Source organism: Anser brachyrhynchus (genome assembly GCF_964034855.1).
Source record: "Anser brachyrhynchus genome assembly, chromosome: 3".
Classification (NCBI taxonomy): domain Eukaryota; kingdom Metazoa; phylum Chordata; class Aves; order Anseriformes; family Anatidae; genus Anser; species Anser brachyrhynchus.
Genome location: NC_137696.1, coordinates 96979501 through 97051589, shown reverse-complemented (window position 1 = coordinate 97051589; position 72089 = coordinate 96979501). Strand labels below are relative to the sequence as shown.

General features: G+C 36.1%; 1 protein-coding gene across 7 annotated transcripts; it reads right to left on the bottom strand.

Moving 5' to 3' along the window:
• Window positions 1–21718: 21718 nt before the first annotated feature.
• Window positions 21719–60044, bottom strand: LOC308191581 (uncharacterized protein). Of its 7 annotated transcripts, XM_080584117.1 has the most exons (8): window positions 59705–60044; window positions 58890–58965; window positions 56389–56475; window positions 52161–52437; window positions 47360–47621; window positions 37693–37838; window positions 30034–30146; window positions 21719–23652 (listed from the first exon to the last, which is right to left on the bottom strand). In XM_080584117.1, the coding sequence occupies exons 2-5, from the start codon at window positions 58915–58917 to the stop codon at window positions 47582–47584; spliced, it is 432 nt and encodes a 143-aa protein (XP_080440243.1). In that variant the 5' UTR covers window positions 58918–58965; window positions 59705–60044; the 3' UTR covers window positions 21719–23652; window positions 30034–30146; window positions 37693–37838; window positions 47360–47581. The 7 variants fall into 7 exon arrangements, 6 of the variants coding, with proteins under 6 accessions (XP_080440243.1, XP_080440246.1, XP_080440242.1 ...); XM_080584120.1 differs by lacking the exons at window positions 21719–23652; window positions 30034–30146 and adding an exon at window positions 58384–58614 and having other exon boundaries at window positions 37084–37838; window positions 56389–56457; window positions 59705–60041; XM_080584116.1 differs by lacking the exons at window positions 21719–23652; window positions 30034–30146 and having other exon boundaries at window positions 37084–37838.
• Window positions 60045–72089: the final 12045 nt, after the last annotated feature.

The following is a 72089-nucleotide window of genomic DNA, read 5'->3' as shown; positions in this document are numbered from 1 at the left end:
GTGCCAGTAAGGGGCTAGGTCTTTTTCCCTCTCCTTGATTAACTGAGTTGTTAGAAAATTCCTGAACAATTTTCAGTCAGCTTAAAGACTATTCTTTTGTTTCCTACTTGATCCATTATCAACAAAAGGAGTGTTAAACACTTTTGCTGAAGCTGTATCACTTTTCTGCTTTTGATAATCTCATCCTTGGTAAATAAAGTAATCCATAGACATTATGACTCTAAATTTGATATACCCTCAAATGCAGATTGTCTACATGAATGATCACTCACTCTTTAATTCAAAGAAAATAACCAGTTGATAGAGCAAGTTCCCAAAACAGGGCAAAACTAAGAGCCATTTATACAGTCTTTTGACTAACCGTTAATATAAAATAATCCCTTAGGCACTTAATGGAACCAAGGTCTCCTCTCTCTCCTGAGCGAATCTTAGTTGCTTTATATCCTCTTCTTTTGTCTAACAGACCTTAGGTTTGTTATTTTTATTTTGCCTAGGGAACAGGATTGAGAATGAGAATTGGAGATATCATTCACAGCCTCAGAACAGCACATAATCTATTACCCTTCTAAGAGATTAAAGATGAAGGTTTGGAATCCAAAAGACTGAGTAACATTTTATTCCTTGATCTTCACATATTGGAGACATCCTTTAATCACTTATGCTTAATCACAACAGGAGCAGAACAGCAATTTCTTAAGCCTGCTATGAATATAGGTTTGAGATACCAGTTATGAGACTTTTCAAGTTATGTCTGATCCTTGCAGTTATGAGACACCTTGAAAAACAAAGGTAGAGCAAAATCTCATTAGAAAAATGATACTGTTTTTGAACTGTCTTTTATGCCAACACAAGCAAACAATAACTAAAACTTGATAATTGTAACATATTTTTGTGTTGTAATATCAACGATAGTATATGGTGTGGTACTTTAAATGCATATCCCAGGTATATTTGAAATTAATAGGTGTCAAGTATAAACATGAAAAACCCTGGATGAGAAAACTGAGGAGGTATTTTTGTAGTTACATGCATAATCTGCATTTACTTTATCACTGCATCCACTTAGGAAAAAGCTAGAAAATCCTGATTGCACTGGTGAAGAAAAAACAAGTCAAAACATCAACTAATGCAGTAAGTTCCAGTTCATTGAAAATCTACTTATTACATGCTTGAGTGACCTTGGAAGTGAAGGAAGGCTGCAAGTATATAGAACAGTAAAAGACAGACAAGTCTGACATTGTACTGACTTCTGCTCTTTTAAATCTGTTTGCCATTTTGGTTATCTCTTCTATTGTTGTGATTGCCAGTTGAGAAGTCAATTTGGTTGTGTATGTGTACACAATGTCTTAACAGACACCTACCAGATATAGTTTTACTTGGCAAAACAGGGACCTTATCTGAGAAGGAACAGGGTTCTTGAGCAGTAGATTCAGAAAGGAAAAGAAAAGAAAAGAAAAGAAAAGAAAAGAAAAGAAAAGAAAAGAAAAGAAAAGAAAAGAAAAGAAAAGAAAAGAAAAGAAAAGAAAAGAAAAGAAAAGAAAAGAAAAGAAAAGAAAAGAAAAGAAAAGAAAAGAAAAGAAAAGAAAAGAAAAGAAAAGAAAAGAAAAGAAAAGAAAAGAAAAGAAAAGAAAAGAAAAGAAAAGAAAAGAAAAGAAAAAGAAATCCACTTATTTACAGAATTATGAATAAATGGATAATTCCACCAATTTATCTACTGACAACGTTTCTAAATTCAGATTTAAACAAATAAATAAATAAAATTAAACCCATATCTCAACAATTTTCAATACATTTCTGTCAAAGAAATGATACAGACCATGAAATCTTTCTCTAGCTTCCCCTTCATCAAGCAATACATGCATTCAATTCAGGCAGGAGTTTCCTGATGCAGAACATGAAGAAATTATATAGAAAACAAATTATACCTGTTAGAAATGCAGAGTAAATTTACAGATGTATTGATTTCTAAAGAAAAGTGGTGAAAGAAAAAGTGTTGATGCCTTTTATTAGATAAATAGACAAGGGCCAGTCTCCCACTTTACACTTACCAATGTTCATGTTCCAATATAACACTACCCTGTAGGAAACCTTTAGGTGTTCTGTGAGACTCTATTGAAAGGTTATCTTTTGCTATTAAATTTTATCAGCAGATTTTACACAGAAAAAGTAGAGTTTATTACATCCAGTATGATGAGTGCTATTGGGAGTTAAATTCTTTTAAAACCCAGTCTAGTTCTCAGCTACTGAGCACACATAAATATTTGGTACATTACATGGACTATTCTATAGACATGGGAAAAAAAGGTTGTAGTATTGTATCAGCTAAATTCAGAATTCATGAAAAAAGAGCAAGGTGCATCTAGTAGCTTTCCAGGCTACAGGGATGTGAAAACTCACTATTAAAACTTCCTATTCTGGGTATGTATCAATATCTATAATACTCTGTGCTCTGCTCATTTTCATTGTAATTAATCTAATTTTCACGTCTTACTTCAAATTTGTCTTAGGCTTTGCTTGTCACTCCATTTCATATTATATAATTTAAAAACACATTCAGCAAAATAATTCTATATTTTTCCATAATTCATAGAATCATAGAATATCCTGAGTTGGAAGGGACCCATAAGGATCATCAAGTCCAACTCCTGGCACTGCACAGGTCTACCCAAAAGTTTAGACCATGTGACTAAGTGCACAGTCCCATCGCTTCTTAAATTCAGACAGGCTTGGTGCAGTGACCACTTCCCTGGGGAGCCTGTTCCAGTGTGCAACCACCCTCTCAGTGAAGAACCTCTTCCTGATGTCCAGCCTAAACTTCCCCTGCCTCAGTTCCTCTATCTTTACCCCAGCTTTTATTGTCAAGCATGATGCCATCTGGTATGGAATATCCTGTTGGTCAGTTTGGGTCAGCTGTCCTGGCTGTGTCCCCTCCCAAATTCTTGTGCATTCCCAGTCTCCTTGCTGACAAGGCAGCACAAGAAGCAGAGAAGTCATTGGCTCTGCGTAAGCACTGCTCTGCAACAACTAAAAACGTTGGTGTGTTATCACCACCATTTTCAACAAAAATCCAAAACACAGCATTGTGTGAGCCTCTATGAAGAAAATTAACTCTGTCCCAGCCAAAACCATGACAAAACCCCATGACAGGGCAGGATACTGCTCCACTGAATTGTTTTTCTTTTCTTCTGTCTGACCCTCTTACTCCTCTTGAGAGCCTGTAAAAAGTTCTGTAGGTAAAGATGGCAGTCAAAGTAGACACAGAAAGAAAAAGAGGTTAGCAGTTTTATGTGAAATTTCTTTCCCTATGTTTTGTTATAATAAGAAAAGTCTCTGGGATTCTGAAGAAAATATAAAATGAAGTTCATTTTTATCACAAATCAATTTTTCCACCTCCACAGTAAGTGATGTCTTTTAAAGGCATGAAAATCTCCAGGTTGCTGTTCAAAAAGAAAGAAAGAAACAAACCAGGAATGCAAAGGTGCAGAAATCTGTTACCCTAAACTATTATTTATAGGAAAAAATAAGCATTCAAAGTAAGTGCTGTTGCTGAATTTACCTTTTTATTTTTTTTCCTTTTTTTTTCTTTTTGTGTGTGTGTAGTGCATTTCTTTGTTTAGAGAAATAATTTTCATATTCCAATAAGAAAATGTTTTCTAATTTCTCACCCATCTTATCTGAAAATGAATACAGCATTTAGATGAATGTGTAATTACAATACAAAAAGAGATTTTTCAGACAAACCCTTGCAAAAATATTAGTAGCACATCACTTTATTCTTTATACTTCCTCAGTTTCTTACACAAAAGAAAAAAAAATGCTCTGAATGAAAAAATATTTAGACACAGAAAAAAAGGGCTGTCAGATAGATGACTGTTTACTCCTGTGATTTCATTCTACTTGATGACAAAAACTCTGATAATCTTAAATTACTTGTATGTGTTTATCACTATATCAGAATTTTTCATAGTCTGATGCATGTGTGTATATATACATACAAAAGTGAAACATAGGAGAAAAATTATTTGAAAAAAAAATATGCTTTAAAATTTCAATATGAACTTTACAAATTAAATGAGAAGACAGTTCTTAATATTTATTGTTCCTTAAATACGATTTTCTTATAATCTATCTTAAAGAAGAATGTACTTTATTTGTTCAAATATTGAAATCTGTGAAACAAGGTGAAATACATCATATTCAGAAGCATTTAACAGGTACACAATAGGCATTATGCTACGTACTCTACATTAAAATAAGTTAGAGAGAAGTATATTCTACCTGTATGCTTTCCCAAAGTGAGCATTGTAGCTGAAAAACCTTGGGTGTACGTTGGCCACAGAAATGGCCTACAGACAAGAACTGAATGACTAAAGATAAAATACTATATCACAGCAAGGTGATGATATATACAGTAAAGAAATAGTAGAGATTGAGGGACTATTATTCACAGAAGTAGCTTGGAGATGCAATAAACATTACAAGGATACTGGAGATGCTAATACATGTTTTTAATTTTTAAGGCCAAAATGTATAACTAAGTCACTTAATCTCACATTCTGCATGATGCAGAGGGAAGTATAGATAAACATCACACTAGTTGCCACACCATGTTTCCATACATTACTTACAAGATGATACCTAGTGTTCATTTAAGATTGCATTCATACCACCAAAAGATACCAGGAAGGGACCAGCACATCATAGTGGACAGCAAGCAGACTGTGACTCAGCAATACGGACTTGTGGCAAAGAAAGGCAAATGCACTGTGGTCTGTATCAGCAAGATAATTGCCAACAAATCAATAAAAGTGATTTTTTTTCCTATTATTCAATTTGGCCATGAGGTTGCAGTAGAATACTGTGTCCTTTTTATTTTTATTTTTTTTTCCTCTGTGCAAGACTTTGACATACTGGAGTGAATACAAGAGAGATCTACCAAAATAATGAGGATGTTGCATCACAAAATTTTTAAGAAAAGGATGACAGACCTTGGTTTCTTCAGTGTTAAAAGACTTAGGAGAGATACTAATGTTGTTTTTTTTTGCAGAAGACAGAGCCTGACTCTTTCTGCAGGTATACAGTGAGGAAGAAGAAGCTCTGGACACAAATTGCAAAGAGAGAAGCTCTGTTTAGATATTAGGAAAAAGTTTTTTCACCAGAAAGGTAATAAAAAACTGGGGCAGATTTCCCAGAGAGTTTGAGGTTAACTTTCCATCCCTGTATGTGTTTAAAACTTTATTGTCCAAGCCAATTAGTAACATCATATAATTTTCTTTTCAGTGGTGCCCAGTGAAAGGACAGCAATGGGCAAAAAGTGAAACACAGGTGGTCCCACCCGAACATCATGAAATGCTTCTTTACAGTGATCATGACTGAGCACTGGAACAGGTTGTCCAGAGAGTGTGTGGATTCTCCCTCCTTGGAGATATTCAAAAGCTTATGAACATAGTCCTGAGCAAGTGGCTCTGTGTGGTTCTGCTTGAGCAGGGGGGTTGCACCAGGTGACCTCTAGATGTCCCTTTCAACCTCAGTCATTCTGAGACCTAGCTGATATTGCTTGGAGTAAAGACTTGGACCAGATGACCCCCAAATATTGTCTCTAAATAATTCTGTGATACATTAATGTAGGTGTCTAAATTACAAAGTAGCTTCCCTTTATAGTTTCTCAGTAAGCCAGACATTTCTGTAGGACTTAAGAGAAATCTAATGTAGATGTCCCAGATAGATTTCTGGAGAATTAGGATAGTAAAGGGATGCTGGGGAAAGCACTGCCCTAATTTAGGGACACAGAATTTCCTGAGATTACTAAGGCGGAAAACATTTTTTTTAGACTAATTTCAACTGTCTGTATTTCTGGGCTGTTCATACTTTAAGAGCTTCAGTTTTCATGAATATAGCCAGTGAATAAGTGTGAGAGAGACAAGGAATGGTATATGAAAAGAATACAGGCTATAGAGTATATTGCATAGAGTATGGGAAAGGGTAAAGGTGAATGAGTGAATTTTAGAATCTCCTTTTGTCTGGACGCATAAGGTTTTGTACGAAAGTCATCACATTCACCAAAAAATAAAAATATAAATCGTATATATTTTTTCTCTTATTCAGTGGGTAAATCACCAGAGGAAATAACATTATATTTTTCATTTTTCCATTTCGCAGCTATTTTTCTACATACTAAAATAACAGTCCTAGCCATGCTTTGCAAAAACATTTCAAACCAATATAAGAAATTTTATGTAAATATTGTAGAATAACAGATTAAAATTCCTGACACAAAATCATAGTAACCTTAAAAAATTATGCAGACACTTTAGAAATGAGAAACCATAAAAAAAAGAAGGATACCATATAAAACCTCCAAAAAAACCTGAAGCACATCCTCTTGCTTTTGGTTTCCTCACTTCTCTATCCCTCCCCATAAATAAACATATATATTACGGTTAGGGACACAGTAACTATTCTCATCCATGGAACATATGACTGAACTAATGTTTGGTATAGTGCCACAGAGTGAGAGAGAAAAATGCTGATCCCGCATACACCACCAGTTGAACATTAATTACCTGGACTCAAAGAATAATTTCAGTTTTAGTCCCCAGCCTTTCAAATAAAAGGAACCAGATTCCTTGTCATTGGACTTTCCCAATTTCCTGGGATCAACCGTGATAATTTATTTGAATGGAACTGAAGAAAGCACTGAGATTTCAAATGTTTAATATGTTTTGAGCTGTACAACATATCTTATGCAACACAGTCCCAGTATGGGTCTGATTTCAAGAAACCTAAGTCATATCACAGTAGGCAGTCACATTTGCAAGCTAACAAAAGCAAAATGAGATGAACAAAGTAAACTAAAATTAGTAACAGCAAGTTTCTTGCCTGTGGTAACATATAGAATAAGTAATGGATGATGACAGATGTCTCCTAATTTTCATCTTACTTCTACTAATAAAGCAAATGAACAGATTTTATTAGTAACACTGAAACACTCCTAGTCTGTGTGGGCCAGAAAATAGAGAGTTTTAACCCACATCTTTTTTATCCTTTTCTCCAAGAACAAAAAGTCATTAGTGACATACTTTTCCCTTGCAGAGCTGCTCTGAAAGTACAGCAACAAGTGCAGAGTGCGGCTGGGAGCTGCAAAGAGATGGCTGGCTCAGTGGAGATGGGGAGATACCACATGAAGTTCTCACAGGAAAGGCTCTTCCATGGTCACCAGATACTCTACTTGCACAGGAAGAAGTCAACTCTGGAGCCCAACACATTTCTTGACTTTTCACCCCATTATTATGAAAAATCTCTTGAGATCATCAGTTTCATGAAGAACAAGATACTGACAAAACATTTTTTCATACACTGAAGGTTTAATTGGACTCATCTGAACTGAATGGACAAGACTATTTGCATTTTCTCTTAGTGGAAAATAGAAAGTAAATCAGCAATTGTTCCATGGAGAGGAGAGGAGAGGAGAGGAGAGGAGAGGAGAGGAGAGGAGAGGAGAGGAGAGGAGAGGAGAGGAGAGGAGAGGAGAGGAGAGGAGAGGAGAGGAGAGGAGAGGAGAGGAGAGGAGAGGAGAGGAGAGGAGAGGAGAGGAGAGGAGAGGAGAGGAGAGGAGAGGAGAGGAGAGGAGAGGAGAGGAGAGGAGAGATTTAGTTTCCTCAGAATAAAGCTGGTTTTCTAATTGCTCACTTAGCACAGGTGTTACAAAGTCATATTACTGTTACTGATTATGATGGATATATCTATAGCAGTAAAATGAAAATGTCCAGAATTAAATTATTCTTTTTATTTTTAATATAAATTAAATTTATTTTAAGATTTTTTATTATTTTTTATTTAAAAAGGTCCAAATAAATTTAATTCATACTCTTTCATAGAAATGTAAGCTATTGAAGTAATATATTATTGTCAATAATATGTAATATATATTGTTATTGCATTGTTATAATATATATGTATTTTATATTATGTTTATATTAATTATATATTAAATATTATACACATATAATCACGTCTTATAATTATATATAATATATTGTATATATTATATAATTGTGATTATATAATATTATTTTTTCAACTGTTTCTATTCCACTCAATTATCACTTTCTTCTATTTTCTGATGCTGATTCTTAAATCCTGTAAGTGAGTACAGATTACTGTTCTTATACTGTCCAGGATTAAAGCAGTATTAGTTCTGACACTCTAAAGCTCCCCTTCAGGCTAAGGAAGGAATGAAATCCAAGACTTTTGCTGACTGCTTTAGCCACTAATCTGCATTATTTAAAGTAGTACACAATAACAGGCACAGCTTTTCTTCTGTCCTTGCTGTTCTCTAAAAAGTGGTTTCTACAGCAAGAAACCATATACTGTTATTTTCATTAGGCATGCTTTGAACACGCACAGTAAATAGGGCACCCCAAAGCCCTTTGTACTTCAGCCTGTCACAAGAAATTTCAAGGTAGGCACTGGAGCATTCACAGTTCAGATGGCCTTAAACTGAGAAAAAAACACAATAGGAATAGGAAGCACATAAGGGAGAATCCTCTTAATCTAACCTCCGTAACTAAAAGTTAAGCATGCAGTCTAAGAAATTCATCTAGTCTTCCTTCAGAGATTTATATGCCTGTCTTAGAAGTTGACTTGGCAAATAGTTGAGAAAAAAAAGAAAGTAACTATTGGAAAGTTAAAATGAAGTTATATCAATCCTATTCTTCGAAAACAAATTCAAGAGACTATCTGATAGCTTCAGATGTGCCAGGTTGTTCTTGGATTATGGTTTTAAACTCAGTCTTTTGGTTCTATTCAAGGCTTGCTTTATTTGTCTAGTACCCCTTTCAGTCAGATGCAAACACATAGAAATGCATAGTGTTACATATTTGGAGTGTCCGCACCCTTTTGGACAAAAGCTAGTTTTTAGGGTCCTACATCAAATAGGAAATGAAAGTTTGACCTCCAAGTATTAAAACCTATATCTTTCATGATGAAAGAGGTGCTCAAGCTGCTTTGTGGGATCCATTATTCTGTATGGAAGGAAATGAGATTCACAGTAAGATGAAAACCAAGAGAGAAATGAATTTTGCTGATGGCTAGGGCACCCATACCCGAGTATGGAACTCAGGTCTAATTATTTCTATTTTATTCTTTTGTGACTGTTTAATGCAAGTATATAATTAATCCAGACAACAGAAAAAGGGACCTCTTATTTTGCTTGAGGGTCCTAAACATAGATTTGTCTGCAGCCTGCAGGCCTGCAGCCTCTAGAATCTTATCTAAAAGTTTGCTCCAGATACCCATTGTTTTAAACGAAAATGATTGTGCAGGTTGTATTAAATATTCTTTCATATTTGGTATACTAAGGTATACTAAGAACACAATGAAAGCACCAAAAGTTAGGAAAAGTGCACTGTTGCCTACATTATGAAACTAGACTACACTTAGCTCTGGAATGTTCTCTGAGATGCTTTGGCCTATTCAAAGGCTGCACCTTGGGCATAACCTACAGCAAAACATCACAGAATCACAGGCAAGCTTATAAGCAAAAGTTGTGTTCCTACAGATCATAAGGAAATACTTAAGAGGTTAATCTGGGTTCCGTGATTACACACTTGACTTTAAGTGTTTTTAGTTTGAGTAAAATCTACTGCAGGTATTTAAGTTTATCACATAATATACCTCCTGGACCTTCATATTAAGTTGAACTACCTTTTAAATTTGCATACAGATCTGATTCTGGACATTAGGTCTCCTGTGTAGACTCTCCATATATTTCAAAACATCTAAGAGGGAAATTAACAATATAATTAAAATGCACTTAATTGACTCTTTAAAATGTCATTTATGATTCTATTTTGTAATGTTCAAGTAAAATAAAGATATATTAGGTGCTTATACAGTAACTGGTGAATTAATTTACATATGCTCCTGATGATAACCTTTATAAGAGAATATTTGACATCTGAAATTCTTTGCTCTCACAGGTAATCTAAATGTAGCAAATGTGTGTAGATGTGCCTGCTAGCATAATTGTACTATGTATATATACATTAATGGAGAATTTGGAAACTGGATAGATGATGAATTGGAAATTGTGGATGTTGTTTAAGGAAGTTACTTAGACCAACCAAACTGAATATTCTCGATTGAAGAAATGAAGAAAAGCCTACACTCCTTAATATCTAATTCCATTATTGCTTTGAAGAAATTAAATTATTTTAGGCAGAAACAAAAATAAACAAAAGTAAATATTATATATATTTATATATCCATATATAGTTATTCAAATTAAATATATGGAATCAGTGTATCTGTAAAACTGGACAATCTAACTAAATTTTTTGTTCTATACATTTCAGGCCTCAAGTGGAGTTTTCATTGAAGTGTGTTTTTGACATCATGAAATTTCTTTGCTTTAGATGTTTTCAATTTTAATCAACTCGACAAAATCTGTAAAAAAGTCAAGTAATAAAAGTATTGAGACTTCAAATATATAGTCTCAGTACTTTTAAATAGTCACAGTCAGGTTTTATGCAGCTTTATAAATATATTTGCAGTTTATCACCCTGTTCTTTAATCACTTTCATTGATATATATATATATTTAAGTAACTGTTCATTTCTCAGTTCATCTACATACACATGGATAAAAAAAATGTCTATACGAGTTTCCTTTTGTTTTTGGAGATCAGGTGCTGTCTTGCGTTTGTATACACACTTTTATTATTTTGTCGAATTTTATTATTTTTTTTAATTATAAGATTCAGTAAGTGTATTCATTTTAGACAGCAATGTAAATTATATATATAACAGCAGTGCCTCTCAGAACTTGGGAAAAAAAAAAATGTCATTTTTCCTCTCATGATAGCTTGTATAGAAAATGCCTTTACTGCACAACTGTACAACTGCTATTTCAGAGAAATATATTTGACATCATACTGAAGAAAACTATTTATTTTGTCTTTTTTTTTTTTTTTGATGATTATGGCTGTGTAGACAGAGTTTGAAATCAATCACCACTGAACTTTCATCCAAGTGTTTGATCAATGCTTCATCTACTGTTCTCAGGGGATTTCTCTCTGTTTGTGTATGTGTCTGCATCTGTGTCTTTGTATGTGTGTATACCTGTAATATTACCAAAAGTTAACCCACTAATTTATCTATATAATATTTCTAATATAACACTGCACTTTAAAGGGCAAGTATGAGATTTTTCCAGTAACCAATGTATTATTACTGGCAGACTAGCAAACAACTGTTTCTTAGCTTTTAAAATTACTTAAATAGTCTCAATGTATCTCCAAAACTGGGGAATCGAACTGATTTTTGTTGTTACTATTGTTCTGCAAACCTCAGGACTCAGGTCAGATTTCCCAGTGAAGTGCATTTTGACATCAAAATTTCTCTACTCTGTAATATTTCGGCTTTAATACTCTCTGTACAACCTCTAAATTCTGAAACAATCCTATTGATTTATCTTCATAGCAGGGAAGAATAGCAGGAAGAATCATGATTTTTCAAATTGGATTTGTTATTACTGTCAACAAGAATGGCCTAAAAAGCAAATATAAATAATATTTTGTGAAGCTTACATCTTTCAGCCTACTTTGAGCCTGAAAATAATGGAAGTCTTGGTCCTCAACATGCTTGAAAAAACAAGGTGACAATGGGTATGTATAGTGATTGACTTACATTGTATATTGTTTCCAAATTCCCTGAGACTGGCACTTCAAAACAGGGCTGATCAGAGAAAACATTACAGAGGAAGTTAAACAAACAAACCTGTTTCATAAAATAATTTATACTCTGGAAAATAATTTTGTGGCATTTCTATACTTGCTTTCTGAAAGCAAATGGAAAGAGAGAGGAAAAGTAGACAAACTTCCCTTAGAAACCTCTGGAGTGATTTGTTGTCCATCTCTATAGCTGTTCTACTTGCTTTTTCCTTTAGTCTTTTTCTGTGAAGAGCTGTGCTTTTAAATCACCTCTGAATCTTTGCCAAGGAACAACTTTCAAAGGTATTGTGCTCTTTAATGATTTTGGAAACTCTTCTCAGTCTGGAACTGTAGTTTTCTTCTGAACTCCTAGGCTATGGTTTAATCAATACAGGTAATGTAAGTCTCTCTTTTTATCCTTTTATTTCTTTGAGAACTACATCTCAACCATCTCACCTTTGCAACATCCAGCTCAGAAAGTATCAGTGATGGATGACATTACGTAATGTCCATCTCTTTTGTTCAAATAGTTGTAACTGAGAGCTATACAGTCATGTCTAATTGACATTTAAGGGCAAGTTTTTAAAAAAATCCCACTGAAGTCAGATAAGCATGTAGCCCCATTTCCTATTTCCTTCATACAACCTCGCTTCTTCAAATGTTCATGACTGTTCTATTCCAATTGAGGTGTGCAATAAATTATAGACTGAGTTACACTGAAGTAAGTACAGAATTATTTACAAGAATGAAATCTATATAATTATTTTAGACTTTCCATTTAGCTGAAGTCTCACATAAGGTAACAAAAAGGAGTAAAAATTGTTTGAAGGACCATTCAATAATTTAGAAACGCATACAAAGTAAAAGCTTTAAATACACCTAAGTAACATGGGACAAAAAAGTCACAACAAGGAAATTGCTGTATATAGCTTTCAAATCTTTCTTTCTTTCTTTCTTTCTTTCTTTCTTTCTTTCTTTCTTTCTTTCTTTCTTTCTTTCTTTCTTTCTTTCTTTCTTTCTTTCTTTCTTTCTTTCTTTCTTTCTTTCTTTCTTTCTTTCTTTCTTTCTTTCTTTCTTTCTTTCTTTCTTTCTTTCTTTCTTTCTTTCTCTTTCTTTCTTTCTTTCTTTCTTTCTTTTTCTTCTTTTCTTTCTTCTTTTCTTTCTTTCTTTCTTTCTTTCTTTCTTTCTTTCTTTCTTTCTTTCTTTCTTTTTCTTCTTTTCTTTCTTTCTTTCTTTCTTTCTTTCTTTCTTTCTTTCTTTCTTTTTCTTTCTTTTTCTTCTTTTCTTTCTTTCTTTCTTTCTTTCTTTCTTTCTTTCTTTCTTTCTTTCTTTCTTTCTTTCTTTCTTTCTTTCTTTTTCTTCTTTTCTTTCTTTCTTTCTTTCTTTCTTTCTTTCTTTCTTTCTTTCTTTCTTTCTTTCTTTCTTTCTTTCTTTCTTTCTTTTTCTTTCTTCTTTTCTTTCTTTCTTTCTTTCTTTCTTTCTTTCTTTCTTTCTTTCTTTCATTCATTTTTTTTTCTTTCTCTTTCTCTCTCTCTCTTTCTTTCTCTTTCTCTCTTTCTCTTTCTTTCTCTCCTTCTCTCCTTCTCTCTTTCTCTCTTTCTCTCTCTCTCTCTTTCTCTTTCTCTCTTTCTCTCTCTCTCTCTTTCTCTTTCTCTCTTTCTCTCTTTCTCTCTTTCTTTCTAAACCCTAGTCAAAGTCTTCACAATTTCTAAAACTTTAAGCATAAAGACATAACTCATAGGGAACAGCCTCTTTTTTTTCTGTTGTATGAAAGCATATTTATATCAGCAATCAAAAACTAGTTTTCAGATTTAAATTTGTTTCAGTATCTCATCTGCCTTTTTCACCTTTATGATGTCTGATACTGTACATAGTAATATACAATTTCATTTTAGATGACAAATCCAAGAAATTTGCCTCCACTTCTAAACAAGTTAACACCCTAAAATAATTGTTGTTTTTTGAAAACTGTATATGAATGGACAAGACAGTTCATGTAATATTTTAATCATTTTTTGAAGCTTGGTATTTCTGGAGGTGGAAGGTGCTGATAAAACATGATTTCAGAAATAGGAGCTAAGGCTTGAGCACCATTTAGGAAAACAAACAAGGATTTTAATTTTCAGCATATACTTTTGTTTAGTTTTAGTTTGTCTTACGTGTAAGCTTGAACACAGTGAAGAATTTGACACTGCATTACAGCTTTGATTTGAAACACATGTAACAATCTAGTAGAATAATAGGAATTTCGTGCCCTTGCACCCCAGTCCTGGGGTGCATCTGGAAGAGTGTTGTCAGCAGGTCAATGGAGGTGATCCTTGGATCCTCCCCCTCTACTCAGCCCTAGTGAAGCCACACTTGGAGTATTGTGTCCAGTCCTGGGCTCCCCAGTACAAGAAGATAGAATTACTGGGGCGAGTTCAAAGGAGGGCTACGAAGATAATTAGAGGACTGGAACATCTGTCATATGAGGACAGGCTGAGAGAACTGGGCCTGTTTAGCCTGGAAAAAAAAGAAGACTGAGGGGAGACCTCATCAATGTGTATAAATATATGAGGGGAGGGTGTAAAGAGGATGGAGACAGTCTCTTTTCAGTTGTGCCCAGCAACAGAACAAGAGGCAATGGGCACAAACTGATGCACAGGAAGTTTTGGCTCAATATGAGTGGGCATTTCTTTACTGTGACGATGACAGAGCACTGGAACAGGTTGCCCAGAGAGGTTTTCCAGTCTCCTTCTCTGGAGATACTCAAAACCCACCTGGATGACATCCTGTGCAACGTGCTCTGTGTGATCCTGCTCGGCAGGGGCTTTGGACTAGATGATGTTCAGAGGTCCCTTTCAACCTTGGCCATTCTGTGATTCTGCAGTTCTGTGAAAGAATATTTATATTTATTTATTCTTTATATATATATATATATATATTCTAGCTGTAGCAGTACCTGTTAAATGGAGAAAATTATTATTATTATTATTATTATTATTAATAATAATAATAATAATAATAATAATAATAATAATCTAAGAGCTCTCAATAAAGAGAAGCAAAATTGCCATTGGTCTTACTAGGCTTAGTAAGCCAATAAGGAGGTCTGCTGGATCTCTCATTAGCAAACAGGAGCTTATTGGGAATGTGAAGGTCAAAGATAGCCTTGGCTGCAGTGATCATGAGATAGTGGAGTTCAGGATCCTGAAGGGAGGGAAGGTGATAAAAAGCAAACTCATAACCCTGGAATTCAAGAAAGCAGACTTTGCCCTCTTCAAAGATCTGTTTGAAAGAGTCTTATAGGATAAGGCCATGGAGGGAAGAGGGGCCCAATAAAGCTGGTTAACAGTCAAGGGTCACCTCACCTCAGGAGGCCTACATGGATGAGCAAGGAGCACCTGGCTAAATTAAAACACAAAAATGAGACAGGTGGAAGCAAGGGTGGGTGAGTAACCTGGGAAGACTGCAGACATTGTCCAAGCATCCAGAGAAAATATTAGGAAAGCAGAAGTTCAAATGGAACTGAATCTGGCTGGGAATATCAAAGACAACAAGGGCGTCTATAGGTATATGAGTGCCAAAAAGGAGACTAGGGAACATACGGGCTCACTGCTGAATGAAACACAAGACCTGGTTATTCAGGACAGGAAAAAGGCCAAGGAACAGAATGCATTTTTTGTGTCTTTACCAGCAAGATCCTCAGGGATCACAGGTCCCAGAAACCAAGGGGAAAGACTTGAGCAGAGAAGATATACCCTTCATGGAAAAGGATCAGGTCAGGGAGTACTTAAGCAAACTGGACATAGAGAAGTCCATGGGCCCTGGTGGGATGCACTCCCAAGTGTTGAGTGAGCTGGCAGATGTGATTGTGAGACCACTTTCTATAATCTTTGCCTTATTGTAGCAACTGGGAGAAGTGCCCAAAGACTGGACAAAAGAAAATGTCACTCCTATCTTCAAAAAGAGCAAAAAAAGAGAACCAAAAGAAATAAAGGCCAGTCAACCTCACCTTGATCCCTGGGAAAGTGATGGAACAGCTAATCCTGGAAACCATTTCCAGGCATATGAAAAAGAAGAAAATCATCAGGAGCAGTCAGCATGGATTCATGAAGGAAAAGTCATACCTGACCAACCTGATAAGCTTCTGTGAAGAAATGACCAGCATGATGGATTAACATTGGATATTGTCACTTGGACTTCAGTAAGGCTTTTGACATTGTTGTAAGATAAGCTTCATAGATAAGCCGTTGATGTATGGGTTGGATAAGCAGAAAGTGAAGCGGGCAAAGAAATGGATGAATGGCAGGCCTAGAGGGTAGAGATCAGTGGCAATAACTCTAGTTGAAGGTTAGTAACTATTAATTCACAAGGGTCAATACTGGGTACAGTCCTGTTCAGTTCTTCATTAATGGCCTGGATGATGGAATAGAGTGTATCCTCAGAAAGTTTGCAGATGACACAGAACTGGGTGGAGTGGCTGTTACACTGGAGAGTTGTGCTGTCATCCAGAGGGACCTGAACAGTCTGGAGTATTGGGCTGTCAAGAACCTCATGGCGTTCAACAAGGAAAAATCCTAAGTCCTGCATGTGGGGAGGAACAGTACCAGGCACCGGGACATGCTGGGAGTCACCCAGCTGGAAAGCAGCTCTTCAGACATCCTGGTAGAAACCAAGTTGAAAAATGAAGCAATGTGCCCGTGTAGTCCCAACACCTGCAGCAAAGAGAGGACTAATGGTATTCTTGGCTGCATTAGGCACATTACTGCCAGCAGGTGATTCTTCCCTTCTGCTCAGCACTGGTGAGGCCACGCCTGGAGTAGCGTGTCCAGTTCTGGGTTTCTGAGAACAAGAGTCCGATGAAGTGATTAACTCGTTAAATGAAACTTTGTAGTCTGAATCTAATGAGCAGTCATACAAGCTGGCTTTTATAACGTGCAAGGAAAGTGTCTAAACAACCCCACAGAATCACAGAATCACAGAACCATAGGGGTTGGAAGGGACCTCGAAAGATCATTGGGTCCAACAACCCCCCTGCCAAAGCAGGTTGCCCAGGTAGGCATCCAGACGGGCCTTGAATATCTCCAGAGAAGGAGACTCCACAGCCTCCCTGGGCAGCCTGTTCCAGTGCTCCGTCACCCTCACCGTGAAGAAGTTCTTTCGCACGTTGGTGTGGAACTTCCTGTGACCCATTTTGTGGCCATTGCCCCTTGTCCTGTCCCCACAAACCACTGAGAAGAGGTTGGCCAAATCCCTCTGTCTCCCACACTTAAGATATTTGCAAACATTAATAAGATCCTCTCTCAGTCTTCTCTTCTCAAGGCTGAACAGACCCAGGTCTCTCAGCTTTTCCTCATAGGGGAGATGCTCCAGGCCCTTAATAATCTTTGTTGCCCTCTGCTGGACTCTTTCCAGGAGATCCCTGTCTTTTTTGTACTGGGTAGCCCAGAACTGGATACAGTACTCCGTACAGGACACCAAAGTACAACAAACTATACAGCAAACCTATACAACAAACTGTACAGCTATGCCATATGTCTGCAAGACTAATTATCCATGAGCATCTCTAAAAATCATTAAAAAGACTTGTAGTATATATATATATGTATGTATATGTATGGTCCATGAAGATAGACTTGACAGTAAAAGCTATTTTTTCTTTTTCTAAGGGATTGGTAATGGCAGAGCTGAAAAACAAGCAAACAGAGTCCTTTATATAATGGGATTTACTATTTGATTATGTTCTGATGAAAAATGGAAGGAAGACCTTTCAATTCCCTCCACCCTACTGAATGAAAATTCCATTACAGATAGCAAACCATTCTATGCCTATTCACCTCCAATATCAACACCACTTATTTGATCTTCTTTTTCAAGAAATCCATCAAAATCTACGATGTAGCCTAAAGTACCTGATAGTGTTATTTAAAAGTGTTTTTTAACGAAAAGCAAACACATAATAGTGATATAAGTACTTGGGACCATAATGTCATGTTTTGACAGAAATGCCTGTAAAACTCCAAACAATTTCCATGTTGTAAGATATATATTTAAATAAGAACATGGATATACATGAAACTTTGTACTGTGCTGTTGGTGCTCATTATAACATTGATATCACTGGAATATATGATGTTTTTTGTTCAGTATAATAATATCTAAGGTTAAAAAATCAGAGTTTATAATCACAACTATGTTCTCGTCAGTGGTACCCAGTGCCAAGAAATTTGCATTTGGAGGGCATGGTACAGAAACTAAAAATAAATTAACCTGAAGTAATAGTAGATGGAAAAATATTTGCTAGAGATAAAAATACTCAGTGTTCTGCTGTTGAAATCTAACTAGTGTAAGGACAAATTATAAACTCACTAAAGCTGCTAAATTGTACTAAATTGATAAAACAATAAACTAGACACCAAGCAGACAGTAAAATGAAGAAGGACTGCTCATCAAGTGATGACATACAGCATTACTAATTAAGTATATTTCTGACTTAATATGTTGTTGGTCACCCAGAAGGAATTTGTTGGCTTTGAACACAGTGATTCCATTATGAGATTGACATACACGTGTATGTGCCCCTTTCAGTAGTGACCACTGTCTGCAGAAATATTTCTTCCTTTTACCTTTCAATAGAGACAGAAGGACAGTGGAATGATATTATCAGCATTGCAACACTGTAATATTGTAACACTGATAAACAGGAAAAGGATAACATTATATGCAGATAGTCTGAAACTAAAAAAAAATGTAAAAAATTGACAGAACAAATTGAATTACATAAGAACCTGAATTCTTCAGATATGGAGTCCTGGGCTAGTATTTATATGTAAGGAAGTTGTTGATATTATTAATTTTTGAAGGTGACTCTTATTAAATTGTGGAAAACTGGGGTGGGGAGAGAGAGGGAGTTAAAACAAAGAAGTGAAATAGTAGCAGAATACACATCAGGAAGAGGTAAGGTTACATAACTCTTTGATAAGAATGCTCTCATAATATATTGCATTTCAATCTTTTAAGAGCTTTTTTTTTTTTAATACTGTAGCATTTGAAATAGCATGGGTAAGTTCATCAGAGCACATATCAGGGATGCAGAACATGACTTATGTTTTGAATAACTTATGTGTGCTAGAGGAAGACAAATAATTAGGAGCTTTGAAATTTTTTTTTGTAAAACCTTCAGTTAATAAAATGGTACCAGTTGTACCTGCTGTTTTTAAATTCCAAAATAGAATTAAAGAGGATATAACTAAGTTTATATGATAAATAAACATCAGACCAGGATGCCTTTATCTGTAGATGTACAAATAGCTCAAACAAACAAACAAAAACAGAAAACAAACCAAAAAAGTTTGAATTACGCTTATTGCAGTCTTACTCTAATGTGAAATATTGTAGTTGTGGAAGTTACATTCCCAGCTCTGATGTGCCCAGAACTACGCATCTCCATTTTTTCTGTTCTGTTCTCTCCCCAACCCCCGCCCCCCCCCGCCAACCCCCTCCAATCTATTTATTATATATATATATTTATTTTTTTAGTAAATTCATACCATACATATAAGGTATAAAACAGAACAAATTACAGAAGGTTACAGTTGTTATGACCTTACTTTAAGCTCCCCTGGGAGTATGCTAAATGAGGAATATTTCCCTACAAAGAACATTTTTTTTTCCTCTGAAATTTAAGCAAAGAAGCTTTTTTACTTTTTTTTTTCCTCCTCATATCTTTCACCTTCAGTGTTTCAGTCTACAATTTTTGCTTTCATATTAAAACTATCTGTCTTCCACTGTTTCATTAGGTCCCTGACTTTTGCAACTGTGCTTTGAGAACAGTAGGATATACCTAAAATCAGTCTCATGGAGGTATTTTTGATTCTTCTTTTCAGAGTAATGAGAATGAAATTCTAACATTATGTCTTCATCCATACTTATCCCATTTCCATCCACCAAGATTGTTTCAGTGAAAATCTGGGAATTCTGAAGTGAATGAGATGATCTGAAGTGTTAACAAATCCCTCTGCCTTTGCTAGCCAAGTTCTTGTAGGCAGAAGATTCCTTCTCATGAACAGTAAGAATCCAATGTTAAAGAAATTGCAGTCTTGAAAGATTTATAGACATGCACACAAATGAGACAAGATAAACTAACTTCACAATTAACCTGCAACATGTTGTAGGCTTTGCAGAGGCAAAGCACATTATTTAACTTGCTGTATAAATTTATATGCAAATGTATGACACCGTAGATCTCACAGAAGGCTTCAGATTTTAGACCTATACATTCAAAATAATATGCAGAATGCTTTAATAAGAAAACTGCACTAGTTGGATAGCTATGTTAAAATGAGTTGCTTTTATCAGTAGAAAAAAGTAATAGAATTGAGGAGTTCATTGAAATTTGCAGTGATAACTCAGCAAGATTAATGTGTTCCTTTATATTTTAAAAGAAGAGTCTGTGAAGTATAATAGCTACATTTTTTCAGATTCAGATACACCGATGTGACTGGAAACTGAGGTATGTTTTTTAGTATACTATTATCTAGAACACTGGTCTTCCAGTGTAAAATTGGCCTAACTTGCTGTTTTCTTTCATGGGCTCAAGAACACTGCTGTATTTTATATTAATAGTTCCAATAAGAAGAGAGAGGAGTCTAGAAGAATTCCCCAGTGTATGTAGGGAAAACAAAGGTAATAAATGTTTTTGGGAAGCCTGATCATATGAAAATCCTGAGGTTGTTCCGATGGCAGCATTTAAAAATAGATTGATTATTCAAGACAATTAATTGACAATTAATTGTCTTTTTTTTTTTTTTTTCCCATACATGATCTTTTTTCTGCAGTCGGATTCAGTTCAAGATTGATATCCTGATTCAGGTATGTATATGAAAGCTAAGTATCTAAGCTCCATTGTGGTCAAAGGTGATGCAAGCAACAACATCACTGGACCCTGGAGAAATTCCGGTTACATATAGTACACATGTTGGTTGCACCTCTGCTAATAAACATGACTTGCAAGACTTGAGAAATAACTCAAACTCCTGTTCAAAAGATAATTGGCACAGTCTGCCTGTGTAACTACTGCATCATTTTCTAAAACAAAGTTGCCACATCTAAGGTGCCTTTGGAAATAGTACCTACTCTGTGCTTACTGCCCTACTGTGCCTGTGAATTATCCCCCCCTCCCCCAAAAATAAATAAATAAATAAATAAATCTAGTTGCTAAAGGACACACACATAGCTGAAGCTATTCTCACAATCCAGGAGTATAAGTTATGTCTAAATCAACAAATAGTTCAGAACAATGGAAGGCAAGAAATTGGGATAAGGGAAATTACTAAAATAAAACTTTTAAAGATGAGGATCAGTAGTCTTATTATTTGCATTTCTGAGAGGATTTGCAGTGGTTAGAGTCTTATCTAGTACTGTGGCTAGAAATAGCCATTAGCAGTTGAAACATCCTAGCTCTGTTCCTGATGTGAATCTCCTAACGTAATTCCATCCAAAAGGAACCCACTGTGAGCTCCAAGACTATGAAAATATGGAGAAAAAACAAACACAACCAAACCAAACCAAAGCAAACCAAAACAAAGCAAGCAACCAACAAAACAAACAAAAAACTTGAACGTAGAGATAATTGGGAGATTTGTTACTCTCTTTATGCAAACTAATTAACTTTTGGTGCCCACCATTGAAACTATGGCATGTTTTAATTTACTAGTCTATTAGTATCTCTGTGGTTAATCAGTTAAACAGCTTACTGCATGTAGTGGAATGTACTGACCAAAGTCAGACATAGGCTTTGAAAAGTATTGAAGTACTGCATGGTACCTTGTCCAAATTCTTGCTGCTTCAAAACTGTGTGGATTCTCAATAGAAGTCTTCTGCCCTATTTACCTATCCCAGAGCTCTAGTACCCATGTGTCCCACTAGAACCTTAGCAATATAGATATATGATAAACACTACTGTTATTTTATTTTTGAATTTTCAAGGAAATTAAGAATCCATTCTCTGAATTATAGGTGGTTGATTTATATTAGGAGCTTGAATATCACGACAGGAATGTCAACATAAATTTAATGTTTAAATTCAGGTTTCTGAGTCTCAAACTGAATCACACCCCCTGCAACTGTTTGAAACCCTAACAGTGCACAGTTAGAGAAAAACTAAAGATCATATTAATATATATATATATTTATATGGAAAAAAAAAGCATCCCAAGTACAGTAATTCTGAATTTCAATGAATTACATCAGTTGCATTATTAGAACACCGTTACATTTTATCACAGCATATATTTCTTAGAGAAGTTACTTGACTGGAAACAGCAAAGTACATAAAATATGCCATATCATAGAATCATAGAATGGCCTGGGTTGAAAGGGACATCAAAGATCATCTAGTTTCAACACCTCTGCCATAAGCAGGGATGCCACCCACTAGATCAGGTTGCTCAGGGCCTCATCATCTTGCCAAGGATGGGGCATCCACAACCTCTCTGGGCAACCTGTTCCAGTGCCTCACCACACTCTGAGTGAAAAATTTCCTCCTAACTTCTAATCTAAATCATCCCTCTTTCAGTTTAAAACCATTCCCCCTCTTCTTGTCAATATCTGACTGAGCAAAGAGTTGCTCTCCATCTTTTTTATAAGCCCCCTTCAAGTACTGAAAATTTGCAATGAAGTCACCCCAGAGCCTTCTCTTCTGTAGGCTGAACAGTCCCAGCTCTCTCAGCGTATCTTCATAGGAGAGGTGCTTCAGCCCTCTGATCATCTTTGTGGCCCTCCTCTGGATCCACTCTAACAGCTCCACATCCTTTGCTGGGGGTTCCAGACCTGGATGTAATTCTCCAAGTGGGGCCTCACAAGGGCTGAGCAGAGGAGGACCTCAGCCTGCTGGCCACTCCTCTTTTAATGCAGCCAGCTGTCCTTCTGGGCTGCAAGCACTCACTGCCAGCTCGTGTCAAGCTTTTCATCCATCAGAACCCCCAAGTCTGCGTGGCTGCTCTCAATGAGTTCTTCTCCTAGTCTGTACTCATATCTGGGATTGCCCCAGCCCAGGTGCAGCACAATGCATTTAGACTTGTTGCACCTAATTAGATTCACATGGGCCCAGTTCTCAAGCCTGTCCAGGTCCCTTTGGATGGCAACCCTTCCTTCTATGGTACCAACTGCACCACTCAGCTTGCTGTCATTTGCAAATATGCTGAGGGTGCACTCGATGCCACTGTGTACGTCGTTGATGAAGACATTAAACTATACTAGCCCAAGGACAGACCCCTGAGGCCCTTGTCACTGGTCTCCACTTGGACATAGAGCCATTGATCACCACTCTCTGGGTGCAACCTTCAAGCTAATTCCTTATGCACTGAATGGTCCACCCACCTAATCCATATCTCTCCAATATGGAGACCAAGATGTCATGTGGGACCACGTCAAAGGCCTTGCAGAAGTCCATGTAGATGACATTGGTCGGTCTTCCTTTGTCAACTGATGCAGTCACTCCATCATAGAAGACCACCAGGTTGGTCTGGCACGATTTGCCCTTGGTGAAGCTATGCTGGCTGTCTTGGATCACCTCTTTGTCTTGCATGTGCCTTGGCAATGATTCCAGGAGGATCTTTTCCATGATCTTCCCAGGCACAGAGGTGAGGCTCACTGGTCTGTAGTTCCTCAGGTTGTCTTTTCTACCCTTTTTTAAAATGGGAGTGATGGATGTTTCCCTTTTTCCAGTCACCAGGGACTTCACCTGACTGCCAGGACTTTTCAAATATGTTGGAGAGAGGCTTGGCAACTACATCAGCCAGTACCTTCAGGGTGCTGGGATGCATGTCATCAGGCGCCATTGACTTGTACATGCTTAGTTTCATCAGGTGGTGTCAAACCTGCTCTTCACTTACAGTGGGTGGGTCTTTTCTCCCCTAGCTTCCATCTACAGGTTCAGGGAAATGAAAGACTTGGGAAGCCTATCAGTGAAAAATAAGTTGTTGAGTACCTCAGCCTTCTCCATGTCTATCATTACCAGTTCACCCTTCTCATCCATCAGAGAGGGTACGCTCTCCTTGGCCTTCCTTTTCAGAGCAATAGAATCCCTTCCTGTTATTCTTTGCAACCCTTCCCAAGCTCAGTTCTATCCATTCCTTGGCTTTCCTTATCCAATCCCTGCACATCCGGACTGCATCCCTGTACTCTTCCCAGGCCACATGTTCCTGCTTCCACTACCTGTGCATTTCCTTCTTGCACCTCAGTTTGACCAGCAGGTCCTTGTTCAGCCATCCTGGTTGTCTGCCCTCCCTGCCCACATTTTTTATGCAGGGGGATGGAGAGTTCTTGTGCTATAAGGAAAACAACCTTAAAGGGTCTCAAGCTCTGCTCAGATCCTTTGTCCCTAAGGACAGTATTCCAGGGCGTCTCAGCTACTAGGCCTTTGGTAGTTGATTTGAATACTAAATTATTCCATCAAAAAGAAAACAACTTTATTTTTTTCTACTAAAAATAAGACAACATTGTTTTTTTGTTGATCAATACATTAGCTAAGGGATCCTTTATAGTTTCTTTTTTTTTTAATTTTATTTTTATTTTTAATTTTTTGGTACCTAGTAAATAGAAGATATAACAATGGTTGAAAATTAAATACTTTTTGTGAAAAAAAAAAAGTAGAATGATAATACACTGCAACAAAAAACAACACTCTTCTTATCAGGGCATCTTATTATACAGTTTTCACTAAGCACTTTTGACCAAAACTATTTCCAATGGTACCTCATTATGTAAATCACTAATGGCATTTCAGACCCTCAAAAATGTCAGGAACTTTAACATAGACTTCTGCTGGGTTTTGAACTCAAGTGAAACAACTTCCTCACAGCTTGTGATCATTAATTTGCAAGTTATTTATCAGTTGCATGGTAACCAGATGGAATGTACTCATCAGGGCAAAACTTAAATGTGAAACAAATTTAAGAAATAAATTTAAAAAAAAAAAAAAAAGAAAAGAAAATTATGTCACCAAACTGGCAGGACATTCAAATATTTCCAACCATGAGAAGTAAAGAGAACTGATGGTGCAAAAAAAACAGGCAATATAGAGAATGATATCACTTTTTCTACTCTAGTTCCTAGCTTCGTCTTGGGAGCTCTTCCATAAAATGTTCTAGCTGCTAATTTAGATTCAGGATAGGAAAAGGCTTGTAAAAACTAAAACAAGCTTCAAAGTTTTAATCTTTTCAAATTAAACATATATATATATTTTTTTTTTTCAAGTTATGGTGACACTTTAGGCTTGGTATTCTGGCTGTTGATCATCAGTGCAGTCTTCAGCGCATTCTTAACAGTGGACAGAGAATAAATTGGTTTTATACAATTAATCTGAACATACACTAGAAGTACTGAGCTAGCTATAACAGCAGTTTTACAGTCCTTCCTGAATTGTTCTGATTGAAAATCTAAAACAGCAATATCCTTGATCCTATACTCCTATATAAACTGAATAAAAGTCATGAGCATTCAACTTTCACTCTCCAAACTTCTTTCATCAGCATTTAGTACCCTTCAAGACTGATGTCTAGAAGCTGAAATATATATGTTAAGCTCTTTCATACTGTGGTCATCTCTTCCTTTACATTTCCTCCTTGTAACTTGTTGTCACTGATAACGACATGAAAAGATTCAACAAAACACAAGCATATGTATTAATACAGATGTAATCAGGTAGAATATTGGATTTTTCTTTTTCTTTTTTGTGAAATATAAAATTTAATATATATATATGTATGCTTTTGTATGTAAGCAAGGGCATATGTGACAGTGTGTATGTATATGTGTGTGTTTAGGTAGTTTATACAATTGAGAGAGCAGATTAAGCTTCATTTCTTCTTTCTGTTCTCAGTCCTGCATTATAGCTGCAATTAGTTTATAGAGACAAGTATTGTATTCCCTACTTTAAATGTGCTGTTTCTTCTAAAGTTATATTTTTATGTATATGGTTTAAAGGAAAAAAATCCCAAAAATAAAATAAAGGGGTCCGATCTGTATTTATAATTCTACAGATCTGGTGGATTGTTTAGTGAATATTGTGTGACAATGACAAGTTTCCATTTCAGTATGTCATTAAGATATTATACCTGAATTTAGTCACTCATCACAAATATAAAATGTAAGTTTCATTAAAGTAAAGATCAACTTTGGGATTTCATCTTTCTTCATTTGTTGGAACTTTTACAAAGTTTATGTGGGTGATGAAATTAGATCTAATTTATCCAGTTTTATGTATCTCCCCAATCACATTTACAAATGAAAACTGTGTTAAATGAGTTATATAGATGAAGAAAAGAGAGGTCCCTTAAGAAATTCCCCTTGATATATATAATTGTCTTATTAGAGACAATTCTAATGATTCTCTTCTGCTATAACAATATTTTCTCCTAATTTATTCTAATTAAGTAGATTGCCATGAGGTCACTTATTTGGCAGTTCTTCATTCGTTGAAGTTCTTTTTATGAACCTAACACAAAATGTCACAATTGCTCCTGTCAAAGCAGAGATTTTCTATTTCATTATTGAAAATAATAAAAATGTTGTTTTCTATTTCCATTATTTCAGTAGAAAAAATCACAGAGCTAGTCATGTCAATTGGTGACTAATTTGGAAAATGAACTACATGACACATGTAATGGCACAAAGAAAAAGAACTACGGAGGAGCTATTTAGCTACCTCCTCAGTAAATACTTGGGAAACAAACAAAACTTTATTTTTTTTAATAGAAAATGATATTTGCCTTGTGACCAATCCTACTGAACTCAGCTGCACTATTTATATATTTACTTTACTCAATGCATTGTTGAATCTTAGCTTTATATAATAAGAAAAGGGGGATAGATGTCAGTTACTTTTTATGTTAGTGAAGATTAGATATATATGAAAAGTGTGTGTTTTTTTCTCTGTTGTATGTTAACAAACAAAAATGTAATATGATAATCACAACATGTGCACAGAACCAATGTGATTACTATTGTGGAGAGTCAGGTTGCATTTGCTTCCCAAAGGATGATCTTTGGCAGAATCTATGGCGATGGGAGCACAAATACCATAATATCTGAATATTGGAAGAGTTAAAAGTCAAGGTAATCACTTCTTGATTCCTAAAATAAAGATCAGTTCTTGTATTATGAGACTGGTCTGTTTCAATTAGGTTTTAATTCATATATATATGAATTCATATATATATATATTATTTAGTTAAAAACATTAATTTTGCCTGCTTTTAAAAGTAATTAAGTTTGTAGAATAAACCTTCCTAATTTCTGTTACTTGATGAGTCTCTAGAGTATCTCTTTGTTATCTGAGGATCTGAAGTAGAATTTTGTAAGTCTTCACTATGAGTCTGTATAACTGAGAAATTTCCTTTGTACCACTACCCTCAATTTTGGCATTTCCCAACTTTCAAGTGTTAACTATTCAGCCTTAATATTGGTTTTCTGTACTCCTTCACATGTCAAATACATTGTTTTATGAGTAAGATAGTTTAAATTGTTACAGACAAGGAATTTCCAGAGCATTAAAGTGAATAGAGCAGTAGAATTATCTATTTAATATGTTATAAATAAATTAATAGGCACTACAATTATTTCTTTACAAATGTAATGTATTTGATTCTTCAGTTTCATCAAGAAGGTATCCATGAAGTTTCCATACAGAAATCTTTACTACAAGCTATTTAAAATCACAACTTTTAAATGGAAAATTACTATTCAAGTAGTTTTGTTCCTTTTCATGCTTTGTTTTTTTTTTTTTTTTTTTTTACCAACACTACAAGTCCTTTTGTTTTTCATGGTTTCAATTTCTTCATGGTACAATGAGTAGATGTTCCATCAAAATTATATTCAAAATAACAGAGGAATGCTCATGAATATTCACAAGGCTAAATATTATTCTTGTTTCTTAATTTTGAGGAATATTGGGAAACCTTGATACATGCAGAAAATAATGTAAAGGGGAGTATGGAAGAAACAAACTGTGTATTTTGTGTGTAGTTTTTAACATTTAAATTTTCATTCATGATTAGCATTTAACCAAAAAAGTTCCAGTTACGCTAAAGGAAAAAAAATAATAAAAATAATAAAGAACAAAAAGCCCATCATCAAAAAAAAAAAAAAAACACAGCAAAATGTCTATAACATCAGTCAGATAAAATGAATGAATCAGAAGATTATCATAATTTTTAGAAATTAGAAGTTATTATAATAATAAGGGATGTTCTTGAATGGCTATGGTCTTCTGTTTAATATACTGAGGTGAAGTAAAAGGCTACAGGAAAACAGAAACATAAAAACAGAGTCATTCAAGAGCTAAAATAACATATGAAGTGCAGCTCTAATCTGAGTGAGGAAATGGATTCTGCTCATCCTCACTTGCATTCCTGTAACATGTACATGGGTACATTTGAACTGTGTATACACAATGTTCAGGTACAAGTTTCAGTCCCATTTGCTGAAACCAGGCAAGTCCTAGTCACCTTCAAGGATGGGACATGACTACATGTAATTCTCCTATACGTATTGATTTCTTTTGGAAAGCAACCCAAGCATGCTGGCAGGGAGAGTGCTTGTATATAATCTCTTTATTACATGATCAGAGGAAAAATACTTTGAGGCACATTGTAAAGCATACCCTGCTCCTGTAGACAGTCATGTTGTAAAGACAGTGATAAAGAAGATATCAAAGTTCCTTTGTCCTCTTTTGCAGCTAAACATTTGTAATAGCCTTTACAAAGTAGAATGAATAAAATTTCCTACATTACTGCATTCATGCGTGTGTAACTGATTGTGTAAATGCAAGAATGTGTATGTATTTATGTACATATAGTTAATCTACTTCCTCTATTGATTTTTACTGGCCAAGGTTTAAGACCTTTTCCATAAACCCCGCTCAGAAAATGTGTTCCTGAAGAAATAGTTGATGAAGATATAAAATAAAGAAAATCTTTTGCCTATAAAAGATCTGTACAGGTTGCCTTTTCATTATGAAAAATATATATATTATTTTTTTTGAAGTGGTTAAGCATCATTGTGACTGTTGGTATGCTAGAATTCCCAGTTGTTATAACTCTGTAGCAATCTCATATCAAAAGGTTTTCTTAACTCCTTCATCTAATAAAAGGTGGAATGATCTTTCAAGATAGCTGAAGCCATCTTTGTAGTTGATTCACTGGAACACGTGTTTGCTTATGCTCCTTACATCACACAATGAGCATCATCCATTAAAAAATTCCTTAGCTCTACCATACTGGGATGTCAGACTATTTTATTATTATTATTATTATTATTTTTTACCTTGCATTATCACTGACCTCACACAAATGGAATGAAAAATGCTCAAAACTCTTGGGTGTGAGCTTCCCTTTAGAGTCAGTGAAATATATAAAAATATATTTAAAGGGAAATTAGTCTTGTTTAGAAGTAGGCATCTATTTTTGTTAAGATGATTTTATCATAAAACTACAAGCTTTCCACTGACTGTTCAAAGATGTCAGTTAGGATCCATATATAGATGTCAACACTGGAAATGACTATAGGTAGGTGAGATGTATGCTACCTAGTCTCCCTTTATAGTCAATAGAACATGACATTTAAAGGGAATGATTCAACTTGCTGTAAAGTAGGTGGCCATAACAGGTGAATAGATGAAGCATGCTTCTGCTTTTGGATATGATTTTCTTTCACTGAACTCTAAAAATATACCCCAGGTGGGAATTATTATGTCTATTTTCCATGTGACTAAGTATTGATTAAACAACAGATCTTAAAAAAAGCATGTACTAGTGCTTAACAATGGTTCTTCTGCTACTTTCCCTTGTTGGTTGTATTTAATATGTTTTATTTTAGTTAATGCAAAAAAAATATATATTTACTTAGTTAATGGGTTAGAGTTTCCTTCATGCATGCATTCATAATTCTTTCAAGTATATATTAGTACAATCATATTTTTTTCAAATTATGTATTAAGAAATCACCTGTTACTCAACACTACACTTAAGTAAATACCATGCAGAAAAATTATCAGTAATATAGATCAGGATTTGCAAGAGAATGAAGCATAGACATAATTTTATCATTAACAGAAATGTGTGATTATTAATATTTAACTTCAGGTATCAGAGAAAGCTTGGACCCTCTTTCTACTATGTCTCATTGTTGATACCATTGTTGATATTTATTTGTAATGTTAAATGATATCTTTGTCAAATAATTAATATTCAGATTATTTATCCTAGCATTTCTGGATTCAATTTACTTTGTAGTCCTTTTGCCTACCTAACCACCAGCTGAAGTATGAGAGCATATAATACCTCAGTCTCTGCAGTTCCAATCTTGGTTCCTTCCTTTGGATGTGTACAGTTCATCAGATGTTTCCTAGGAACCACGTTAGACGTGGCAGTTTGTTGCTTTTACCCTGCACTAGCTGTGAAAAGAGAAAAACTACTCATAAAAAAAATATGGATTTTAAAATATATTTTCTTTTTTTCACCTGAAGGTGAGTCTCTGTGCTGTTTTGAGGAAGATAAAAAGAGAAAGGAAAACAAAAAAACAATTACAAACTTATCTGTAAAGAAATTCCAGCCTCATCTCCCAGACTGGCAAGTAGACTGACTCAAAATGTTAGGAAAATCAGTTTCAACTATACTTACATTACAAAGCAGAGAGGAAAATAATAAATACAATATAGGGTCAGACAAGCTAAACCTAAAGGTCAATTAACTCTCTTCCTTATTCCCTCTTGCCAACCAGGGAAGAGCAACGAGTGTCTAGGAATTGCCTCCTTCTTCATTCCTGTTGAAATACAAGAGGAGTCCAAGACATGTTTACATGTTCCAGTAAAGACCTCGAACAACCAGGTCTGTTTCACCCTGTTTCACCTTTTCATAGTGAAGAAAATAATTTAAGAAGAAAAGAATTTAATCTCCTTCAAATAATGTTAATAAATTTGCTGACAACAAAGTTTAATTACAATTATATTTATAAATATCTTCTCTGAACTTTCCATCAATTGGCTATGTTTTTTGTTTGTTCTCTTGTTCATTTTGCTTTTATTTCCTGGAAAACTACATGAAAAAAGACTTCACTAGCAATAATTTATCTGGTTATCCTTCATAATTTACAGAAATTTGTGTTTCATCTACAGAGATATTTTTCTCTTGCTGTTAATGGGTAGACCAGATTAACAAGGGATAAAAATGATAAGCTCTTATCTGTATGGATACAGAATTTTCATGACTTTGCAAGAAGTGAAGCCACAGCTTTTTAGGAAGATCACAAATTAGTTTATTGATCCCAAGGACATTTAGAGAAAGTAAAGTGCTGCAATTTATGCCTTCTTTCCTTATAATGTCAACTTTCCAATATAATGTCAAACTCTTTTTTTTTTTTTCATTTCTTCAATATATTTTATAGTATTTAGTACTTCTAGACATTCTTATGTAGCTCCTATCAATCTGCGGAAGAAAGTCAAACTATTTAGTCAAAGGCTAAGAAAGTCACTGAGCCAGAAAATACATTCTCGCCTGGAATACACAAAGCATGTACCATATAATGCCTTTTTCATAGTCTTTTTTAAAAAAAGAGTATGACACAGCTATCCATACCAGAAGTTATTTAAATCAAGAAGAAACAGGAGTCAGTTTCAGGTACTGAACTGCAATCTCATATTCAGCATTACTACTGGTTTGATTTAAGCAGTTCCCCTGTTCTTAATTTTGTATCGTAAGTACCCAATTCAGCACAGTGAATTCAGCACCCTCACAGTGTGATACCTAAAATTTATGATACTGACCATTGCCATCAATGTGTCTCTTTATGAACATAAGCTTGACAAACTAAAATAGTAGAGCTCATACAGATAAAATTAAATCAGTATAACATAGTACCTAGTAGAAGGTAACAATTGGTATTACAATATTAAGAAGATGTCTCAGGTTGGAAATTGATTTTTCCTATGTTGAGATGTGAAAACGTTTTCCTTATCTTGTCTTAAATTGGATATCTGTTTCTATAGTATTGCTTATGTATGGCAATATAGACTGGTTCTGATATTTTTAGATACATTTTTGGTTGAAAGCAACCAAAGAATTTTGTAAGTTCCTACCTAAACATTTGCCTGTAATAATTCAAAAGAAAAAAAAAAAAAAAAAAAAAGCAAAACCCCACCATCTTCCTATAGAGGAAATAAATCTCACAAATGTGCAGTTAGCATATTTCCGTGTTCCTTAAAATTATACATACTAGTTTTAGCATACAAAGGTATCCCAATCTAAGCTTTTTTTTTTTTTTTTTTTCTTTATGATCCATATCCTAAATTAATTCCTATTGGTATAGGTACAAAACTTGACTACACCAGCAACTTTCTTGCTTCACAGTTTATCTTTACCATCTCTAAAACCACTCTACCCTGTATTTTTTACAAAGATGTCTGTGTTTGATAAAAATTTGACAGGAACAGAAATCTTAAAAGTAGTGAACTTCAATTAGCAGTATAAATGCTCTGATTTCCTCTCTATATACCTTGGCCTTGCAGAGTGTGCCTTTCACTATATACAAACATATATAGCAGTATGTTTCACTTAGTAAACTGAGAATAAAAAAAATGTACTTCTATAGATGGAAATATCCACCAAATAATTTTAGTACTAAATATGCACCAAATAAATTTAGCACCACTTATATGCACCAAAAATTTTGGCTTGGAGACTGTATCTTGCATTGCAATGCCAACAGGGATGGACTTCATAGAGAATCAGCAAAATGTCAAGTTATTGTTTTATGGATACATAAGTGGGAAGACACAAAGAAGATTTTACTTCATGTGTTACATTCAGTGCCTACATTTTAAAATGTTGAAAAATTAGAGGAAAAGTTGCAGAATAAGGCCAAATAAATCATTTAGTGGCTCAAGATAATGCCTGACAGTAGAGAATTGAAGAGCTCAATCTATATTATCAAAAGAAGATAGAAAGGTCAATTGATTATGGTGTATTAAGGAGAATAAAAGGAGAATTAAGGAGAAAAACCTTAAAGAGAAGAGTGAACCCCCAAAGTTTTTGTTTGGTTGGTTGGTTCTCTTCAGTAAATTTCATATATCAGGTAAAAACTCAGCACTTTATGAAATATATCTTAAGATAATCATTATGAAAAAGGATAAAATTTTGTGAAAAGATGATAAAGCCTTTATTCTGAACACTTCAATCCTCCAGGAAGGTTGTTATAATCTGAGATGTATAACACTTAAGAATGAACTGAAACAGCCAAAATTATTACTGCTAGCTTGGTAACAGCAAGAAAACAGACTACACACCCGTGTGAAGTACACTTTAGTGAAAGCTTACATTAAAATAAAACAAAACCAAACAAAACAGTAGACTCAAAATTGTGAGTCCCTTCTCAAAAAAGGAAATAGTATTTAGAACAGTATGAACTACTGCAGCTGTGAACATTTGCTGAACTGTGGAAATTTCTATAAATGACCTAATTAAAGCAGCTAATATCTCCAAGTGGTTTATGAACTCCCACGCTGCCTTGCCTCCAGCAGGGACCATGGGAGCCTTGGCTTCTTGGGGTTTCATGTTCCTGGCTCTCCTGTAGGAATTGTGAGATCCCTGAGACCTGCCTGAAGCCTGGATCAGAGGAAATCTCATCTCCTGGGGATGAACAAATACCAGTGAGACTCAAAACTCCATAGGATTGTATGACAAGAAATTAGACAGCCATGTATCCATGGCCATGAGGCAGACTTTATAACATATCTGTCCTTGCACCACAGATCTCAGAAGTTTCTATTGTACTCTGGTGAGCGGGCTGGCATGAATACAAACACAAACCATTCTTTTGTGAATAGTTCGTCCTAGCTGATGCTCTGTGGAATGTTTAAAGTACCCTAAAGAACCAATAAGTTTCACACATTAGGGTTTTTCAAATAATTTATTCTAAAATTTCTTGCTGTCTTTTCTAAGCCTAACAATTGATCCTCCTCTGGTTCAAGGATGAACAAGGCTTGTTTAATTTGAGATATATAGCTTTTCAAAAACTACTGTACTTGTTCCAAGAAGCAAGGTGAAGGGGCTACTTACAACATATTCTAAAGAAAGATGATTTATTTTCTTCAGAATTAGAACTCTCTTATAGAGAGACCTGTCAATTTCTCATGGTACCCACACTTTACCAGTCAGAATGTCACCAATGAATATAGCCCTTTATCTGCAATGCCATACTGTGGATCAATCCCATACACAATTTAGTATGTGTTGCAACTTTAGAACTGTGATTTTTAAAAGAAAAATGATCTAACTCTGCTCTCATTTAAAGGTGCAGCATGGGCACAAATATACCTTTTGTGCTGAAATTCTTCATTCTACAACCCTGAAGTGAGATGATACCTGTCACTAAGTTTGCTTATTAGAGAAGGCTGTGAGAAATAACTTGTTAAAAATTTATTTGCTCACGATGAGTAAAATGTATCTGAGACAACTACTACAACTACTACCTCTCAGTTTAGTGTTTATTGAAAGGTTAAATAAGAAAAATTACAAAGCAAATCATGTAGTCCTTCATTTTGTGAAGCAGAAGAGAATGTGATTGAGCAAAAATAGACGACATAAATAAACTGCATACATTTGAAAACTCAAAGAAAGATAACAGCTTATTGATCTACATATTTAATAAAAAAAATTGCAAACAAAAGCTGATTATGTGTTTCATATGAAAAACATCACAGAACAGAATTAAACCGATCAAGGCAACAACATGTATTTTTTCCTTTCTTCTCATACTGTGGTGAAGAATATGGCAAGATTACTTAAACCACAATGAAAAACACTTCTTTTTTTTTTTTTCAATATCACTCCTGCTATTAATTTCAGTTTTCATCATTCCCTTCTCTACGATGTAAAACCTTTTTTATTATTATTTTATGTTTGAACATGCCCTTTTCTCTTAAGGATGTTATATCCTGGTGTGATAACACCAGCATAGTCATGTATAAACTACAAGGTCACTAATGATTTTTTTCAAAAAAACATTTATGAATGGGTCACAGAACACAAAACATTTATGAAAGGTCACAGAATGTAGTTATGTCCAAAGAAAAGACACTTGTGTCTGAAATATCAAGCATTACTGAGTCAGAGGTACAATGAAAGTAATTAATCTGATGGGGATTGAGAGCTCTTTCTGAAACCCAAATAGAAGAGAGCCTAATTCAAAATTTATCTTACAGTATTTTCACCCCTATTTAGTGCTCTTTAAGGATCTTTTATGATAAAATTAAATTGATTCTGCACTAAAATTCTATGATCTTTTATGAAGTTAATCTAATGATACCATATTGTTCAGATTTTGGATATCATTAACATTGTAACAATTAAAATAGGAGTTACACATTTTCTAGTCTGAATTTTTAACTGCATTTTTAATCTACTAAAATGGTATTCCAAGGAAGTGAAATATGATCCTGCAGTGTAACTACAGAACTTTGGATGTCATTCCAAAGCTGTTGCTACCCCTATTGTCCAAATCACTGAGTGATTACAGGGGATGTGACATTAAGCACGTTCTACGCTTTTTTGGTCAAAGTTTAATAAAGTTGTTTACTTGACAAGAATATACGAGCATTCTATGCAAAACTGACTACAGAAAGAACTACCATAGAGTCAAAATTTCTTGTAACTTGTACCAAATTTGCTAACTGCTTTAGGTTGAATATGGCTCAAAATTTCCTAAAAGCATCTTGGGAAGTGGACCTATATATAACATTGGGCCATACAGCAATCTGTGGTATAGCTGTGGGTATCCTCCATTCCAATTCCTAGATAAAGACCCAAAAGAACTATCGAAACACATAAGTACTTTTGCCCTGTTCTGCTACTAGATTGCAAAGAGACATTGGCTTCAAATAGAGAATAAAGTCCAATAAGAAAACATTCAGTATGGTCACTAAACAGAAAACCGTCTTCATCACCCAGCAGTAAGTCAGGAAAAAAAAAAGGGGGGGGGGGGGAAAGAAAGTGGAACTTCATTTCTTATTGATTAATTACTATTTTGTTTATTATTTTATTATTATTTTTACTATTATGTTAAAATACTATGCTACACCCATATTATCCAAAGAATTGCAGAAGTCATGCAAGAAAAAAGGGTTCCATCAAGAAAAACTCAAAAACAAAGTAGGTAAGAATCAGGTGAAGATTGAGGGAGAAAAATAAAATATCCCAATATTTTTCCTCTCTAAATAAATTAAAATGCTGACTCTAAGGACATCTTTATTTTGTCTACACTCTAATAGCATACTGTGACAAATATTACAGCACACATGGAACTTAAAAGGTGACATAATGATAAATCTCTCTTTGGCCATTAACTCCTCAATGATTTCAGACTTATTATACCCTATTACATTGCTTTTTATTACACAATTCTGGACCCATTAATTTACTGTATTCTAGCCCTAACTATCACAGATTATCTATCAAGAGGTTATTTACTAGGTTATTCTGAGTGGGAAAAGACTCAGAAAGATCATCGAGTCCAACTCCTGGGTCTGCATAGGACCAACCAAAAATCAGTCTGACAGCATTGTCCAAATGCTTCTTGAACCCCAGCAGGCATGGTGCTATGACCACTAAAATTTGTTTTAAATCATAAGATTTTAAAAATAACCAATGTACGGTTATTTTCATCTTCTGCTTCTTGTCTATGAGCTTTTCTTTAGGTATGCAATACTAATACTAATACTATTATTAGTATTATTATTATTATAAAAAATAAAATAAAAAATGTTGTTATATCTGAGACCAGAAGAAAAAAACCACTGAAAATCATGAAATATTTCAGCACTACATCATTCATTTGAGAATGGCAAAAATTCCAAAGAAGCATCTTATTGTAGCTATATGATGACAAATGCGAGGTACTTAGCCATTACAATGTTTAACTCGCTGCTGCTGGAAACATGCCGACGTACTTGAGAAACTAACTTCACCCCAGGCTCATTGTGGGATGCATATTTGCATGCCAGCTTGAGCTGTTCTCATGTTCTAAGCCCATCTACACTGTTCTACCCAAGTACTGCTCCATCAATACATCAGCAGTACTGATGCATTGCTAAGCTAACTTATTGCAGGTAACCATATGACTGCTCCCAGGCTTCTTCAGTTCAAGTTAAGCAGATGACTATTAAAAACCACCAGTTTTCCTTCTCGCAAGAAAAACACTAATCCGTTTCAAGGGTAAAATCACACTGCCAATGATGTCAATCTTACCTTTTGCCATTGATCTGAAAAGACAGCCTGTTGCACCTGGAGATAGTTACTGCTACACAGCTGAGAAGTGTAACTGGCCATACAAACATTTTAAGTCAAGCACTCAGAAAGATGCCTTGGAGTGCTGTGATGGTCAGTAATGCAGAGCTTAATGGGTAGATCCTTAGGCCTGTGGACTGGAGTTTGGAATGCTTATTTTGGAACCCAAGCCATATGTGAATGAGATTACTACAACAGAGTAACAGTTTACTGAGTGGGGAGTGCCTAAACTGGGAAAATTTAAGAAGAAAAATTTGGGTGAAACTCACTCGCCTCTGTGAACATTTACACCCATTTCATGAACTGCTGCTAAAGACCTCTGCAAAACTGTGATGCAGAGAAGCTATTTCTGCAGGCAAGTGATAGGTAGAGAACTACACTACAATTGCTGATTCCTGGACATGAAAATTTTTGTTCTTTGAAAATAACTATGCAATGTAATATGGGAAAAAATGGAAAAGGAGGTGGGGGTGTGTGGGGAGGTGTCCTAAGAATTTGAGAGGCAAGAAAAGTTTATTTCCACAAGTGCTCAAATTTATATACTACAGTATCAATCCCCTCGCCTTCTCCTGTCCATCTTATACTCCTGGCTTAAAACTAGTGCTCTAATTGCAAAGAAGAGTGAAAAATCATTCTTGAGTGCATGAGGGCAGACAGTCTCACCTGTCCATGACCATACCACTTAGCTGAGCTCCATGAAATCCTTGTGATCCAGGCTAAGCATATTCCAAATCAGATTCTTCTGAGGATTTAGGTTCAGAGATGCCTAGTGACAGAATCCCCAGTGGTCTTGGACAGGAGATAAGAGTCTGTGTAAAGGAAAGGATATTAATGAGCATATTTTGCTTCAAACTACGGGTCTTTACAACATCTCAGATGTCTGAATAAGGATTTCTAGAATGGATTTTTTGAGCTTGAAACTTAAATTTTGAAAAAGTGTCACAGTGACTAACTGTATTTTTATGAATATGTAAAAAGTAATCTGATAAATTCTTTCATATTGACAAAACATAACCCCTAAGCTTTCTTTTAATGAATAAACTTAAAATTCTTCTCTTCCGTGTGCATTGTTACTCCTGTTCGATATCAATACTCAAAGTGAGAAGCATGTTAGATTTCAGAAGCAATCTCAAGATCCTTCTCATCTGATTCTAAGTTTTAGGACAGTCTTTTCTTGAGATGCTTTTGAAAATATTGTCTTATTTAAAACTTGTCTTGATTCAATATGCTCTTCACAGTATCTCAATTGATTGCTGCCTGTTATATCTTATGAATTTCATATTCTCCTGAAGTATATTCAGATAGCTTAAGGAAGATATAGATAGAATGTCTAAGAACCATATTAGACAATTTAGTATTTCTAGACAATTTTACCCGCGGTCCATTCAGTAAACTTTTTAAATTTCTTCAGATGTAGAAGTTGTGTATGCGCTTGGTAAGAGCTAAGCTCTTTTACTTACCCATGAGTGGTTGTACGTAAGTATATAGATAACTCGGTAGGAGAAACTGTTTGATGTACCTGTGCTATTTTGACAGGAAAAAAAAAGAAACAACACTCTATGATACTAGAAAAAAAAACACTGAATTAGCCATTAAATTAAAAGAGAAAACAACAACAACAAAATGTAAATATAAACATAGAATTCAACAATCTGATTCAATAATTAAACCTGAAGAAATGGGCAACACAAAAATAATAAAAAAAAATGATGTGGTTCAATTAGCAAAGTGATCTGCTATGGAAACTTCAGGACAAATAGGAAAATGTTAAGGACCTACTTCTACTTTGAAGTTAATGGCAAAAGTCCAGCTGAAATCACTATGAGCAGAAACAAACCCTAAACAATGAAGGAAAGAGTCTGGCAGGATTTCAGGACTCCATTAGTTTTAATGATTCATGCAGTGCCAAGTGTTTGGGTATCTGGGACTAAAAAATAAACAGTTTCTCTTCTTACATATTATTGCTGCAGGTATAGCCTTTTAGGGAGGATTGCAGCACATTCATATGCATAAAGTAAGTATTGTGAAAATTCAAATTATCCTATTTGGAAAATAGGTTAACTAGGTGAGAAACACATCGTCACAAAAAAAATCGAAAAAAAAAATACACCTAATCTTCTCCTATAATCCATCTATCTATCTATCTATCTATCCATCTATCTATCTACCTATCTATCTATATTTTTCTGCTGCACCTATGTCACACAGTTTTACAAAGCTGGAACCTATAGAAAAGAAAGTTTGGTCTTGTTCTCATAAACCAGCAACGTAATGAACAGGAATTACTTGCGGGTATAATTCTTAGGAAAATTGTTCCAGATTAGTTAGATGTTTAGTTTGACATTAACCTCTTGAGAAGGTTACTAATATTTCTCTTAACACTGTGTGTGGAAAGAAAAAAAGTTCTGATTTTATGATTATGAAGACTGATAATATGATGAGGGTTTGAGGCAAAAATTCTAGGCTCATTGAAGCTACTATGGAGTCAGGGTTTCATCCTTCAAATGGACAAGCTATCAGATATTGACCAAATAATGATTTCTGATATTAATGAATTATAATTCATATCAACAAGGAAATATCATTATATTAATGATTCTTGCTTGGTCACAATAAAGGTGGAGTACATAACAGGAAACAGGTGTTAGATAAAACACTGCTCTGATTTAATGCAGAAATTCTGAAGGAGGACTTTAGAAATACTTATTATTGATCATATTATTCACCTAGGAAATAAACAACAAAATGTTTCATTTTACTAGTTTGACCCCTTTTTCTTTTTTCATTCCTCCCCCTCCCCCTTTCCCTTTCCCCTTCCCTTTCCCTTTCCTTTTCCAATGTGATCAATCGATTGATTGGTTTGTCTCATCCCTTATTACTGCATCCTGATTACAAGTTGTGCTTAGATGCTATCTAAAGATGAAAATTCAGCCAGACTGGCATTTTTCTAATAGTGGATTTCATTGACATCTGCCATTCATTTAACCTAATCAATAATAATGTCTTTCTGACTTTTTTTTTTTTTTTAAGAACATTATTGCCTTTACTTAAAAATAAATATAGGATATTCTAAACTAAAGATTTGCTGATGCTCCAATGGATCTTCATTGTTTCAGTCAGAATACTTTTTTTTTTTTTTAACCACAATATTTATTTCACTCAGGGTGAAATAAATTGTGCCAATGACATAACAGGGGCTGAAAAAAGCTAAGTTTCACATACAGTAATTTCGGTTCAGCACGTCACACATTGATATTGGCTGACCTTTCAGTTAGCGTAAATGATATTCCAAATCTTTTGTACTCAGACCCAAAGTGACTAAAAGTTCTGACTAACAGCTCAGATGCCAAGTCACAATTAAGCCATTCTTGAACCTGGGAGTCAGAGCTCTAAGTGGGAAAAGGTAAATTAATCACCAGACTTAAGCCATTTTTTTTTCCCCATAAATGGTGGTCCAAGAGTACTTGAGAAGGGAATTAAGGGGAATTCTCAGAGCCCTGCTTAGAATTAACCTTGAGGGAATTTTGGTTTTAGAAGTTATCAAGTGCCTATATTTCTTGTTCTGGGTATGATGAGACTAATCTCCCCTCTAGACTTCACAGTCAATATTACCTATGATAATGTTTTCAAAGGAAGTATTTATGCAGTTTTGTGTTTCTGTACAGACATAATGTTTATCTTCAGAAGCTGACCTGGGTATGCTTTCAGCTCCATGCAGAGATACTTTAAAATAGAACAGTGAGATTAAAATAACATATAAAATGAAATCCCTGACATAAAATGTAAAAATTACTAAAATACCATATTATTCAACAAATATATTGTGATTGGCAGTCATATGCCACTCTTCTAGGACATCTTCACAACTTAAATGAAATTACTTTTTCTTGGAATACATTCCATGTAATGATGCAACTAAATTTTTCACCACAAGAATGTTTAATTCCCATCAATATCCAACACACACATCATGGACAACAAGGCAAAGGGGAAAAAATTCAGGGTTCCTGATTACAGAGGAGACTGTCAGCCTGTTTAAGTTGATGACACATCATTTTCAACTACAAAAGCATGAAAAAGAGAGAGAGAGAGCTATTAGTCAAATGAAAGAATGTACCTAGACGTCATTTTCTGTACAACAAGTAGTTTGGCATATACTGGAATATCAAAACTATTATTATCATCATCATCATCATTATCATTATTATTATCATTATTTTAACCTCAGGATCCTAAAGCCCGTTTGTATCTTTTTAGTAGCTATAGAGTCTGCAGCATTATGTATGGGAGGCTTGAGAATGTTAATGGTATTGAGTACTTTAGACTACATTACATCACAAAAACACAGCACCAAGTTTCTGCTAAGCCATCACTGCACTGCCTGGTTTTGATACACATGTACCAAAGCTGAATAAAAACACCAGAAACTTTTGTCTTGTTGTTTGTAATAACATACAAACCATTAAAGAGATGTTTTTGATTGATTTGCTGAAAAAAAAAAAAAGGCAAATTATGGCAAATTAAGGCAAAACAGATTAAAGTGAATGAAAGAGAGAGAGAGAAAGACACAGAGAGAGGCAAGGCGAGGTAAGGTGAGGAAGAAGAAAAAGAGGAAGAAAAGAGGAGAGGAGAGAGAAGAGGAGAGGAAAGGGAAGGGAGGGGAGGAGAGGGGAAGGGAAGGGGAGGGAGGGGAAGGGAAGGGAAGGGAAGGGAAGGGAAGGGAAGGGAAGGGAAGGGAAGGGAAGGGAAGGGAAGGGAAGGGAAGGGAAGGGAAGGGAAGGGAAGGGAAGGGAAGGGAAGGGAAGGGAAGGGAAGGGAAGGGAAGGGAAGGGAAGGGAAGGGAAGGGAAGGGAAGGGAAGGGAAGGGAAGGGAAGGGAAGGGAAGGGAAGGGAAGGGAAGGGAAGGGAAGGGAAGGGAAGGGAGGAGAAGGGAGGAGAAGGGAGGGGAAGGAAAGGGAAGGGAGGAGAAGGGAGGAGAAGGGAAGGGAGGAGAAGGGAAGGGAGGAGAAGGGAAGGGAGGAGAAGGGGAAGGAAGAAAGAATAAAAAGCTGCTTTTCAAACTGAAATCCCTGGCCCCACAAATTTACAAATTATTTAATGTAGAGTTGCTTGTGGGGATGTTTCTGTAGAATATTAACGCTTTCCAAAGAATAAGTTGCTGCTGCCTTTTAGTGATACAAATTCTGCACTCCCTAATTTCGTGACATGATTTTAAGCATGAATTGTCAGATCTGTTTAAGGTTTCTGTCATGGATGGCACCTTTCAGTCACACTGCTTAGTACAGCACCTTGGTGAATAGGTGATATTGTAGGTAAATCCACAGACTTTCGTTAATTGTTCTTTCCTGTACATACACAATGCTTTCTAGATTTAAGAACAGCTTTTTCTTTAACACTTTTAAATTTAATATTATGTTTTTCTTTCATTGGGACATTGAGTGGTTGACCATGCTGAAAATCATGTTAGAAATACAGAAGTAATGGCTAAAATCCATAGACATGTTACAGCACTACAGCATGCTCTTCCAGCCTCAGGATCATGCTAATGTTCAAAGCACAAATTAGAGGAAATAAATATCAACTGGCCAAGGAAGAAACCTATTAAGAAACTTTTTAAGATATTATACTTAGAGATCTTACACAATATGGTAAGCATTTCAGTGTGAGAAAAATATAATAAACATTGGTTTATTCATCAAAAAATCAAAAGGTTCTTGCAAATTAAAAAGCAAGGATAGATCCATTCCTGTTGAAATTTTAACAGCTACAAAACCAATGGGGAAAAGCAAAGAAACAAACAAACAACCCCTCCCCCACAATAAAACAAAACAAAACAAAAACCAGATTACCTTGTGATCTGCAGCTATTTTAGGTAGTTGACAGAAATTTATGACATATTACCATGGCAACAATGGACTATCTCAATAGCTGTACTGCTTGTAAGGAGAATAAATTCTCAGAATGCATTATAATGCTTATAATTATTGTTCAAACTTCTACATCTTCTGTATAAATTGAAAGGTGTATTTTTCTTTCTTTTCTTCCCTCGTTCCTTTTTTTTTTTTTTTCTTTTGGTCACAATTGTGATAATTTTTCCTTGACACTCTTATAGAGATTCTACCTGTGATAAGTTTCCACTGTGCTCAAATAGTCCACTAGATGGAGCATCTACCATTTCCAAAATAAAAAAAAAAATGTTAAGGAAGCTAATTTTCACGAGAATTTGTTAAAGCCACTGAAAGTTTGGGGGGTGGGGGAACAAACTGCAATCTATTTAAACTTCTGTTTACAAGGCAGTCTTTCAATTTAGCTTCATTTACTGGAATAAAAAGCATTTCACATCTACATAATGTATGATGGAATCTATTTGAGGAATGGCTTAATTTAAAAACAGAAACCAAACATACAAACAAGCAAAAAATACAAGGAAAGTGGGAGGAGCAGGGAGGGAGAGGACAACTGCTTTCTACATTATCCAGTGTGATTTAAGTTCTTTCCTTAATTCTGTGTGATTTCATAAGTTTCAATTTAGATATACAGCCTGCAGAAATCTTCAAAGGACTGTCTGCTCTGATACTGCAGAAGAGTAATTTCTATGGAAAAGAAAATGAAATTATAATGAAGCCTGTGTAGACTGGTATGAGTGAAAAAAGGTAGAAAACCAAAAGATGCGCTTCAATGAAAGGGAAACAGCAGTGGACATTGTATTGCCATAGGATGGCTGTGAAAATCAGGCAGGAGCTCCAAAGCATTCTTTCAGTTCAGTGAGCACTGAGAAAGTAAAGCTGAGCAGCTGTGAGTTCGGAGGTAGTAGGTCAGCACTGATCTGCTCAATCCACAGGCTTGGACAAACCAGCAATGTGTATCATTTGTGACATATAAATCAATGGGAAGCTAAGTAAGAGTTCCTCTACTCCCCCTACCCCCTTACCATTACCCCTGGAGACAAGACATTTACTTTCAGCAGCTAAATAAGAATGTATTCCCTGAAAACTGGCTTTTGGCCAGGTTAATTTATGCATATGCAAACTTATGCTTCACCAATTTACTAAAACCCATCATTTAAGCCTGTTCAAATGTGCAGCTGTTTAAATGAGGTTGGAAGCAATTTTGCCACACGATGCTGATGTCAGTTAAAAGCTCAGAATTAGCAAAATGGGAAGGCATCAACGGAGTGTGTCTGCTACAGTGATCTGTGTTCCCCAGTGTCTAATGGATCAGGGAGACAGATATGCCTAGCTCATTGGCCTGTAAAGTTAAATTCAGATCTATTACCTATTACACACACGCATGTATACGAGGGGAAGCATTTTAAGTGGAATAAGAATCAGTTTTGTTCTGGCAAACATCCAGGGTGAGTCTGAATGGAGACTTTCAGGAAAAGCAGGACACAAAACCGCCAAGTGTGAAAATGGTTACAAACGATAGTTTATGTGAAAAAAAAAAAAAAAAAAAAAAAAAAGCGCTCAGAAACCCAGTCATGCCAGTAAGACAAGTTACGCAAAGAATGCATTTCCCAGGGTGTCATTCCATAAAATGAAAATGCAATGCTCTTTAAGTGCTGTGGGTAAGATCAGCATTAATTCTGGACACTGACAGTTCATGAACTGATGCAAATGGAACTTTATTTTAGATAAAACACAATGCTTAGAAATAATTGTATAGATCTCTGCGATATGCAGATAAATGGATATTCTCAGTTTCTAAGTAAACAGCAGAGGCCTGTTTGTCTGCAAATGAACCTACCTCATTCTGAAATACATGAGAAAATTATCTATGATGGATTTTGGTTTCCTTTCTGCATGTAATATGTGTGAAGAGACAGATCCAAAACTAAAGGATTTATTATTATTACTATTATTATTATTATTTTAAAGTTATATACATAGAAGTCATCACAAAGGATCTGCTTTTGACTATATATTTGCGCTAATAGCAGAGACTAAATGGGAACTGAAAATATATAAATACATAGTGACCAAAGGCCATTTATTGAAAGATTCAAATGTTATGAAAAACTGTTGAAATTTGGATTAGGTTATTAAAATTAATTGTTTAATAAGACTATGTATATTTTACTGCTGTTTCTGACACATAGGAAATTAATATTTCTAAGGCTTAACTGCTATCCTTTATGATCTTAACACAAGATGAGAACAAGATGGAAAGTTAGTGCTCTGAGTGTTGCTTTGTCACAAGTCCTGCTGAAGCAGCATTTTCTAGTTCCTGCCTTGCAGTATAGCACTTCTATCTATCCAACTGTCAGAGTACTTAAGCATGACTTACCTGAGCTCTAATCTTCTTGAAATCTTTCCATTCTCCAAATACATTGGGAGTGAATTAAAAGAAAAAAAAAAATCTGATCGTTTTTGTTTTATACTTTGGGTTTTGTTTTTTTTTTTTCCAGAGATATATATTTTTCAGACTGTGTTCACTTTTGATAAAATCTAATGAGGGTATTTTGCTACCTTCAGTTGCAGGTAAGTTGAAAACCCTTGAATCAAACATGTTGCTATACTAATTCAATGACAAGTACTTTAAAATGGTGGGTGGAAGAAAACAAATTTAACTACTCAATAGAAACAGAGAATCTAAGTTAACTGAGAAGAATTAAAAATTTCAAGACTTTTTAAGCACAGGTTTTTGACTTGCTTGGTCATAATTGCTTCTTTGGAGCTATTATGCTCTCATGTAAGTACATATTTAGAGGCATTTCAAAAAATAGATTATTGGCCTAGTAGACCATGACTATTCCAAAGGATTTACAGCTCACACTGCAGGAGAGCTGACAAAAGACACGTATAAAGTACTATAAGCCACTTTGAATGTCTCAGCTGCTTAACTTCTTCAATACAGCAAAAGACAGAGAAATGATTGTGACTTTGGACAAAATTATGTTTATATTAACCATAGGAACAGTTTTGTAAGCTTTAAACTGAGTGCTTCCCACAAATTCACAGGGACAGTAGCTAATTCCAAAAGGTACTTTCCATCAGAAAACCTAAATTGAGTAGAAGTAATACTGCAGAAGCAAAATTAAGAAGTTATTCACCTCTTAGGCAGTTATTCTATGAGAATGTATTTGAAAGTGTAGGAATCAAAAGAGTTTGTAAAACAAGTGGAGTTTCAAGAGGACACAATTATCTGCAGAGAAGGGGGCTGAGTTCACAGTCAAAGCACTCTGCTGGGATTCTAGGTCAATGATAAATCTTAAAATTTTGTATGTTGCAGGACAGTATTTTTGAAATAACATGGCATAGCATAACACCAGTGAGTTTACTTTGAATTTAAGTTTTTTTTTTCCTTTTTTTTTTTTTTTTGTTTCAATAGAAATTCTAGTTAGACATGGTAAATGATTATTACAGGGCTGTTCCAGTGACAGCTCACCATGTTAGAACAGAGGATTTGATTTAGCCTCTTAATGACCTTTTTATTCATGAACATTTGTTTGATTAAAATGTGCTTCATATGAATATTCAAGTGAGGTCTGCTTTCTTTGATGACAAGGATATATTCAACCAAATAGTTTAATGAGAAAGAAAAGGTATTTTTGAAAGGAAATAAAGGCTTTTAATTTAGCAGATCATCTGTTCACAGAGTACATGAAAAATATCATACTATTTGCACAAAAAAAAATCACAGGCTAACATTATCAATTCTAAAAAGCAAAAGTTATATATTTAAAAAAAAAAGTTGAACAATTAAACGAAGGATCATAATCTAGCTTTAGTTGACAATCCCCATGTAAGTAATAATCGATATATTTTTATTAGTCATTATTTTTAATAAATTGTCCAATCTCAATCATGATTATAAATATATTCAAATCATCATGTTTACAACAATACTGGATATAATACGGTGGGCTAGTAACCTGTCAGACACTACTTGCTGAAACAGGTAGCTCAGACCTGTTGAAAGTTTGCTCGCTGTTATGTGCCACATGGTTGGGTGATCTCCTACACACCAGGATGTATGCAACAGCACAATATGCTAATGAGCACAAGGCAGACTGGCAGATGCATGTGGTGACCCTTCAATAAAATCAGTTAGCCAGTTTGGCTGCCCTGCTCTAATTATCACAGCGGTTATTAAGAAGCAGGCATTAGATAAAACTAGATTTCTCATATTTTGTGGTAACCAGAAATGATGATTGCGCAGGCTAACCAGATATTTTGTTGTTGTTGTTGTTGTGATTTACCAACAACTGAGATCTTATCTAATATGGAAAGAGTTTCCTTGAGTAGTTCCAGTAACAAGTGAGCTGGAATCTCTGATTTTCGTATCATTTAATTTCAGTCACCAAAGTAGTAAATAATTCAGAGCTTACCTCTCAAAACTTCTCTTACAGGCTGTCCAAAAGACAAACACAAATAAAGCTTCAGACGTACATCTGCTCTGGAACAGGCTTGCTTGCTTGCTTGTTTGCTGGTGTAGCAGTCATGTAGAGAGATACTTCCTAATACACCTGGTTTCCTATGCTGGAGTTAAGCAGTGTGGCTCCCGCTCACAGTGGATGGTTGTATTTATCAAAGTCAGTGAATGGCTGACTTCAATATATTATCAAATGCAGTATACCCATACGCATCTCTCTAAAAAAGAAAAAAAAAAAAGGATGAGTAATCAGGCCAGAAAGCTGCTCCAGAGGATAAGGAGGTCTGAGCTGCAGAAGAGATATGATGTTTCTCCATGGAAGATTTTTCATCTCAGGAACAATTAATTTTGCAGTATGTTATCAGGACTCTTTACTAAACTTTGTGTGAAAACTCAGTTATACAATCCCTGTAAAACCGTGATGAATTAATTTTCCAAGTGCGGTGAATGTCTTAACATTAATATTTTTATGTATTCTTAGACTTAAAATACTTTACTACTGTTGCTGACTTCCCCTTTAACATCTCACTTTGAATATTCTAACTATTAAAACACTTGTCATTACAGGTTTGTAAAAAACAGCTTAAAAATCACCCTCAGAGACAATCTACATTCAGCTATTCTGCTACAGGGCAAGAAGGTAGACTACAAGATCTTTTGAAAACTCATTTCTATTATATGAAAAGGTGATTTTCTCCAAAAATGAGGTCATCTTCTAGTAGCATTTGAATTATTAAAAAATAAATTACACACACAGTTGCCATAATTCAAATTGAACTTCCATTGCATTAAATGTGTAAATTTACCAAGTTGGAAAAGGCTTTATTGAAAGTGTTGAAATATTTTGAAATTTCTGTTCAAAATGTAATTTTTTAAGGTTAAAATGATATTTTTAGGTTCAAAATTAATTATAGAAATGGCGTTTCACTTCAAAATAATTTTATTTAAAATATAAATGCAGTGACCTGCATTTTATATTTGGACTACATTACCCTTTGTTTTGAGGAAAATGCATCCATTGTGCTTATAACTACAAGGCACTTTTAAAATAATAAAATTGTGTCTAGCGCTTTAAAATAGTGCTTTAAAACAAACCATTAAAAACAAAACAAACAAAAACCAAGAACCAGATGAGAAATACAGCGTGAGAAAACAGAAGGTTATTCTGTGAGTACCTGGCTAATGCATCCTGGTTTCCATGGATTGGTCCTTATTTCTGTGTCTACCAGGAGTGCAGTCTTTAGACTTTTCCTTTAGCTGAAGTATTCACTATTTCTTTTCTGTGTGGATTATATGACATCTAATAAAGGTTGTGTTTATACTGAAGCTTTTCTCCCAAGAACAGCTCAGCTGGGAGCATATCCTTTATTTGGCTGTCATCTTTCACAAAAACTACAGAAACTTAATAACTTTGAGATGATGAGGATTTTGCCAGACTTGACCGAGAACTTGACTGAGATTGCCGAATTGTGCAGCAGTTATTCGAGGTACAGGCAGTCAGACAACACAGCAAACACACAGCACAGTATGATTATGGGGAACTCACAGGAAAATATGTTGAAAAGAACCAAATGTAAGGGCTCGTGAGATAAGAAAATAGTGAGCTTTGGCAAACTACAGCCAGGAATAGCTTGATAAACTTCTTCAGAATGTGGTGCTGGTGAGGTAGACAGACAGCCATGACATCGCAGGGTGGCTGCTGTGAGAAGAGTCCAGCAGCTGCCCCATGTCATATCAGAGCCAGCTCCAGCCAGCTCCAAAAGAGACATGCCACCTGCCAAAGCAAAGCCAGGCAGTGACATTCATTGTGCCTCTAGCAGAACAGATTTAAGAAAGGGGAAAAAATGCTGAGCAGCTGCAGCTGGGAGAGAGGAATGAGAAACTTTAGAGAGGAAAACCCCCTCCAAACACCAAGGTCAGTGCAGAAGGAAGGCAGGAAGCTCCAGCCACGGAGCAGCAGTTCCCCTGCGGCCTGTGGAGAGGCCCCTGGTGGAGCAGGCTGTCCCCCTGCAGCCCATGGGTCCCACACGGAGCAGATCTCCACGCTGCAGCCCGTGGAGGAGCCCCCGGTGGAGCAGGTGGATGTGGCCTGGAGGAGGCTGCGGCCCATGGAGAGCCCCCGCAGGAGCAGGCCCCGGGCCGGAGCTGCAGCCCGTGGAGAGGAGCCCACGCAGGAGCAGGGGGTCTGGGGGGAGCTGCTGCCCGTGGGGGACCCGTGCTGGAGCAGTTTGCTCCTGACGGATGGCCCCTGTGGTACAGAGCCATGTGGGAGCAGTTCTTGAAGAGCTGCTACCTGTGGGAAGCCCCCGCACGATCAGTTCAGGAACATTTGCGTGGTAGGGACCCCACACAGGAGCAGAGGAAGAGCGTGAAGATGAAAGAGCGGCAGAGATGAAGCATTAGGGACTGACAACAGCCCCCATTCCCTCGGTCCTCTGTGCCACTCGGTGGGAAGAAGGCAGAAGGTGGTGGATGGGGAGAAAGGTGCTTTTAGTTTGCTTTTAGTTCTCACTGCTCTAGTCTGTTAGTAGTTAGCAATAAATTACACTAACCTCCCTCTTCTAAGTCAGTTTTGCCTATGACAGTAATTGTTGAATGATCTCCTTGTCCTCATCTTAACCCTTGTGCCCTTTTCATCATATTTTCTCCCCTGTTTTTAGAGGAGGGGGAATGAGAGGTGTGGTGGTTTCACACCGATGAGCAGCTGAGCTCCACCACACTTGTTTGTAAGGATGGACTCTATGAGCTCATGTACACTCTGTGAAAGTCCCACCTTCATATAATACTACTGTCAAGGTGAGAAAAAATACTATTTTACCTTTGCAATATAAAATAGAATATATCTACCTCTGTCAAGGCAGCATTTTTTACAAAGTGCAAGCGGTGTCTGAGAATTTCTAGGTGATCTTTGCTGAGTAATCATTCTTTAGAGCAGCGTCTCATGCTATATATGTTTCCATTGATAGAAAAACTGACCAACTTCATTATGAAACTAGAATAAACATACTTGGTTTTCAACAGAATTACTTTGGCTTTTCACAAATAAATCTTTGATTGTATTTAGGTATAGGAGGAGTTTATTGTTTTTGTTGATGGACCAGAACAAGGAGTTCAATTAGTTGAAAATCCAAGCAGTTGGCATTTCTGGAATTGGCAATTTGCATATCTGCTTTGCTGTACTTCTCAATGATTAATGTATTTATAGAAGTCAGAAGTAGCTCAAAAATGATTTAGTATTTAAAAAAAAAATCAGATAGTGAACCTTATAGTAAAATTCAATTATTATTTTCTTGGCATAAAAAGATACTTCATAAGCATCAGCTTTTTGCTGTTGTTGTTGTTTTTGTTTTGTTTTGTTTTTAAGCTCACCCACAACCAGTTCATTTGTCTTGCTTCAGTTTGCACCACAACATACTTCATTTTGTAGTGTTGTAAATGAACCAATCTGCCTCATCTATTTATCTGGTGACATCTGTGGAGCTATAGAAAACAGTGGAAATTATTTCTGTGCTTTTGTTGTGCAATAAGGCAGACACCAACCAGAAGACAGATTACCCCCAAGGTTGGCATCTAAGAGTGGCTGCCCTCTGGTCATGAACATCTCTCTTCATTGATACTGAATAAGCTCGGATGACTAACTTAGACCACATGACTTTAAGGCAGCTATTGGAGGATGGTTAAATCTTATCCCTAGAATCTATACTTGGCATGTACATAAAGCAAACAATGGATTTGAGGAGGGAAATGTCTAGACCCTAAAACCTCCATATATAATTAGATTGATGACAACTCTCCAGAGACTTCATCACAGGAGGAAATTATTTGCGTGATCCAATTCTCATAGACAGTAGCTGTAAGATTCTCTGTGCCTTCAGCAGAATGTGTATTATGCCACAGCTTACAATGATGTTTTATTTTTATTTTGCTCATTTGAATGATAACATTTAAACCAGAGTGTAAAGCAAACAAATAAAAAAAATAAAGAAAAAAAAATACAGGTAGGATTTATCTTACCTAACTTTAGACATGAAGCAATTAGTTATTTTACAGTAAGATAATCATCATAGGCTCTTTTCATAACTAGTGAAGATAAATAGAGACCAGCAAAGGGCAATCCATCTCACTAGCTTTAGACAGTCATCTTGAGCAAAGAAGAATTTCTCCTTCTGTATGTCTCACTCTCTCTCTCAGCTGAGTAAAATGGGAGAAGGCAGTGATTAGTTCAGAGTCTGACAATTCATTGTTAAGCATCTAATCCAGGCAAACTGAATCCTAACATAGACTGGATTTTTTTCTGTTTCCCTTAACATTTTCATCACTGGCCATTCAGTAAAATGACCAAACTTAGAGCAAATTTTGTCGTATTTCACAGGCAAAGCAAAAAGACAGACATTATAGTCTACAAAAAGAGACTACAGGAATGTTTTGATTCCTCCCTTCTCTCAGCATAAATACATAAATAAATATATACATAGACTGACATTTTTCATAGACAGTTTCCCACAAAGTGGGATCCTTTCTTTGAGATCTGTATAGCACAGATTACTACACCTGTATTCTTTTGAACAGATTCTTAGGCTGCTCTTGTGGTTTAGCCCTGGCAGGCAGCTAAGTGCCACACAGCTGCTTGCTCACTCTCCCCAGGTGAATCAGAGTGGTAATAGTGTGAGAACTCACGGGTTGAGATAAGGACAGTTTACGAGGTAAAGCAAAAGCCATGTGCACAAGCAAAGCAAAACAAGGAATTTGTTCAATACTTCTCATCAGTAGGCAGGTGTTCAGACACTTCCAGAAAAGCAGGGCTCATCACGTGTGATGGTTTCTTGGGAAGACAAACACCATCATTCCGAGAGTTTCCACCTTCCTCCTTCTTTACCCAGCTATTATTGCTGAGCATGATGCCACAAGGTGTGGGACATCCTTTTGGTCCTGTCTTAGCTGTGTGCTCTCCCAGCTCCTTGTGCACCCTCAGTCTCCTCGCTGGCAGGGCAGCAGGAGAAGCTGAAAAGTCCTTGGTTCTATGCAAACAGTGCTCTGCAACAAGTAAAAACATCAGTGTGTTATCACCACTATTTTCATCAAGCCACAGCATTGTGTGAAACAACTTCATCTAATGTAAAGGTTTGTTTAATAAATTACAAAAGCTTAACATGCAAACATTATCATGTAAAAATACAAAGCATTTATGTGAATTCAACATTTAGGGTAGCTCTGATTTTGTGTTTGGTTAGCCCAAATAATCTCCTTCATAATCTACAAAAATCAGCATTAAAAGGCTGGACTTTATTCTATCCCTAGGCTCTAAAGCAGATTTATAGTATATTAGCCTTTCCAGATATTCATTAACTGTGTTGTAAAAACCACCAGTGAGAAAATAACATTTTCTAAGTAGCTATTACTTTTTAAAATCTCTGAGAAAACTTTTTTTTTTTTTTCCCCGTTATATCTATTGAATTGTTGAAAACTAAGCCAATATCTTGTTCTACCCCTAAATAGGTGTTTTTCAGCAACTGAAGGATGCTGCTGCTTACCAGTCCATTGAGCGAATACCCCTACTCAACATCTGGACTGGAAGGTTCTCAGAGGAGGTGAGCATTTAAGTCTCTGCAACAGCTACTACACTTCAAAATATAATGATGGTCAGTGACACCTAATATGTGGCTTCATTATCAATAACCTTATGTCTACTACAGGTAAGCAAAACTGTGGTTAAGTTAGATTTGAACATATAGTCAATGAGAGTCCAGCACAGGAAGAAAGGCAAGGCAAGAGGAAGGGAGAAAAGGGGAGGGGAGGTTCACTGCATTTTTTTAAGAAGTACTTGTCTTTTGAACTAGGAGATACTGAGTTCCTTCTGAGTCTTCTCTTCAACTTCTGATATGAATTTGGTTTAAAAAAAAAAAAAAAAAGCCTTTATTATTCTATGTGTTCCTTAATTTGCCACAAAGTTTGTTTTTAAATAAGTGTGGTAGTTTTACCCCCTTGGACAGCTGAACTCCACCACAACCACTTTCTCACTGCCCCTCTTCAAAGAGAAAGGGGGAGAAAATATGATGAAAAGGGCTCAAATGCTGAGATAAGGACAGGGAAATCACTCAACAATTACTGGGAGATTAATGTAATTTGTTGCCTATCACTAATGGACTAGAACAGTGAGAAACTAAAAGCAAACTAAAACCACCTTTCTCCTCATCCACCATTTTCTCCCTTCTCTCTCCTGAGCAGCGCAGGGAAACGGGAAATGGGGGTTGTGGTCAGTCCCTAATGCTTCATCTCTGCCGCTCTTTCATCTTCACTCTCTTCCTCTGCTCCTGTGTGGGGTCCCTACCATGCAAATGTTCCTGGACTGATCGTGCGGGGGCTTCCCACAGGTAGCAGCTCTTCAAGAACTGCTCCCACATGGCTCTGTACCACAGGGTCCATCCGTCAGGAGCAAACTGCTCCAGCACGGGTCCCCCACGGGCAGCAGCTCCCCCCAGACCCCCTGCTCCTGTGTGGGCTTCTCTCCACGGGCTGCAGCTCCGGCCCGGGGCCTGCTCCTGCGGGGGCTCTCCATGGGCCGCAGCCTCCTCCAGGCCACATCCACCTGCTCCACCGGGGGCTCCTCCACGGGCTGCAGCGTGGAGATCTGCTCCGTGTGGGACCCATGGGCTGCAGGGGGACAGCCTGCTCCACCAGGGGCCTCTCCACAGGCCGCAGGGGAACTTCTGCTCCGTGGCTGGAGCTTCCTGCCTTCCTTCTGCACTGACCTTGGTGTTTGGAGGGGGTTTTCCTCTCTACAGTTTCTCATTCCTCTCTCCCAGCTGCAGCTGCTCAGCATTTTTTCCCCTTTCTTAAATCTGTTCTGCTAGAGGCACAATGAATGTCACTGCCTGGCTTTGCTTTGGCAGGTGGCATGTCTCTTTTGGAGCTGGCTGGAGCTGGCTCTGATATGACATGGGGCAGCATCTGGATTCTTCTCACAGAGGCTACCCCTGCAGCCCCCATGCTACCAAAACCTTGTCATGTAAACCCAATACGGGTTTAAGCTGCTAAAGTATTCATTTGGAGGCCTCAGAATGCTTATTTATATTCTTTGTGCCTTTCCTGTTCTAAATGCAGTTCAATATATACTTCCAATTTCTGATAAATTATGTTAATTTTCATTCATCTGAAGCTGATGTTAACTTTTAGTACCCTGCATCAGGTATTAAGCTCTACCAGAAACAGTGATCCTTTTCCAGCAAGTGTTGCCCATTAAGTTGTTCATCTTTGTCTTTGATTTCTTCTCCAAATACTTTGGTTTTAGTTGTATTAAATAGAAGGTGGATAATTTCATATGACTTCTTTAAGTTATTGAAATCATGTTGAATTTTCACTTTTTCTTAAAGAGCCCCCTCACTTTCTGGAGACTTATACAGATTTTCTGTCTACTCTCTAATCATTCACCTAAGTTATTAATGAAAATATTGAACAAGACAAGGACAAAATCCCAAGGAACATCAATTATAAGAGTCAAATACTGCCATCCAGTCATTGGGTGTTTTTTTTTTTTTCCCAATCAGTAATGATTACTTTATTCTGATTTTATCTTTAGTTCTTTAATAACAGGCAGGTCTGTAACAAAATCATTAGTAATGCAAGACAGGCAACAGTCAAATTATACAACTGTTTTCATAAACCAAGGAAGGAAGGAAAAAAGAAAAAGAAAAACGAGAGGAGAGGGGAGGGGAGGGGAGGGGAGGGGAGGGGAGGGGAGGGGAGGGGAGGGGAGGGGAGGGGAGGGGAGGGGAGGGGAGGGGAGGGGAGGAGAGGAGAGGAGAGGAGAGGAGAGGAGAGGAGAGGAGAGGAGAGGAGAGGAGAGGAGAGGAGAGGAGAGGAGAGGAGAGGAGAGGAGAGGAGAGGAGAGGAGAGGAGAGGAGAGGAGAGGAGAGGAGAGGAGAGGAGAGGAGAGGAGAGGAGAGGAGAGAGGAGAGAGGAGAGAGGAGAGGAGAGAGGGGGAAGGGAAGGGAAGGGAAGGGAAGGGAAGGGAAGGGAAGGGAAGGGAAGGGAAGGGAAGGGAAGGGAAGGGAAGGGAAGGGAAGGGAAGGGAAGGGAAGGGAAGGGAAGGGAAGGGAAGGGAAGGGAAGGGAAGGGAAGGGAAGGGAAGGGAAGGGAAGGGAAGGGAAGGGAAGGGAAGGGAAGGGAAGGGAAGGGAAGGGAAGGGAAGGGAAGGGAAGGGAAGGGAAGGGAAGGGAAGGGAAGGGAAGGGAAGGGAAGGGAAGGGAAGGGAAGGGAAGGGAAGGGAAGGGAGGAGAAGGGAAGGGAGGAGAAGGGAAGGGAAGGAAGGAGAAGGGAAGGCAGGGAAGGGAAGGGAAGGGAAGGGAAGGGAAGGGAAGGGAAGGGAAGGGAAGGGAAGGGAAGGGAAGGGAAGGGAAGGGAAGGGAAGGGAAGGGAAGGGAAGGGAAGGGAAGGGAAGGGAAGGGAAGGGAAGGGAAGGGAAGGGAAGGGAAGGGAAGGGAAGGGAAGGGAAGGGAAGGGAAGGGAAGGGAAGGGAAGGGAAGGGAAGGGAAGGGAAGGGAAGGGAAGGGGAGGGAGGAGGGTAAGGTGTTCTTGAAAAATCCACATGGGTTATTTCTTCTTTCATTACCATTTCTAACAGAAAAAAAGGAGTCAGTTTTAATGAATACCATATGAAATTAAAAGAGAGAGACTGGATGCTGAAAGTTCTTTTCAGGCTTTTTAACATCTCTACAAATTAAACCTTAACTAGACTTCATCAGTAATGATGACTGTCAGTGACCACTGACAGTATCATGTGTTGTAACCAGAAAGAACAGTATTTATATGATGGTCCAGGGTGTAGACATAGAACAAATTATGAGATCCGTCTTCACTTTTCCACCTTCATGAAATTGTTCTTTCACTTATTTTACCAGTCAGGACATAAAAATATTTTCTGCTTAATATTTACTTATTTCTTTCTCAATGATGATTTAAGATATAAGAAGAAATCAGTTCACATACCAAATAAGACAATGTAGGTAGCTGAATGTCTCTTCAGGAGCCTCAGAAGCATTCCTTTTTCACCATTGCCTGTGCAGGAGTGAAAGACTGCTTCATTAAGCATCTAATACTTAAGCATACAGTATGCATTCCATTCTGTATAACTTCTAAATTATCACAATAATAGCAGGCATAAAATAAAATCTTTAATTCCTTTTAATCCTCTGAAGATGAGTTAGAACTATATGTTTTTTTGAGGTTTCATTTGGTTTGGTTTGATTACTTCCAGAAAGCTCCACAGGTAATTGAAAGCAGGTTAACTAGAAAGCTAAGGTCGTCAGGCAGGATTGGACAGTCACATTTCAGTTCACAGTTTTGCAGAATGATAGGAATGCAAAATAAATGCTACTTATGCTTGCTCTTTCAACTCACATTCAGTTCCCATCTCCTGCCAACCCAAGTGTATCTGTTTTTGCTTCTGCTTCCCTCCCCCTGATAGCGTGTGTGTGCCCCTAAATGACATTACAACACAGATGTCGACAACTGTCCACTATTCTTCCGATTACAAAGCACTATGTGGCAGATGGTGTAAATGAGCCAGCATACATTTACTGGAAAGAGGTAAAAAAATGCTGCCAGATTGCTGACTTTCTGGCATTATGCCACATGGTACAAATGACAGGTTGGGGAAGCAGAGATTACACAAAAAATGATAATTTAAACTCATTTTTACGATGATTTGCCACTAAACTTCTTTTGTCTGTTTGCTTGTTGATTAAGACTATATTGGAAACATCCCATGTCACAGACTATTCCCCAGCAGATCTAGATTTCTGATCAAATCTATGTTTCTTAAGCAAACTTAATATCTTCACTTCTATACAAGTCCTCTATGCTGCCCCTTAATTAAAAAGCTGGATATAGTATTTCAGCTTAATTAAGTGAGGCTAAGAAAATGCAGAAACTGGGAGTCATGAAATAACTCATATTTGAATTTGCCTCAGGACATCTCGAGTCCAACCACTTGTTCCAAGATGCCAGTTATTGGTCAGACCAGGTTGCTTAGGGCTTTATCCACTCAGCTCTTGAACACCTTAAAGGACAGAGACTATAGAACACCTCTGGGTAACTGGTACTGTGGCTGGACAGTCTGTATGGTGAAAAAAGCCTTGCTTATACCCAGCGTGAAAGTCTGTTATTTCAATTCATGCTCATTGTCACTTGTCCACCCACCATGCACATCCGTTTAAAGACCAGATCCATCTTTGAAATAGCCCTCTGATAGGCACTGGTGGACTCCTCTGAGGTCTCCACCCAGAGCTATGTCTTTACCAGGCTGAACAAGTCCATCTCTCTCAGACTTTCTTCACAGGTCATGTGCTCCAGGGCTCACTGCTGGCTCACACACGTTTGCTGCCCACCAGCACCCCCAGGGGCTTTCCAGCAGAGCTGCTCCCCCACCAGGCAGTCCCCAACCTATATCCTGTCAGGGCTGTTTCCTTCTAAAGTCCAGCATTTGGCATTTGTCTTTGATGAATTTCAGGACCTTCCTGTTGACTCTAGTCTATCTAGGTGCATCTGAATGGTGCCCCCCTAATTATCCAGTGCCCCCAAAGTGATAATGGTTGAAAATAATAAAATTATTTTCACTTAGATGAAAAAAAATGTTATTTCTTTCCTTTGAGTGGTTGCTACTGCTTGATTTGAAAAATGTTTCTGTTTTCAGCAAAGAAAAGTGCTTTTACAATCTCTTATTTAAATCTTATCAGTTAGATTAAAGAGGCAATTGGCAATCTTTGGTGTTATTTCTTTGCACTCATCATTTTCACAACATCTTTGACTAGGTTATCTAAGCATTTTTGAAGGTGAGGGTGAGAGTCTTATGTTCCAGCAGTTTGGCCAGATAATATGTTCTAGGTATGTTTTTATCATATATCTTTGTTGAGTTTCAAGCACCAATATAAAACTCATACATTGTCCCCATCTCTGAAATCCCAAACGTGGCAAGACCTTTACCTTTTCTCCCACTGAGGTCTTTCATTTACAGAGCTCTACTTCATCCAACTTGTAGGCATTACTGCACCTTGTGCTCACTGATCAGGGGACCAGTTGTGTTACCCTGATGAGCTGCCAGGTACTTTCACTTCTGCACAGTCATGGAAGTGAATTCTGCTGCTGCTGCTTCTGCTACTCTGAATACTGACAAACTCCACTCCACTTCTAAGATACTGTTTGCACGGCTTATTTCTGCAAGTGAAATAAACGGCTCTATCACAAAACCATGCTTACATCCTCCAAGCAAACACAGACTGCTAACTCAAGGCCAGTGTAAGCGCCACATGCTATGACTACAGATGTAGGATACCTGAAAGAATCTATGTTTACCTATCTAATTATCTAGCTATCTACATCTTATACAGGTGTATAAGTGTCTAAATCTGTTAAAGAGAAGTCGGTTTTCAGGAATTTATGTCTCACTGGAGCACACAGAAAATGAAATAAACAATTAGGGTGCTACCTACATTTTTGGTGACTTGGAGTACATTCCATACTTCATCATATTAAAGGCATCCCATCTGAGACTGTGCCAGTGAGTCTCTGAATAATGGAGATAATACCAGACAAAGGTATTTTAAACATGAACACATTAAACATGAATATATTGAATATATATAAACATGAATATGTAGATGTAGGACTCTACTGGTTTACCAGTTTACATCTTCTTATGATCAAATACATAATAACTAAGTACTAATAACTGTAATTCTTCAGTCAATTCCATCTCAGACACTTTTATTATAGTTTCGTCTGAGAAGGTTCCTCTTCTCAAGCTCTGGAACTGCTCTGCAATATGAAGTTGTACATTATTGTGTATATTATGTATATAGTATATATATATATACATGTATAGTATGTAAGTAGTATGTATATCATGCATAGTATACATTCTACATACAATAGTACTGATAGGAATATTCACTTCCAAAGCAGATGGTCCATAATATTTTATTTTATTTTTGTACTCCATGTCCTCCTTCAACTGAGGAAAGTAGGGATAAAATCTCATTTCTGTATGGCATCATTTTTGCTACGTGAGTGTTGTGGTTTAACCCGGCTGGCAGCTAAACACCACACAGCCGTTCGCTCACCCTCCCCCCTCCCTCTCTGGGATGGGGGAGAGAAACGGGAAAGTGAAGCCGGTGAGTTGAGATAAAGACAGTTTATTAAGACAGGAATATAATAATAACAATAATAGTAATAATAGTGATAATGATAATAGTATTAATAATAATAATGTGTAAGAAAACAAGTGATGCACAATGCAATTGCTCACCACCCGCTGACCGATGCCCAGCCTATCCCCGAGCAGCCCGGCCCCCCACCCCGGCCAGCCACCCCTATATATTGTTTAGCATGACGTCAGATGGTATGGAATACCCCTTTGGCCAGTTTGGGTCAGCTGTCCTGGGTCTGTCCCCTCCCAGCTCCTGCTGCACCCCTAGCCTGCTCGCTGGCAGGACAGAGCGAGAAGCCGAAAAGTCCTTGGCCTGGTGTAAACACTGCTCTGCAACAATTAAAACATCAGCATGTTATCAGCGCTCTTCTCACCCTAATCCAAAACATAGCACCCTACCAGCTACTATGAGGGAAAATTAACTCTGTCCTAACTGGAACCAGGACAGTGAGTTTTCCCATCACTGGGTTTTTCCTTCTCTCATAGGAGCTCACAGATTCCTGAAACTGAAGAGAAATTCTTGGGTCTGCTGATACCTGTAATAATTTACCCATTCTCTTCATTGAAGACAGAATTTCTCTAATTGTGAGGAGACCCTTATCTTAGCTACTGCAAAGAGCCATACCATCTTCTTTTCTTGTCCTGAATGCACCTATATTTGTCCTTTAGCTAGGACAGATGTGCACTTCTAGCAGTTAAACTCCCACTAATCTTCATGGACTGTGCTTTGGCTCACAAAGCTGTACTTGCTGAGTGTGTAAACTGGTTTTCTTTTTGATTGAAGTTAGACTGGAAGATGCCTCGAACAACAATATCTAATGTCACCTGCCTATGGGCATACAAGTACATAGGAACAGACTACATCTAATCTGAAGTAAAAATGTCCAGACAAGTAGTGTTGATGTTTAGTTATCTGAAATAACTATTTCACCCAATGGATAGTGTGGATGGATAAAAAACAAATGGATATTTGTTAATGCATACAGAATTAGTTCTGATAAAATATGATACTGTTTAATTTCAGTGGTTAGAATCACAGATGCTGTTAAGCTGGATCAATTATTTGATTTAGCCAGGGAAAACAAGAGTTTTTGTAATTTTACCAGTTGTTACTATATACCTCCCATGTGGAATAAACTGTGAACAGTGAATTCTCTACCATTTTCAAGGAGTTCCCAGGCCTTTTCAGGTTACAGAAATATCTGTTTGTGGCTTGATTTTTATACTTAATTATAAATGAATGCCCACTCAATTAAGATTATTATTTTTTTTCCCTGCAGATGGAAACACAGGCAGGAGCACTGGGTTGTATTTCTATTTGTATTTCTACTTGGCTCCTTTCCCTCAGCTAAACCTTTAGTAACCTAAGTCATTTTTCACTCTGTTCCATGATTGACAAATGAAGTAAGGGATCTGAGAATTTTATTATTTTCCAGTGCTGACCAGAAAACAATTTTTCTGTTTTATAAAAGAAAAGAGAAAGTGTGCAGTTTCAGAATATTTTACAATTTCTCTGATGTAGAATCAAAATAAGACTTTTGGAGAATGTTTTTGTGAGAAGTCTGTGATAGATACTGTCTCAGCCTACCCGATGCCCGGACAATAACCTACTGACTAGAACATTTAACTTGGGTGTGGGAGGAACTGATCTACTTGTTTATGACAGATTAGGCTCCCACAGACTCCATCCCACATAACAGGCAAGTTTCTTGCTCACCAAATTATAGCATCAGCCTTTTTTAAAATGTGAAACTCTCCTCTTCCATATTTTTCCTTCTATATAAACAGCTAAATATAAGACTAGATCTACAGTTTGGTGATAAAGGTGATTTGTAAGAAGAGAAGCCATATGCTATTTTCTGTTTTATTTGATTCAAAGCAGAGGTTAGATTCTAGCCTCCCTATGGCCCTTGAGAATTTTGTGACTTTTTTCCCCTGAAAATGTTCTAGCCGGAAACACTGAATTGAAACATCTCAATGCAAATGTTTTTGTTTTATTTTATTTGTTTATTTACTTATTCTTTACAAAAGGGAAACATGTTGATTAAAGCTACCTCTCCCTTCTGATGGGCCACTCTGATACCTGTCTCATCTCACTTCCTGCCAGAACGGAATCCACAGCAATTATTTCTGCATTATTTTGTAATGTTTCAACAATGGTAAGCTTATGAATGTGAACTTCCTAGTGTAATTTCTCTAGAAGTTAAAGTAGATAGCTAATATGACAAACTAGAAACATTATGAAAATGGGCAAGTGATTATTCTAAACATCTTTAAGTGGTATATATGCTGCCACAAATTTTATCTCCTGAAATGTACATTAATAAGTGGAAATATGATTAAACTGTTGAAGCTGTGACTGGCTGATGATACATTCCATTAATAAAATTTGAATGAACTTGGCAGTTGAGAGTACAATTTGTTTTTTCTGTTTATAGTGAACATTACTATGTACGATAGTAAAGAGACATGCTGTTACAAAATACACATAAATAGGAAAGGACATAGGAAAGAACAGACATGGAACAAAAGGTCTTCAAAATCAACATATTTTTGCTTGAAAAATAAATCATTACAATCTCATCAGAATATATTTCTACAAAATATTGTATTAACTCTAATCAGAGAACAGAACATAGAGATGAGGAAATACCTTGCAAATGCATATATAAACCAACTGAATAAATTAATGTCTAGTATGTAACAGCATGGTTAATGCACCGAGAATATACAAAATCTATAGAACACATAGAATGAAGATAAATTCCATAGTCCTGCAATTGTAATTCATTGTTTCAGCAGACTGGTACCTAGCAGGAGAAAATTAAAAATTATCAACTGGTAATAGATTACTGGTAATCGATTAAGGCACATAAAACTAATATTAAAGATACAGAAATTATACACAATTGAGCATGTTACTTGGAAAGGCTTTGAGACAGCTAGCTGAAGCTGAAGCATGCTTCAAATATAGGAACACAATTTAAAAAAAAAAAAAGAAGAAAAGTGATAAATTACCAGCAGTTTAAGGTCAAAGAAATATAAGAGCAGCCAGCTTCTGAACTTGTATAAATGTGAAAGGAAAAGAGCATGAAAAATTTCTATTTAAAGGGAACTAGCTAGTATGTTGTTCAGATACTTTTGTCTTCTGATGAACCGAAAGGTCTATTATCCACCTATTTTCGTGTAGGCTTTATGTAAGTTTGAAAAATGTGTAGTTTGGTCTCCCTCCCTCCCTCCCTCCCTCCCTCCCTTCCTTCCTTCCTTCCTTCCTTCCTTCCTTCCTTCCTTCCTTCCTTCCTTCCTTCCTTCCTTCCTTCCTTCCTTCCTTCCTTTCAGAATAGATTCTGTCTCAATGCAGTCTAAAAGGTTAAAGGTACAAAGCAATGATCCTCCTCGTGAAATTGTGAGATGTCTTGTCTAACACAGAAGTCTATTTTAAGGTAAGATTAGGGTGCTGGACACATTATAGAACTGCAGTCTAAGATATTTGTGGTATAGATTTATATTTATGTTATAAGCATCTTTCAGTCATCCAATTTACTCCACCTGCATAACAAGGACTGCAAATATGGTAATTATTTCCTCTTTAAAAAGCAAAAGCAAAATGAAACCAAACCAACCAACCAACCAAAAAAAAAAAAAAAAAAAAAAGAAAAAAAGAAACCCCACTATGGTGGAAGCTAAGTCAAAACACAATGGACTTGGAGTAATTTCTTTAATATTTAATTTATGTAGTGAATAACTGACTGTCTTTCCATTTCAGGCCCAAAATATTTAAATTAATCTTAGGATTTTTTTCCACTGACTTGTTTTCTAGAATAGAAAATGCCTTTTTATGAAAGAAATGTCCATGGGAAAACTTCAGAGATGCAGAAATCATCATCATCATTACCATCACTTTTATGCTCAGCTAGGAAAAATACACCGACATCTTCCTGGCTGCCCTCCTGGAATGGTCCTGTCACTTTCACTTGCTGCTTGCAGGGAAAATGCAAAGTGAACATAAGCCTCCGAGGCAGGGAGCCACACAATCACAACCCTCTTTGAGTGAAGGAAGCTGGAGGGAAACCGCTTGCTGGCACTGAGGCTGCTGGCTTGGCAGAGAAGCGTTAAGCCTGTGTGCTGGTCCTGCCACTGAATACCTGGGGGTCCTGCTCAGTCACACTCTCTTTCCCTGAGACTAAAGAGGCACTCGCTAGAGTCTTCCTGGTTGGTGCTTGTCAAATCAGTAATTCATTTTGTTTTGCCCAGGAGTAAATCTGTTTTGGAAATCCCTGCTTCTGAGAAGAGAGTCAATATTTTTAAAAATATTTTCTTTTCCTCTTCTGATTTTAATATTTGATATGGATTACGGATATAGTTTTCTCTCTTTTTTTTTTTTTTTTCCCTCTTCTTAACATTCACAAATTGTTAAACTGTCCCAAGTTTTTATATTTGTTTTGTTGTATTTCATTTGGAAAACCGCTCATTTGTGTGGGTTGTGTGTATATATACACACACATACTAAAATATGTTACATGTAAATATATATGTATATACATGTATTTAAATAATATAAACTTGTACACTGATGAAAGGCATTGTACACTCTGTCATCAAATGATGACACTCTGTCATCAAATATTTATATAGTAATTCTGAGGTAATGCTTGGTCCAGTACAGTTAGTCTGACTTCTCCTGTTAGTATAATTGAAAGTATAATTGAAAGCAAGATTCAAGTATTTAATATTAGATCTGAAGAAATAATTAATACTTTAGCTTAATGAATTCAGCTAAAATTGAGAGAAGGAGGAATGGTTTATGCTGAGCACAAACAGAATACTTCACAATTATTAGAATAAATGTAACATATAAGAATAAGATAAGGAGCTTTCCTCCTGAAAGGTTTTGTTTTGGCCAACTCCAAATATTTTAGGGTCCTGTTTCACAACTAAAGATAATTTTCAATATTATTTGTAAATAGAAAAAAATAGAAAATGAAACATTTAAGCATTACTAACATGAATCACTTATTTAGAAAATTAAAGATTTACAGATAGAAGTTTTTCTCTAATTATGGCCTACATGCCTCCAAACTCCCAGTGTTAAAGTTCAGATTGGCTGGGGAGGAAAGTTAGACTCAAACTGTGTCCTTTTGAAGGCATGTTCATATTTAGTTGTTTACTGTACCAGATATGTATGCTCTAGAGAAATAAGATAGCTGTAATCATTATTTTTAGTTCTTTTTTTTTTTTGTATTGTTGATTTGGGCTTTTTATGTGGGCAGTTTGTGTTGATTAGAATAATTTTATTCACATACATTATATGAGTAATTTCAGCTTATTTTTAGCTTGATAAGCTAGAAGTACTTCCATATTTTACATGAAGTGTTAACATCTGATGATACTGTCCTTTTGTTTTCTATAGCTCAGCAGTGTATTTATCATCATCAAAGTAATAAAAATATATTTATTCTTACAAACTTCTGTCATTTAGGAAGTGATGAGACTGCTATTTCTACACTTAAGCAAAAGATTATTTTTGTGCAATTAGTCTTCAATATTTAATCTATTCAGAGATGGAACAAGATCTGAAAAGTTATAAAGTACTGTTATCAAGAAAGTCCTTACAGCGCAGGGAATATATCTTTCAAACAGGAAACTATGGAAAATTATTTAAAGTCAGTTCTTTAAAGTAAATGTGCATATTTTTGTGCCCACTTTTATTATATTTATTGAAGGTTAGTGACTAAAAGTGAAACAGACTAAGGCGAAAAAGAAGAATCTCAGTGTAAATTACATGGTGAGTAGAAGCTCAGCTCTTTGCTTGTTTCTCTTTGTTTGTTTCCAAATTCCCATCTCCTCTCCAATGTCTAGGTGGAAGTCTTTGCTTCTTGAGATTATAGCATCATTTAACGGGTTCATAATGGAGTACATGACCCACTGTGGACATGCTAGGCAGTCTTAGACAAGTTTGATTGCCATTTTTTCATATCCCACCCGCATTTGTAGTGCGGCCTGAGAAGGTCCAGTGTCATCTCTAGAAGACCATATATGATTTGTAGGGATTTGAGCTTTACAACATTTCTCCAGCAATCTAGCTTGTGCTAGATGCTAAAATGGCAAGTAATTACACACAAATAATTGGATCTATTGTTGGTAGATGACTCAAGTTTTACATCTCAACACTGTAGTAGCACAATTGTTGACCTGCCTGAAGGCATTGAAAATTTCATTGGAGTACAGAGGGATTCAGGACACTTCCCAACCTGACCTGGATTCTCAGAAGTCGTTAGGGTTGATGCTAGTTTTGCTGAACTGAATGTGAAGCATACTGTGAAATCTTACTTTTCATATACAATTTATTTTTATTGCTATCAAAGTAGCACACAGAAAAACTAAAGCAAGATTTTACGATAAAGTTGTCTTGCTTCACTCATAAGTTACACGGCCTGTGATATCCAGAAAGAAACAAGTGAATCTGAGCTCTTGGGCTTTCTTTAGAAGCACATACCCTTTTTTTATTATTATTTTGGAAAGTATCAAAATTTGACAGGTGGATCCATTGTGCAAGTCCATGGTGAACCATTTCTTCTGTACCTTTTTGTAAAAAAAAAAAAAGAAATCTCTCAGGTAAGGTGAAATACTTCAAACTCTTGGAGGCAATTTTGATCAGAGCAGTACTATATAAGGGAGAATCAGTCACCTGAGCAGCAGAAAAGAGCAGATTCCAAACTGTGTTTCTTTCCCACTTAATAAATTGTAGTGACTGGTAAATAAATGTCTTTCAAAATTAGAAAATATCCTCCAAATACATATTTTTCTTATTAAGATCATTTTTATATGTGTTTTTTATATTTGTATTAATAATATTTGAGGAAAATAAATCATGGAATTAATTCTTTGGCAAAGCATTTGCATTTTCAACATTCAAACAGTGTTAGAAATACCAATTAATCAACTTGGATAAAACACTTGGATATTAACATAAAGGAATAGATCAATGCTTACCTGTATACATCTTAAAGTAAGAATGCCACATTTTCATTAACAGTCTGACTAAGGACTAAACCTCTCTTTAAAGTGGCATACCCAAAACCAAAATCTAAGTATTTCATCAAGGCTTCAATAGACATTTAGGAAAACTTGTACTCAGATGGATTTAAAGAACCCTGTGTTTTGAGAGGATTCCTTTCTTATTTGAAAAAGTGTTTTAAGATGTAAATATTTCTCCCTTTGCCTAAACTAATCCATGTCTGTTGACTAAGATTGTGACATTCAAAAATGTTACTCGCAATGTAAAGTTCTTCCTGATGTTCAAATGGAATATCCTGTGTTTCATTTTGTACCCGTTGCCTTATGACCTGCCACTGTGCACCATATCCTGGCTCCATCCTCTTTGCACCCTCCCTTCAGGTATTTATTTATTCAGGTATTTGTTTATTCAGGTACATATTGATAAGATTCCCCCCAAGCCTTCTCTTCTTTGGGCTGAACAGTCCCAGCTCTCTCAGCCTTTTTGCTCAGGAGACATGCTCCAGCCTTTTCATCACCTTAGTTGTCCTTTGTTAGTCTCTCTCTGGTCGTTTCATGTCTGTGCTTTACTGGGAAGCGCAGAACTGGAATACTTCCCTTGACCTGCAGGAAATATTTTGTCTAATGGAGCTGAGGACATCATTCGCCTTCTTTGCTGCAAGGGCACGTTGCTGGCTCATGTTCAACTTGGTGTCCACCAGGACTCCTACGTCCTTTTCTGCCAGGTTGCTTTCAAGCAGTACACCCCCAGCATCTACTGGTGCCTGGAGTAGGGGGACAGTTGTACTACATAATCTTGGAGTTCTATTCCAACCTTAATGATTCTACACCGATGCCTGGGGTTGCTCCTATCCAGGAGCAGGATTTTGCATTTACCCTTGTATAACTTCATGGAGTTTCTTCTCAGCCTGTTGAGGTCCCACTGGATGGCAGCACAACAATCTGGTGTATTTTTTTTTCTGCTGTATGTTTCTTTTATTTATTTGTATATATACTGAAAAAAATACAGTCTCCTCACTTCATGTTATTTGAAAAGGTAATGTAGATAGATCCTTTTTCACATGGTATGTAAAAAATGAAATTAAAAGATGTTTAAAATAGATATAGGTTGTAATCTTCTAAGTCTAAAATTCAAAGCTAACACTTGTAATTGTTTCAATATATTCACAGTGAATATATTTACAGTTATATATTTAATCATACAGATTTTAAAAAAAGACTACTTAGCTACAAGTATAGGAGCCCTGAAAGGGATTATGCACAAAATTTTTTCTGTTCTAACTTTTGTGATACTTATTACTGTGGCAGAACTTTCAACATATTATACTAAAGTCTGGGAAAACTATCACAATGATAAGTAAATAAACACACATGAAAACAAACAAACAAAAACACGAGAATATTGTATCATTGAATGCAGTCTGTTAATTTGTTGGAGCAGCAGAGTTTAAATTATATATTATAATAATTCACAGTATATTAATAAATACATGATAGTATATTTTGTACAAGTAATGAAGCCATAATCATATGCAAAACCTCTTCACAGCACTATACAATTGTATTATTACTGAAGAAGACTTTTTTGTAGTCCAGGTTTTGTGTAAGAATTATGTTTAGAAGACAGTGAAAGAGAAAACAGAAGCTTTTTAAAAGTCATTTTCAAAGACTTAATAGATCAACATTCCTTACTGCTTTACAGATTAAATATATATTCTAGCATATATTATTATGTACAAATCTGGACTAGGTATCCTAGGAAACATTTCATAAAACCTTTGTTTTAAATATAAATTGCATATGTTTGAGAAGTTTCAGTCAAGACAACAGAAAAGATTTTTCATTAACCAAGCTAATATCATAGTATTCTAAATGTTGGTGGCTTCAGCAAAATATTTGGACTTCTCTTTAAAACACAATGGCTGACAGCACTTTAGTTCAAGCACTGAAACATGGTTACCTGTCAAAGACACACATTATAATAATGACAAATTTTTGATATGATCAGTTATCTGTGAGCAACTTTTATAGCTGAAATAATTTATTCACAGATTTAAGATTCATTTATATTTGCAAACACAGTTCAAAGGCAGTTGACTTGAAAGCAGTGACAGTTTTTAGCTCTTCCTACTGAAAACGGGTTATTTTAAATAAGTTTTCAGTATCTATCCACACAGTTGTTTAATATGACAAAAACAGAGTGCAAAATATTACAGACAAAACTTCAGAGAAGTATATAGCATATATCCAATTAAGTTAAAACTGAGCTGAAATCCCATTAAATATTTTAACACACTTCAATCTTTATGTATCATCACTTAAATGACTAAGTGACTAAATAAACAGTGAAATACAAAACTCTGAACCTTGAAAGCTGGAAGAATTGCATTGCAATTATTTTATTTTGAAGATATATATGGGCATTATTTGTAAGGGTTCTTTTCCTCCCCTATAGGCATATGGAACTACAAAAAGCAAGATAAATGGAAAATGATAAAGAACTTGAAGCCTGTGGGCCAAGCGTACTTAGAAGAATTAGAATATCTGTTTTATATGGTTATGTTGATGTCTGGATGTGGGAATCATTGCTAAAGACATGGTGTAAAATGGAGTGGGGAAAGACAGGCAAGGTGAACATAGAATATACGGAAAAAGGCTGAACAAAGGGATTTAACTGAGGCATGGTCTAGAGATGCACGAACAGCCTCAAAAGTACACAAATGCTTGAGTGTGGTCAACAAACCCAAGGCTGCAGTAAACCTACCCAGTTGTAGCTGTAGTTTTTTTGTCTGTAAGGCTCATACAATATACACATCAGAATATAACTAGGACAAATGTTTCAAAATCCAGTACTAACTTGCTTTCTGCAGCTTTTCATTGAAATGGGAAATCTTAAGTATGACGGAAAAAAAGGTCATTCTAAGATACAAGTGATGAGAGTGGAAAGCAGACTTAAAGTGTTTTCCCAATATCAAGTCATACTGGCAGTGAAACTGATTATTAATTTCTTAAGATGCTTGATCCTTTTACTCTTCCATGAAGCTAAGGGCTTTCTATTCCCGTAGAGACTAAAATGGATAACTTAAAGTGTTAGAGCTTCTTCATATTTTCCAATTGATTTTTCTTTTCTTATGGATTTTGCTTTAGAAGAAGAAAAGAAATGTTGTTTCATAAGCTGTTTACAAAATGATGATTACATTTAGTCAGTCTTCCAGTTAAATGCTTTAGATGTCTAATAATTGTACTATATCTGCAAAGATAAATAACATATTTGGAAATCAAACTGCAGTTGTATTTACATGAATGCCACATCATTCATTTTATTTTGAGGACTATCAGCCACTGAGGCAAAATGAAACTGAAAAATTCTGCAGTGCATAAAGTATGGATCTATGAGAATTTACAGAAATATTCATAAAATCTTAACTAATTTAGTTAGAAAATAAATGAATCAATAATGAAAAAGTCAACAGTTTTTAGAGATTATAATTCAGCACAATATTGTTTTAAAATATAAGCAAGTTTTAATTGTCAGCAGATTACATAAAATCAACTAATTCTCTGGAGTGTGAAGGAGAATAAATGAAAAAAGATTATTTTTTATCCTTATTTAAATATTTTTTAATTCCTTGTAAATTAACCATTTTTAATAGAGTTTATATTGTTCTCATTTTCAGCTGTACAAATTTGAATAGCCACAGATCTGTTCAGATTAAAAAAAAATAATAATAATACATGTGAGTTCATACTCGCAGTCAACTTGCTAATGGCTTATTTCAGTTATCACAAAGCAACTAAGCTGTGGAAATGACTGTCTTCTTGGCCCACAGGAAATACAAAATAACATACTGAGTTTAACTGCTTTTTCTGTGCAACAAATCAGAAATACACCTTCTTCAATTATCAGAAGGATGACGTTTGGAAGAAATACTAAAAGCCACAAGAACTCCTTGGAGTTAGGAGTATCAAATGCAATCTTGGCTGAAGAAATATCAGCATTATTTTTTCAGGAAGAAAAGCATAAAGTGGAGATAAAAACTCTGATAGTTATGTGAAAATCTGCATTGTTTATGATGAATACCAATGATAAAAATTCAGGAAATTGGTCTATTCTGCTATGAAATTTTACAAGAGAATCACTGTCACATAGACTTTTGTGCGTCCTTCCCAACCACAGAAAATACCATAGACTAACTGACAGGCCTAGGTGTAGTGTTTATTTCCACACGATCTTTTTTCCTCAGTGTATATGTAAATCCTAACAAACCTTTAACTTGCTTAGGTTGAACTGCACTTGGTACACATTTACAGAAAATCAAGTTCATGGAAAGACCATGTAATAGAATAGATGTATATAGTTAATGCAGTGAAATCATCTTCAGTTCACATGCACTATAGAAGTGATCACTTTTGCAACACGGCAAAAATTGCCTCTTGAATTTTGAACACTGCTATTTTTATATAATTGTACAAGACAGCTATTATACATTCCTAACTGCCAGAATTCATATTCACACACACTTGGATGTCAAGTCAAGATGGCCACCATTTAAGTTAGGGAATACCAGCAGAGAAAGAGGAACCATGTGTATTTTCCTGTTATGTCTTTATAAACTGCATCATTTTATAGCCTTGTACTTCATAGCATAATATAAAAAATTGCAATGGCTATGCATATCATTACAGGATTTTCACACTTTGAATTCAAACCCTTAAAATGTATAAATATATTGCTTATGTCTTTTAAATACCTCAAAATAGCATTTTATTAGTCATTTTTTTCAGAGATCTTGAAAGTAAAGTGCACAGAATAACAAAGAAACACAGTAAGAAATATAGTACATATTATAAAATACTTAAAGCAATTTGGAAGACCTGAATTCAGTAGAGCTTTGTAGTTTTGTTTTTGTGCTCTGAAAATATGTCAAAGTGAAAAATTGCATTGCTATCTTATGTTTCCTTTGTTTGGGCTACACTCTTTTGGTCTATAACAACAGGATAAAATAGATAAAAAACATTCTATGGGTTTTGCTTTATTTATTTATTTATTTATTTACTTAATTTTGTTCTGGAAGAGATATGTTTTTATCTTCCCAGTATGTACTCTATTTTTTATGAATACAGCTCAGATGTATGTCTAAAGTAAACAAAGCTTCTTAACTACAGGTATTAAAAGTGGCTCGAATTTTTGAGACTTCTGAGCTGATGTCAGGCTTGCATAAATGTCTCATTCTACAGCCCTGTGAGTGGAAGGATAACTTTCAGCAATACATCTGACACCAAGCTTTGTGAGTAAAGCCATCCGTATTCTACAGACAGAGCTTTACAAGAATGTTTTGTTGATTGTTTCGTCTTATTTCTTTTTGTTTGTTTTGTTGTTGTTTTTGTACACTCTCTAGTTTCAATCATTCACTACTGAGTGGACAACTTTATCATGAAGCTAGAAAATACAACATGCAACACAGAA

Coding starts and splice junctions, on each gene's coding strand:
- LOC308191581 (XM_080584117.1), bottom strand. CDS start 58,917: ATGGAATGTACTCCAAGTCACCAAAAAT. Junction 52,438..56,388: donor TACCTACATTGTCTTATTTG/GTATGTGAACTG, acceptor TACTTGTTGCAG/AGCACTGTTTGCATAGAACC. Junction 47,622..52,160: donor CACCTGCCTACTGATGAGAA/GTATTGAACAAA, acceptor TTTCTTTTTTAG/AGAGATGCGTATGGGTATAC.